A 72,089-nucleotide genomic window follows, 5' to 3' on the forward strand; every position below is an offset into this window, starting at 1 on the left:
ACAAAGAACCTAACCTCTTCCTAGGGACTCTGATGCCAAACTTTGGAAACTTTAACTCTTCTTGGTTAAAAAGTATAATATCAGGATCGTAATTCTGAATTAAAAGTTTATCCGCTGGTACATTACCGTTCAGATTTAATGCCTTAACTAAAAAATCTATAATCTATCATTTTCATTCTTTTCCAATTTCTTTCTTTTTCATCTTTATTAATTGATACAATTTCTTTCAAATCACCTTGAACAATATTCAGTTCTTTTCCGTTTTTATTATTCAGGGAAATCATTCTTTCGTTAAATCCCTTTTGGATCACATGGTGTACTGCCAAACCGCATAGGCTTTGATCATTTTTAAAACATATTGCACCTTAGATTCCAGTGATAATATTCAATTTCCACAGACTCTTAGGTCATTAATAAAAAACCACACTAAAAATAACTCCGCAAGAAGATTTTTTAAACCAATATATTCAATATCAACCAGTCCAATCATCTTGAAAGCTATCGAGGTACCTTTTGATAAGAGAATTACGCCGTACTCTAGAAACCAAGGTATAATATCCCAAAATATTTCTCATTATTTTTTACAACCTGTTAACCACTTCCAAGAAGGAGGCCCCCCCTAAATGTCCTAATATTTATGACAAAAAAAAAATTTCACTATCTCTAAGAATTATGGTAGATTTTTACAATAATATTTTTCACGACCTATAACCCTTTCCAGCAAACCTATCAAATGTTTTCCAAACTGTTAACATGGTCCAAAAAAAGAGACTCCCCCCCTTCATCCTAATATTTAGAAATCAAAAACAACATATTGAACTTAATCATTTTACACCACAGTGAGTGAGCCTCGTAGATTATCAAGAGAAATTATTGAGTAAAGAAAATATCTAAAACGCTGTCAAAGTTAAGTTCATACACCTTACTACAGAAAACTCCAGAAGGAGAGAAACTAAAGAATAAACCCTTTTTATTAGTCACTTTTCGCACAATAATATGTTATATTAGTTACTTTTCATAACCTTATATGTTAATAATTGGCAACTAGTGTAAATTATAGCCCAACTGGAGCCCATCGCTTTTACCCATATTACAGGTCCGGAATTTCTGTCTTCATTCAGCTCGAAACCTTTGATGAAGAAGTGATTCGGCTCCATTCGTCACATACTCACATACGTCACATACTCAGCTCCAAGATCTGAATGATTATGAACAACCTTGAAAAGGTTAGCATCTCCAATCTCTTATCCTTTCTACGTGAAAACTTCACTTCAGATGTCATGCAAAAACGAAATCTACCTTTTTGGAACGGAAAACGGTCCATACCTATATTATGGCAGTTGTGGAGAGTATAAAGACATACGCCACCTTATTTTCAGCTGCAAAAAATATGATAAGGAGAGAGAAGTATTAAGAGATTTTTGTAAAAAGTCCTTCAAGCATTCACAATGCGCTATGTCCCGGGTTATCATACTTGGCCAAATTGGGCTAGAAAACTAATTACAATCTTTAAAGGCATTTTATTTATACGCCTAATTTTTTTCATTCATTATAATTTTATTTTAGAGCTACTTTTATTTATATTTATTCTATATGTCAGAATTTCCATATTTGGACAGCTATTTTCTTAGAATGGTAAATGAGAATGGTTGGTTGTTTCTGTGTGTTTTTTTTTTGTTTTGTTTTTTTATATAGTTTTTCGTTTAGTAACGCAGACCTAACATTGTTTTTAGGCGATTTTACATGGATGTGAATGAACTTTTTGTTTTATTAAGTGACGTGATGAAGTACAAATGTATTGTACTAATTTTTGCTTTATAACGCAGACGGTAGCCGCAGAAAATAAACCCCACCATTTAGCAAAATAAATTTTTTTTTATATGAATAAAATACATCAAACAGTTTGTGGTAACGAACTGTAGTAAGGAGCGACCCGGCTCAATAGTAACCAAAATACTAAAAAATGATAATTTGATACCAATAGCTACATCAAAAGAATCTCATTTTTATGCTGATTTTAAATATATAAGTTTCATCAAGTTTACTCTTACCCATCAAAAGTTACGAGCCTGAGAAAATTTGCCTTATTTTAGAAAATAACGAACTGTAGTAAGGAGCGACCCGGCTCAATAGTAACCAAAATACTAAAAAATGATAATTTGATACCAATAGCTACATCAAAAGAATCGCATTTTAATGCTGATTTTAAATATATAAGCTTCGTCAAGTTTAGTCTTACCCATCAAAAGTTACGAGTCTGAGAAAATTTGCTCTATTTTAGAAAATAGGGGGAAACAACCCCTAAAAGTCATAGAACCCTACTGTAGAAGTTTCAAGCTCCTATATACCAAAATGTGGAATTTTGTATTTTTTACAGAAGGCAGATCACAGATGCGTGTTTTTTTGTTTTTTTTTTAGGGGTGATCGAATCGACCCAGTGGCCCTAGAATCTTGCGAGAGGGCTCATTCTAACGGAAATTAAAAGTTCTAGTTGTTCTTTCTAAGTGACCAAAAAATTGGAGGCAACCTAGGCCTCCTCCCATGCTAATTATTTTCCCAAAGTCGCCGGATCAAAATTTTGAGATAGCCATTTTATTCAGCGTAGTCAAAAAGCCTTATAACTTTGTCTTTGGGTACGACTTGCTCCCTCATACTCCTCGTGGGAGGGGCTACAAGTTATTAACTTTGACCAGTGCTTACATATAGTAATGGTTATTTGGAAGTCTACAGACGTTTTCAGGGGGATTTTTTGGTTCGGGGGCGTTGCGAAGAGGGGGATGTGTTATAAAAGGATAAAACAAATTTCCATGAAGGGAGCGCAGGATTTTCAAGCATTATAAAAAAAAAAACAAAAAAACAATAAACAAGTAAATATGAAAAAGATTTTTCAGCTGAAAGTAAGGAGCAAAATTAAAACTTAAAACGAACAGAAATTATTATGCATATGATGGGCACACCTCCTCCAAATACCTCGCTCTTTACGCCAAAGTATTGTTAGTAATTTCAACTATTTATTCTGCGGCTTTTGTGATTCAGGGGTCATTCTTAAGAAATTGGGACAAAATTTAAGCTTTAGTCTAAAGAGTGAGGTACTGACGAAGGGATGAACCCCCTCATATACTTAATAAAAACATGAGAATACAGAAGTTCGTTACGTATGTTAATTTACAAGTTACGTATATCTTTTACTAATAAAAAGATTCGTAAAAAATTAAAAGTTCTAGTTGCCTTTTTAAGTAATTAAAAAATCACAGGGCAACTAGGCCTCCTCCCCCGCTCCTTTTTTCTCAAAATCATTCGATAAGAACTACGAGAAAGCCGTTTATCCAAATAATAAATATCCAAATTTCGTTTTAATTATTCATCTGCAGAGAGCCAAAATCGAAACATGATTTTGGCTCAAACGTTCAGAAATTAAACAAAAAAACAAGTTTTTTTTTAACAAAAAAAGGAGCGACGTTAAAACTTAAAACGAACACGAAATTACTTCGTATGTGAAAGGGGCTGCTTCCTCATCAACGGCCCACTCTTTACGCTAAAGTTTTTCTAACTGTTTTAAAAAGTAGAGTTAAGAGAAAGAGTCAAACTTTAGCGTAAAGAGCGGGGCGTTGATGAAGAAACAGTCCCTTTCACATATGAAGGAATTTCTGTTCGTTTTAAGCTTTATTGTCGCTCCTTACTTTCCGTAAAAAAAACTCATTTTTTTTTTATTTAATCGATTTAGTGACTATTATTTGAAGTGACACCCAAGCAAGCTACTCATGATATTAAGTTCAAAGAGATAAAGTTGTACAAACGAGTATGACCTGTGGATAGAATGTGTCAAACCCCAAGCAACGACAAAAAAAAGTACTTTTTTCGTAGAAAAAATCATGGATAATATTTTGATCAAAAATTACTAAAAACAGTACTTTTGCGATCCTTTTGCCATAAAAATAGAATTCCCTAAAATCACATTGCATATCTTCAATCTATTGGCGTATATCTTTAATTTTCAATTCGACTTTGTGACAAAAACTGTTATTTTCATTTCGACTTTGTGAAAAAAAAAAATATATGAGAGTTTTTTAGTTTATCATGGTTCTATTCGCGAATTTTTTTTTCTGCTTTTCTATTCAATTTGATTTACTCGGTTGATTCTTTTGTTAAAGATTAAATAAAAAAAACTAATTTTTTTTGCTGAAAGTAAGGAGCGACATTAAAACTTAAAACGAACAGAAATTACTCCGTATATAAAATGGGTTGTCTCCTCCGCAATCCCTCGCTCTTTACGCTAAAGCTTTTAATTGTTTTAAAAAGTAGAATTGTGGCAAAGAGTCAAACTTTAGCGTAAAGAGCGAGGGATTGCGGAAGAGACATCCCATTTCATATGCGGAGTAATTTCTGTTCGTTTTAAGTTTTAATGTCGCTCCTTACTTTAAGCTAAAAAAATTAGTTTTTTATTTAATTTCTGAACGTTTTTGAATTAATGCATGTTTGGTTTTGGCTCTCCCCACATAAATTATTAAAATGAAATTTGTATATTAATTCTTTTTTTGGATAAATGGCTTTCTCTTAGTTTTGATCAGACGATTTTGAGAAATAAGGGGTGGAGAAGGAGGCCTATTTGCCCTCCAATTTTTTGGTTGCTTAATAAGGCAACTAGAACTTTAAATTTTTAACGAACGTTTTTATTAGTAAAAAATATACGTAACTTATAAATTAGCAACTTACGTAACAAACTTTCATAATCTTATATTTTTATTATGTATACAAGGGGGTTTGTATCCTCGTTAATACCTCGCTCTTTACACTAAATCTTAAGTTTTGTCCCAATTCTTTCAAAATGACCCCTGAATCAGAAAGGCCGTAGAATAAATAGTTGAAATTACTAAAAATACTTTAGCATAAAGAGCGAGGTATTTATCTCCTCCTAAATACCTCGCTCTTTATGCTAAAGTATTTTTACAACCCCTCATATGCGTAATAATCTCTGTTCGTTTTAAGTTTCAATGCTACTCCTACCTTTCATTTGAAAAAACGCTTTCATGTTTATTTTTCATTGTTTTCTTATAGTAATACTAGAAAATCATGCGCCCTTTTCCTTGAATTTTTCTTCCCCCGTGACATATTCCTCCAAGGAAAGTCAACATAGCCCCCTCCCTTCAGCCCCATCCCCCAAACAAAATGAAATCCCCCTAAAAACGTCTGTACACTTCCCAATAACCATTACTATATGTAAACACTGGTCAAAGTTTGTAACTTGCTGCCCCTCCCCCAGAGATTGTTGTAGGGGAGTAAATCATCCCCAAATACATAGTTATTATGGATTTCGACTATGCTGAAGAAAATGGCTATCTCAAATTTTGATCCGTTGACTTTGGGAAAAAAATGAGCGTGGGAGGGGGCCTAGATGCCCTCCAATTTTTTGGTCACTTAAAAAGGGCACTAGAACTTTTCATTTCTGTTAGAATGAGCCCTCTTGCGACATTCTAGGACCACTTGGTCGATACGATGACCCCTGGGAAAAAGAAAAAAAAAACAAACAAAAAACAAACAAATAAACACGCACCCGTGATTTGTCTTCTGGCAAAAAATACAAAATTCCACATTTTTGTAGATAGGAGCTTGAAACCTCTACAGTAGGGTTCTCTGATACGCTGAATCCGATAGTGTGATTTTCGTTAAGATTCTATGACTTTTAGGGGGCGGTTCCCCCTATTTTCTTAAATAAGGCAAATTTTCTCAGGCTCTTAACTTTTGATGGGTAAGACTAAACTTGATGAAACTTATATATTTAAAATCAGCATTAAAATGCAATTCTTTTGATGTAGCTATTGATATCAAAATTCAATTTTTCTAGAGTTTTGATTACTGTTCAGCCGGGTCGCTCCTTACTACAGTTTGTTACCACGAACTGTTTTATATTTGCTAAAGGGAATTTTCACTTCTGTGTGTTTATTGTATTTATTCAGTATGACTTTCATGTTGAGGATTAGCGATGGCCTTATCTTTTCAGTTTTTTTTTTAATCTGTCCTGAATTTAACTCCATGAATTGAGAGTTATAGCATATGTTCATGGGCTAACTATCACTAGTCACCAAATTTTGGGATTATTAGCCATCTTTTAATGCCTTTAAGGGATAACGTTAAAGTAGATGAAACTGAGTGGGAGCTAAACTTGAGGAATGTCTCCCCCCATATCTCAAACATGGAAATTCCAAAACTTTCTCTACACGCGAGTATCAAATCTCAACAGTGATTACCGTTAAGATCCGCATCTGTCGTACTGACGGACAAAACCTTTTTCCTTCCCGTCTGGAAAAAGTGTTCACATTAATATATATAGAGTGAGTCATTTTTTACTGGAAAACTGAATTGCACAAAGGCAATTGGAGGATTGACTCAATCCTGTACAGGGTAAATAAGGGTTTTGGGTAGTTTTTTCAGTCCGCTTAAAAATTGCATTACCTGAAAACTAGCCCTGATAAAAAGGGCGCGGTTTACCCCGCCAGGATTAGTGAACTGTTGACTGGAAAATACCACTTCTAGGTATGCTGTTTAAATTATAGGTAGTTTTTTGGTGTCAAAATCCCTTTTTTGTCTGCACTGTTTCTGGGCTTCCAATTTTTGCTTACAGGTTAAATTTTTTAGCGTCAATAAAAGATATATCGATTCAGTTGGTCCTAGAGATTAAGCATCTTTGCGTCTATATGATCTCAAAACCAAAACGCACTAAGTACATATCGAAGCTATATGTTTGTATCCGGGCAACTAAAAGTGGAGATGTAACAGGTTTTGTCTTGGACAAACAAGATAGAAAATAGGTGTGTGGTCAGACTGTCAAACGATTCCAAAAGGTAAATTTGTATCGTGGATACATTTAGAAAACAATGTATATTATATACACTTTTGAAAACTGAACTTCATACTAACACACTGCCGCACAGAAAATTAAAGTCTTTTTTATGATAGTAGTTAATTTTTTTATTACCATTCGTCACGATCGCGACATAAATGCTGTTTCACACTTTTAGGAGGGAACATGCTGACAATTCATGTTGGTGACACGGTTTAGAAAAATAATCGAAAATATGTTGCCAAGTAGTATCTGAGCATTTGAGTAGTGGATATTTATTGAAATAAGACTTGTGTTTATTGTATCAAAAACGGTACTATAGGCGTAGTGGCAACAGAGCCCTGTGTATTTACAACTTTTCAAATTCATTATTTTATTTTGCTAGTCCACTTGAATGCTTCTGCTTAAATATAATCCTTCAATTGATTGATTCTGTTCACTCTGGTTCCTATTGGTTGAAAAAAAGTAATACGCGAATTCAGTTGAAGGCTTTGCCGAAGGAACGCAACATTGTTTATTTTTACAGGGCTTTACATCTCATTTTGGAAAAGGAAAAAAAAGGTGGTGATGACAAAACAAACGTATTTATTAAAGAGCCATGGGTGTCACCTTTTGGGGTAGGTCAAGGAGCCAACAACCCTCTCGATCTGCCACATTTATAAAATCCCATTTTTAAGATTTTTATTCGAAAAAAGCAGAAATATCACATCTAGATTTTGAAATACATTTTGCTCTCCCTTTTTTTATTTTTGTGAATTGAATCCCCAAAAAAGAGTCTGGACAGTTTTTAATGGGAAAACCTACAAATACTACTTACCCATCAATCAGGGGATGTGTATCCAAAACCCTAATAGCTTTCACATAATCTAAGTTTGTTGGATTTCCTATGGAAAAGGTAATAATATTGAACATTAAGCACAGTATCTTCATAGCAGCATTAACAAAACGCGAAGACAAGCTCTTATCTTTGACTACATCAGGAGTTAAAAAACAATTGGAAAGCTTATCTTACTTTATCTTTGTGAAAATCTACAGGTATCACTTTAAAAATAAGATGAAAAGAGCAAAAAATGAGGTAAAATGTGATTAATAATATGTCAAGTTATTAAATGTTTATTTGGTACTTCCGTATTAGTCAGTACACACTCAAAAAGTGAAGTTAGGTTAACCCTAATGAAATAAACTAAAATCTGATGAAAACATAATACTTTAGCTCATATAATAATATAATTTGCATATAATAATTTATAGTAATTTGTTTACTGGCACTACAGACTTGAAATCCCGAGGTCAGGGGGTCGAGTCCTGGTGTCGCTGATTCTTTGGTTCAGGTGGGGGTCAAAGGTCTGACCTTGTAAGTCAGCCAGAGTCGAACCAACTCTAAATGAGTTCCTGGAAAAATCAAGGGAAAAACATGGGAAGCGTTGGATGATTTGCCCCTAACCAAGCATTCAACTTCCAGCCGAAGGCATTGAATCAGGAGATCGGTACCTGTGCAACACAACCCATTGGTCAGCATGCGATAACAAATTTAACTTTCAGCACATATTTAAATATTAGGAGGGTGGGGTAAGAAGTGGGGGCCCTGTGAATTCGACTGTTTAGTTCCCCCTTTGGATCCCTATCCAGTAACTGTTTCTTATAAAAACTTTTTCTAGATGCAAGCATTTGTTGGGTAATAGGGCTCACTAGTCAAGATTCAGACGTTTGTTACGTAATAGAAGTTGAAGGCGACATAATAAGGAGTGTTTTTTATTTATGCAAATGTTTTCTTTCAAGATACAGGTGCTTTCTAGTAATAGGGAATGTTTAGTATGACGAAGTCACGCATGACATGCTAGAAGAACCCTCTGTTGCAGATGAGGACGGCATATACGTGGAATTGCGTAATTGTGGCTCAGACGTGAGTGTTACGTAATGAAAGTACATATGTGGGATGTTACGTAATGGCGTCACAAATGTCAGATCTACGTAATGACGGTGCACTCGTGGGATGTTAAGAAATAATTTAAGAGATGTTTTTTCATTCAAGACTTCCTTTTTCTCTCCAGGCGTTTTTTTTTGGTTCAAGGCGTTTTTTCTTCGAGATTTTATTTTCTTCAAGATTCTTTTTTTTTATTTTCAGGTATTCTTTATTCAAGATATTTTCTTGAATATTTTTTCCTCAGGGAACCCTTATAATTCAAAGCTTTTTGTCCGCTTTAGGAATCAAATGTAAAACCAGAGATTTCCCCAAATGAAGCTGCGCCTTGGATATCTGGACCAACGAGTAATTAATATTTTTATGATTTGTGAAATTGACTCTACGTGATAAGCTGTTTTCCCCGCTCGAAGAATTATCTGCACACTTTCTGAATCAACAAAAAATGGATCGGGTGTTTCCAATCCATTCCTCCTGAGAGCGCGCAAGTATCCCAAAACTGACGGTCTATTGAACAAACCTGCTTGTATTGTATTAATGTTCTAACGTGAGGAAGACAATCCTTTTTATATCTTCAAAAATCACTTTGTTAGAAACAGATATTATATTGTAAATACAAGTTACATTAATAAGCAAATTCAAAAACATATTAAAATCATTAAAGAACAATTAAAAATCAACAAACAGAATAAAAAACATGAAAAAACTGATAAAATATAAAAAATAAGCAATCAAGCGTGAATTAAAGGAAGGCGGGACCCTAACTACCAATTACCGGGGGAGGGGAGGGTTAGTGTTCCTGATTGATAAGCATCACAAACATTATACAATCATGAAATTACAGGAAAAATTAGTTAAAACTCAATAAAAGAAAAAACAAACCGGGAAAAAGCTGATAAAGGATAAAATACAAGCAAAAAGCGTGAATTAAAGAAAGGTGTACTTATCAGCCAATTCCAGGGGTGAGGGATTGGGTTGTTATTAGAGGTAAATTTAAACCATATTAATTGGTATTTCTGAGTGGTTTTAGTGAAAATAATATGAAAAAAACTTCGTTTTCTTAAAGAGTTAAAGAGGCTGCGTCCCAAAGTCGAACCTTAAAACGTACAGGAATTAGGAGAGGCAGTTGGGGGGATGCCGCCCCCCAAACCCCCCGCTTTTAAAGACTCTTTGTACAGGTTTTCTGTTGTGGGGGGACTTCATTGTTACTAATTACTAGTTTCGGCGCAATGGTTCTCCTGTCCTCTTGCGCTTAACATTTTTCAAAGTTATTCCATTATTCATTCATTTCAATTTTTTGTTAATTAAAAGAGGGCCTTTCCAAAGCCAAGAGCGGGGGGTTAGGGGGATGGCAGCCCCCCACAACAAAAAACCTGTACAAAAGAGTCTTTAAAAGCGGGGGGTTTTGCCTCTCCTAATTCCTGTACGTTTTAAGGTTCGACTTTGGGACGCAGCCTCTTTAACTCTTTAAGAAAACGAAGATTCTTTCATATTATTTCTGTACGTTTTTCTACAATCCATGGTGGATGTAATTTAATAATCCCTGTACTCCTCGTACAGGATTTAGGAGAGGAAGTTGGGTGGCTGCCGCTCCCCAACCCCCCCGCTTTTAAATCATTGTATAAAATAGAAAAAAAATATAGATAGAATGACCGAAATGTTTCTTTTGCTCATAAGAAGCTAATATTCTGTTACCTCTCAAATGATAAGCAGTCCAGGTGTTATCAAAATTATACATTTTTATTTTGATCTTGTGAAAAAAAACGCCCGATAAGGGACTTGAACCCCTGACTTTAGGATTTAAAGTCCCACGCTCTACCGACTGAGCTAAATACCTGCTTGTGTATAAATATAACTTTTAAATAACTTTTAAGAATTTCAAAAATTAACATGGGCTCTTATGGGAAAATGGGTTTTTCTAAGCTAGAAAATCGGGGGGTTAAGATTTTCCAACGAAACTTTCCTGGGCACTTACTCGGATAATTCCGCGTCGAATGAGTCTTCGTACACCCAGATCCGATGTCGGCGTGACCTGTAGGCGTGGCGAAAAAAAAGAAAATGAACATTAAGTGGCTATGCGTGGTTTCTGGAAAACAGGGAAGGAGTTATCGGATTGAGCTGAAATTTCTCGGATAAGCTCCTGGGCCCTAGGGGACCTTAACTTGTGAATTTCAGCCCGATCGGACAACGTTAAAGGGGGGCTGGGGTTGACGGGTTGAAACTTTCGGCCAGATTTTCCCCGTGAAGGAAAAGTCGGACGGGAATGAAATTTGGCAGGTTCCTTAGTTGGAGCTCGGGCTATGAAATGCATCCCTCCCCATCCCTCTGCGACCACTGGAACCAACCACTAGAACTGAGATCGCTTAACATTTTCGTGGTTCGCCTCTTTAAAGAGGCACGAGTGTGCCTCCTTGATACGTCGCTCTTTGAGCCATGAGTAGAACTTCCTGATTAAAAAGCACATATTTGAACAATATTTTATTCGTATCTCGCATAACCTCGTTATAGGTAAATTTAAGCTACATTAAAAGAAATTTCTGAGAGATTTTAACGAAAATGCCTCATTTCTTTGATTCAAGACTATGCATTCCTGATTGCCAAGCATCATAAGCATTGTAAAATCACTAAATCACACAAAAAAGTAGTTAAAACTCAAGAAACGGAAATATAAAACTTGAAAAAGCGGACAAAAGATAAGATTAAACAAAAAAGAAGGAAAGGTGGGAGTCTTAGCTACCAATTTATGAGGGAGAGGGGATGTTTTTATTAGAGGTAAGTTTAAGCCATATTAAAATATATTCCTGAGAGGTTTTGAAGAAAATACCTATTTTCTTGCAGCCAAGACTATGCCATCTTGATTGACAAGCACAGATTTGAATAATATTTTGCTTTGTATTTTGCACAATCTCGTTTGAGATAAATTTAAGCCACATTAAAAGACATCTTTGAGAACTTTTAATGGGAACGCCCCAAAGATAACGCCACAAAGCCAGGCAAACACACAGTCAGAGAAACAGACACGTTGAGAGAGAGAATGACGCACAAACACACAGGGTCAGACACAAAAACAGACAAAGATAGTCACAGAGACAGGCAAACACACAGTCACACACACAGGCACGATGAGAGGGAGAAAAACACACACAGACAAACAGATTTAGACGCACAAACACACAAAGATAGACACAGAAATAGGAAAAAACACAGTCAGACACACAGAAACGGTAAGAGAGAGACATATGACGTATTATTATACATTTCTTCTAGATTTCACATTCTACGAGTTTTTTTTTAAGATATTTTTTCTTGAAAACATTTTTTTCAAGATTGTTTGCTCCTGGAACCTTTCTAATACAAAAACTTTTGACCGCTTGAGGATTTTAATGTAAAACAAGAGATCTCCCCCGATGGAACTTTGCCTTGGACATCTGCACCAACAAGCAATTGATATTACCTTGATTTGGGAAATATTTTCTACGTGATAAGCTGTTTCCCCCACTCGGAGAAATCTCCACACATTTTTCGAATCAGCAAGCTATAGAACGTGTGTATCCAATCCATTCTCCCTGAGAGTGCACAAGCATACCAAAGCTATTGATTATTAGTCTATAAAGACACACATGCTACTTACATTATTCTAACGTGAGATCGCTTAACATTGTCATGGTTTGCCTCTTTAAAGAGGCACGAGTGCCTCCTTGATACGTCGCTCTTTGAGCCATGAGTAGAACTTCCTGATTGAAAAGCACATATTTGAACAATATTTTATTCGTATCTCGCATAATCTCGTTATAGGTAAATTTAAGCCACATTAAAAGAAATTTCTGAGAGGTTTTAACGAAAATGCCTCATTTCTTTGATTCAAGACTATGCATTCCTGATTGCCAAGCATCATAAGCATTACAAAATCACTAAATCACACAAAAAGTAGTTAAAACTCAAGAAACGGAAATATAAAACGTGAAAAAGCGGACAAAAGATAAGATTAAATAAAAAAGAAGGAAAGGTGGGAGTCTTAGCCACCAATTTCTGAGGGAGAGGGGATGTTTTTATTAGAGGTAAGTTTAAGCCATATTAAAATATATTTCTGAGAGGTCTTAAAGAAAATACGTATTTTCTTGCAGCCAAGACTATGCCTTCTTGATTGACAAGCACAGATTTGAATAATATTTTGCTTTGTATTTTGCACAATCTCGTTTGAGATAAATTTAAGCCACATTAAAAGACATCTTTGAGAACTTTTAATCGGAACGCCCCAAAGATAACGCCACAAAGCCAGGCAAACACACAGTCAGAGAAACAGGCACGATGAAAGAGAGAATGACGCACAAACACACAGGGTCAGACACACAAACAGACAAAGATAGTCACAGAGACAGGCAAACACACAGTCACAAGCACAGGCACGATGAGAGGGAGAAAAACACACACAGACAAACAGATTTAGACACACAAACACACAAAGATAGACACAGAAATAGGAAAAAACAAAGTCAGACACAGAGAAACGGTAAGAGAGAGACATATGACGTAATCTTGCATGACATTTTAGAGCATAGGGCCCTTGGGGAGCCCCCATTTTATGAAATACTTCCAGATATTTTTCCTTAAGGATTTTTCTTCAAGGTGTCTTTTTTTTCAAGGTGTTTTTTTCTTCAAGGTGTTTTTTCTTCTAGATTTCATATTCTACGAGTTTTTTTTAAGATATTTTTTCTTGAAAACATTTTTTTCAAGATTGTTTGCTCCTGGAACCTTTCTAATGCAAAAACTTTTGACCGCTTGAGGATTTTAATGTAAAACAAGAGATTTCCCCCAATGGAACTTTGCCTTGGACATCTGCACCAACAAGCAATTGATATTACCATGATTTGGGAAATATTTTCTACATGATAAGCTGTTTCCCCCACTCGGAGAAATCTCCACACATTTTCCGAATCAGCAAGCTATAGAACGTCTGTATCCAATCCATTCTCCCTGAGAGTGCACAAGCATACCAAAGCTATTGATTATTAGTCTATAAAGACACACATGCTACTTACATTATTCTAACGTGAGGTAGACAGTGCTTTATTTGATTCTCAAATGGTTTTTTAAAACAGAGAATTAATTGAAAAACATTCCTAAACATTATAAGATCATTGAAAAAAGCAGTTAAGACGCAACAAACGGAAAGACAAAACGTGAAAAACCTGATAGTGGATAGAATAAAAGCAACAAAGCATGAATTAAAGAATGACAGAACCCCTAACAACAGATTCAAGGCCGGAGGAAGGAAGGCTGTTATTAGAGGTAAATTTAAGCCACTTTAATAGATATTTCTGAGACGTTTTAATGGAAATGCCTCGTTTCATTGAGCCAAGACTGTACATTCCTGATTGACAAACATTAAAAACTTTATAAAATCATGAAATTAGAGAAAAAGTAGACTCAACAAACGGCAGAACAAAACGTGAAAAAAGCTGATAAAGGATAAATTTGAGCGGAAAACAATGAATAAAAGAAAGGCAGGAACCCTAGCTACTATTTCCAGGAGGAGGGCTGCTAGTAAAGGTAAATTTAAGACATATTGATGCATATTTTTGAGAAGTTTTAAGAAAAATGCCTTGTTTCTTTGAGCCAAGACAATGTATTCCTGCTTGTCATGCATCACAAACATTATAAGACCAAGAAACCAAAGATGAAAGCACTTGAAACTCAACAAACGGAAAAAAACCTGAAAAATCTCATACAGGATAAAATATAAGCAAAAATCGTAAATTAAAGAAAGGTGGGAACCTTAGCAACCAATTCCGGTGGAAAGGGGAGGGTTGTTATTTGAGGTAAATTTAGGCCTTATTAAGAGATATTTTTAGAGGTTTTAATTAAAACACCTCGTTTTTTGAGCCAAGACAAGGCCTTTCTGATTGACAAGCTCAGATTCGAATAATAATTTTCTTCATATTGTGCATAGTCTCGTTAGAGATAAATTGAAGCAACATTAAGAGATATTTTTAAGAACTTTTAATGGGAAAGTCCTAAAAAGTCTGATATACAAACACACAAAGATAGACACAGAGACAGGCAAACAAACAGTTGGACATACAAGAACAGTGTGAGAGAGAGTCAAAGACAGACACGCACTCAGAGACACTCAAAGATAGACACAGAGACAAAAAAACACACAGTGAGGCACACAGGCATGATGAGAGAGAGAGAGAAAACGATGTAAGAGAAAACAAACAAAAACACAGAGTCAGACACAGTAAACACACACAAACAGGCAAATACACAGAGAGAGAGAGAGAAAGAGAGCGCGCGAGCGAGAGAGAGAAAGAGAGAGAGAGAGAGAGAGAAAGACAAAGAGAGAGAGAGAGAGAGTGAAATACACACAACACACAGAGTCACACATACTAACACACAAAGATAGACATAGAGAAAGGCAAACACACAGTCAGACACTCTTGCACGGTGAGAGAGAGAGAAAGAGAAAAACACAAAAATACACAAAGATAGACAAAGAGACAGGCAAAAACACATTCAGTCACACAGTCAAGGTGAGAGAGAGAAACAGCACATAAACAGACACAGTCAGACACACAAACATATTAAGATAGACACAGAGACAGGTAAACAAATGCTCTCACACACAGGCACGGTGAGAGAGACAAAACACAGACAAAACAAACAGATTCAGACACACAAAGACAGGCACAGAGATAGGCAAACAGACGCTCAAACACACAGGCATAGAGAGAGAGGAGAGAGACAAAATACATACAAACGCAGAGTCAGCTACATAAACACACAAAGACAGAGATACAGACAAACAGACGCTAAAGCATAATACACCAACAAAGAGAGACAAGAAACACACAAACACAAACCGACACACAAACACACAAAGACAGAAACTTGAACACAAAAATGCCACCTCCCACATTATGGGTACCTATAATCTATCTATAACTAACCAAGGTACCTACAACCAACGTTTTGTAGCCCGGTTACCTACAGCCAACTTTTTTTAACAGTTAGAAAAATACTGTGATTCAAATGGGTATTTCACGCAAAGTAGCAAAGTTTTTTAAGGATTAAGCCTTTTCTCACATGCTAATAGGTTAAGTTAACCTGACCTGCTACCATGTAAGAAAAATATTGCATCCTTAAAAAACGGTGCGAGTTTGCATGAAATACCCATATGAGTCATATTGTTTTTCTAGCTGTTAAAACAAATCGACTTTAGGTACCCTAGGTAAGAGAAGTCGGTTGCAAGTACCTGGGTTAGTTATAGGTGGGTTGTAGGTACCCATGCTGTGGGAGGTCGTGCTTTTAGTGGTCAAGTGTCAGTCTTTGTGTGTCTGACTCTGTATGTTTTTCTCTCTCCATCCCTATCCTGTGTGTTCTTTCTCTCTCTATCCCTCTCTCTAACTCCCTCTTTCTCTCTCTTTCTGTGCCCATGTGTTTTAGTGTCTCTTTGTCTGTCTCTGCTTTGTTTCTTTGTGTCTAAATGTGTGTGTTTTGTCTCTCTCACGTGCCTGTGTGTCTGAGAATCTGTTTACCTTTCTCTGTGCCTGCCTTAATGTGTTTGTGGGTCTGATTCTGTGTAACTGTGCATATCCTTGTTTGGTTGTGTTTCTAACTCAGTGTGTTTGTCTGTGTTTTTCTCTCTCTCTTTTGCTGTCTCTCACTGTGCCTGCGTGTCTGACTCGCTGTTTGCCTGTCTCTGTGTCTATCTTTGTATATTTGTGTGTCTGACTCTTTATGTTTTTGTGTGTTTTTCTCTGTGTCTCACCGTGCCTGTGTTTCTGACTATGTGTTTGGTTCTCCTTTGTCGGTCTTTGTGTGTCTGACTCTGTATGCTCGTGTATTTTGTCTCTCCTTCTCACCGTACCCTGTGTGTTTGACGGTGTGTTTGCCTGTCTCTCTGTCTATGTTTTTGTGTTTGTTTGTCTAACTTTGTGTGTTTGTGATTGTGTTTTTTCTCTCTCTCTTTCTCACCGTGCTTGTTTGTCTGACTGTGTTTTTTCCTGTCTCCTTGCTATAGAAACACACATAATCAGACACCCAAACACAGAAATATAGAAACAAAGACAGGCAAACACACAGGCATGGTAAGAGAGAGGGACAAAAAACACACACAAACAAACATATTCAGACACACAAGCACACAAAGATAAACACAGGAGATAGAGAAATACACAGTCCGACACACAGGCACCCATGCTGTGATGGATGGTACTTTTAGTGGTCAATCGTCTGTCATTTTGAGTCTGACTTTTTGTGTTTCTGAGTTTTTTTCGTCCTTCTCTCTCCCCCCCCTCTCTCTCTGTGCCTGTGTGTTTGAGCGTATCTTTTTCAGTCTATGTATCTTTCTTTGTATTTTTGTATGTCTAGCTCTGTATTTTTTGTGCGTTTTCTCCCTCTCTCGTACCTGTGTGTCTGAGAATCTGTTTTTCTCTCTCTGTGTCTGCCTTTATGTGTTTGTGGGTCTGACTCTGTGTGTTTTTCTCTCTCTATCTCTCATAGACTCTGTGTGTCTTACTGTTTGTTTGCCTGTCACCTGTGTCTATCCTTTGGTTTTTGCTTTTGTGACTCTGTGTGTTTGTCTGTGTTTCTCTCTCTCTCTCTCCCCCTCTCTCTCTCTGCCTCTCACCGTGTCTGTGTTTCTGACCATGCGTTTGGCTTTCCTGTGTCTGTCTTTGTGTTTTTGTGTGTCTGACTCTGTTTGTTCGTATGTGTTTGTCTCTCCCTCTCATGGTGTCTGTGTGTTTGACTGTGTGTTTGCCTGTCTCTGTGTTTATCTTTGTATGTTTGTGTGTCTGACTCTGTGTTCTCTTTCTCTCTTTTTTTTCTCTCTAAAAAAAGAGAAAAAAGGTTTTTTTTATCTCTCTCACACGGTGCCTGTTTGTTTGCCTGTGTATTTCTCTGTTTCTGTGTTTATCTTTGTGTGTGCATTTGTCTGACTACTTGTGTGTGTGTGTGTTTTTTTGTCTCTCTCTCTTACCGTGCCTGTATGTCTTAATATGTGTTTGCCTGTATCTATATCTTTATGGGGTGTTCCCATTAAAAATTTCTCAAAAATATGTCTTAATGTGACTTAAATTTACGTCTAACGAGATTATGAAAATATAAAGAAAAATGTTATTCAAATGATGCATGTCGATAAGGAAGACCTTTTCTTGGGTCAAAAAAGAGGCATTTTCATTAAAAACTCTCAGAAATATCTCTTAATATGGCTCAAATTTAACTCTAATAATCACCCCCCTGGAATTGGTCGCTAGGGCTCCTGCTTTTATTTAATTTGCGTTTTTTGGATTCTTCACGCTTCGTTTTTTTCGTTTGTTGAATTTTAACCACTTTTTTTCTGTGAGATTATGATTTTATAACATTTGTGATGCTTGACAACTAGGAATGCATAGTACTGGTTCAAAGAAACGAGGTATTTTTATTAAAACCTCTGTGGAATATCCCTTAGTAAGGCTTAAATTTACCTTTAACAACAACTCTGTTTCTAGAGTTTGCTGTTAGGGATCCCACCTTCCGTTAATTCACACTTGTTTTGCTTATATTTTATCTTTTATCAGCTTTTTCCTTGTGTTGAGTTTTAACTGTGTTTTCTGAGATATTATTATCTTATAAGGTTTGTGATGCTTGGCAATCAGAAAATGCATAGTCTTGGCTCTAAGAAACAAGGCATTTTCATTAAAACCTCTCGGAAATATCTGTTATTAGGGCTGAAATTTACCTTTAACAAGATTATACCAAATTTTGTGAAAAATATTGTTTAATTGTGTGCTTGCCACTCAGGAAGGACCAGTCTTGCCTCTAAGAAACAAGACATTTTCATTAAAACCCCTATGAAATATACCTTAATATTTCTTAAATTTGCTTTTGATTACAAACCTCTATCTATATTCGGTTGCTAGGGCTCTAACCGTCAATAATTCACGATTTTTTGCTTATATTTTATCCTTTATAAGCTTTTCACGTTTTCCGTCTGTTGAATTTTAACTACTTCTTTCTTGTAATTTCATGATTTTATAATGTTTGCGATGCTTGGAAATCAGGAATGCACAATTCAGGCTCAAAAAAGGCTTTTTTAATAAAATATCTTATAAATATCTCCTAATGTGGCTTAAGTTTACTACTAACTTGATTATACTAAATAAGAAGAAAATCATTATTCAAATATATGCTCGTGAATAAGAAAGGCCTAGTCTTTGCTCAAAGAAACAAGGTATTTCGTTAGAACCCTTCAGAAATATCTCTTATTATGGGTTAAATGTACCTCTAATAACAACCCTCTCCCTTTAAATTTGTGGCTAGGGCTCCTGTCTTTCTTTAATTTACTTTTTTTGGCTTATATTTTATCCTTATCAGCTTTTTCAAACTTTGTTTTTCGTTTGCTGAATTTTAACCACTATATTCTTTCATTTTATGAATTTATGATATTTGTGATGCTTGACAGCAAAGAATGCATAGTATTGGTAAAAAAACGAGGTATTTTCATTAAAAACTCTCTGAAAAATGTCTTAATATGGCTTAAATTTACCTCTAATAACAGCTCTTTTTCTACTGTAAGCTTCTAAGGATCCTGCCTTTCTTTAATTCACACTAATTTTGCTTATATTTTATCCTTTATCAGCATTTTTACGTCGTTTGAGTTTTAACTGCGTTTTTCTGTGATTTCATGATTTTACAATGTTTTTGATGCTTGGCAATCAAGAGTGCGTAGTCTTGGCTTTAAGAAACGAGCCATTTTTACTAAAACATTTCAAAAATATCTCTTACTTTGGCTGAAATTTACCTTTAATGAGATTATGCCAAATATTAAGAAAAATATTGTTCATTTTTGTGCTTGCCACTCAAGAAGGCCTAGTCTTGGCTCTAAGAAACGAGATATTGTCATTAATACCTCTATGAAATATATCTTACTATCACTTAAATTTACTTCTAATAGCAACCCACCACCTGTTGTTGGTTTGTAGGGCTCTCACCTTCTTTAATTCATACCTTTTTGCTTATATTTTATCCTTTATCAGCTTTTAACTACATATTTCTGCAATTTCATGATCTTATAACGTCTATGATGCTTGGCACTCAGGAATGCATAGCTTAGGCGTAAAGAAGGGATTTTCTTCAAAACATCTCAGAAATATATCTTAATGTGGCTTAGCTTTACTTCTAATGTGATCATGTCAATTACGAAGAAAATTATTATTCAAATTTGTGCTTGTCAATCAGCAAGGCCTAGTCTTTGCTCAAAGAAATGAGGCATTTTGTTAAAGCCCTCCAGAATCATATACATATATGGCTTAAATTTACCTCTAATAATATTCCTTCCCCCTCCCCCTGGAATTAGTTGCTAAGGATATCGCCTTATTTAATTCATACTTTTTTCTTATATTATATCTTTTGTCAGCTTTTTTAGTTTTCCGTTTGTTGAGTTTTAACTGATTTTTCTCTGATTTCAGGACTTTATAATGTTTGTGGTTTTTGGCCATCAGGAATACACAGTCTTGGCTCAAACAAACGAGGCATTTTCATTAAAACCTCTCTGAAATATTTTTTAATACGGCTTGAACTTACTTGTAATAACGTCCATCCTCCCTTGAACTGGCTTCTAGGGCTTCAGCCTTTCTCAAATTCATTCTTTTTGGTTATATTTTATAATTTATAAGCTTTTTCACGTTTTATTTTTCCGTTTGTTGAGTTTTAACTGCTTTTTCTATGATTTCATGATTTTATAACGTTTTTAATGCTTGGAAATCAGGAGTTTATAGTCTTGACTCAAAGAAACGACACTTTTATTCAAAGCTCTCAGAAATGTCTCTTAGTATGGCTTAAATTTACCTCTAACGAAATAATGCCAAATATGAAGAAAAATATTATTTAAAGGAGTGCTTGTCTATCATTAAGGCCTTGTCTTGGCTCAAAGAAACAAGGTATTTGATTAAAATTTCTGTGAAAAGTCTCTTAATATGGCTTAAATTTACCTCGATTAAAAACCCTCCCTCCTCCCCCTGAAATTGTTTGGTACGGCCCTCACTTTCTTTAATTCATACTTCCTTGTTGTTATTTTATCTTGTGTAAGCTTTATCACGTTTTCTGTTTGTCGAGTTTTAACTGCTTTTTCCAATGATTTCAGGATTATATAATGTTGGTGATGCTTGGCAATCAAGAATGCAGAGTCTTGGCTCAAAGGACTGACGTAAATTCATTAAAACATTTCTGAGATATCTCTTAATATAGTTTAAATTTACTTCTGAAAAAATTTCCCCTCCCTACTGAAACTGGTTGCTAGGGCTTCTGCCTTTCTTTAATTCACGCTTTCTTGCTTATTTTATCCTGTATCAGCCTTTTCATGTTTTTTTCCCGTTTGTTGAGTTTTAGCTGTTTTTATCTTCGATTTCCTGATTTTATGATGTTTGTGATGCTTGCCAATCAAGAATATTAGTCTTGGCTTAGAGAAAAGTGGCATATTCATTAAAACCTCTGAAATGTCTCGTTATACTGTATAAATTTACCTAAAAGAATCAAATTCCAGTCCCCCTGGAATCGGGCACTAAGGATCCCGCCTTTCTTTAATTCACGGTTTTTGTGCATTTTATATCCTTTGCTTTTCAATCAGAAAGGCATGCTTCTCAATATAGATTAAATTGACGTATAATAGCAACCCTTCTACCTGGATTTGTTTACTAGTGCTCCTATTTTGTATAATTCATGCATTTTGCTTTTTATCCTTTCTCAGCTTTTCACGATTTCTATTTTTTTTAACTGCTTTTTTTGTGATTTTACGATCTTATAATGTTTGTGATGCTTTATAATCAGGAATGCAGAGTCTTGGTTCAAAAAACAGATCATTTACATTAAATTCTCTCAGAAAAATCTCTCAATATGGATTAAATTTACCTCTAATAGCATACCTCCCCTGGAATTGGTGGCTAGGGCTCGTGCCATTCTTTTATTCACGTTTTTGCTTACATTTTATCCTTTATCAGATTTTTCACGTTTTGATTTTCCGTTTTTTGAGTTCTAACTGCTTTTTCTATGATCTCATGATTTATAATGTATGTGAATTTGTTGATTAATAAAGCTTGTATGTGCAATAAAAATCAGTGTCTTACAAAGCCATTTGGGAATCAAAACAAAGCATTGTCTACCTCAAGTTAGAACATTAGCACAATGTAACAAGCAAGTGTGTTTAATAGATTAATAGTCAATAACTTTGGGATACTTGCGCACTTTCAAGGGGAATAGATTGGAAATACGCGATCCATTGCTTGTTGATTCAACCAGCGGGGAGAGAATTTTCCAAGCGGGGGAAACAGCTTATCAGGTAGAATCTATTTCCCGAATCATAATAATATCAATTTCTTATTGCTCCAGATGTCCAAGACAGAGTTCCATTGGGGGAAATCTCTGGTCTTACATTCGACTCCTAAAGCGGACAAATTTTTTTTAGCGGAATCCTAAAGCGGATATAAATTATAAAACCTCGCCGAGAAAAATTTTGGAGAAAGTGTCTTGCAGAAAAAATATCTTAAAACAAACAAAATATATGTGGAAAAGAAATTTCGAACAAAAAATGCCTCGAATAAAAAAGCCTTGAAAAAAAAAGAAAAAGCCTAGAAAGAAAATTGAAATCTTGAAGAAAAAACATCTCTTGAAGTAAAACGTAACATCGCAAGTAATCGCCGTCATTACTTTGCACACACGTGTTTGCCACCGTTATGTAGCATCCCACGTGTGTGCCATCATTACGTAACACCCACATGTGTGCCGTCGGCAGTTATATACGGGGGTACTCTTCGGACACTGATCCCTAATATGTCTTTCGAGATTTTGGCATCCTCAACATAGGTTACCATTCCCTATTGCGCAGCAAGCACTTTGTTTCTAGAAGAAAACACACGAGTAAAAACACTCTCTATTATGTCACCTTCAACACCTATTACGTAACAAATACCAGCATCCTGTCTAGCAGACCCTCTTACTTAAAAAACACATGCATCTTGCAGAAATTTATATAGAAAGTGTCTGGATTAGGATTCGAAGGGGGTACTGGACGTAATCCAAATGACCCCAACTACCAGGGGTGGATCTAGGACTTTCTAATCGTGGAAATTTAATTGGATGGCATGTATCAAAATAAGCACAAAAATCTGTAGCGATATATATATATCATTTTACACAGTTTTATGGACAAATTGGATAAAAAAAAACTAATTTATTTAGCTGAAAGTAAGGAGCGACATTAAAACTTAAAACGAACAGAAATTACTCCGTATATGAAATGGGTTTTCCCCTCCGCAATCCTTCGCTCACTACGATAAAGCTTTTAATTGTTTTAAAAAGTAGAATTGTGGCAAAGAGTCAAACTTTAGCGTAAAGAGCGAGGGATTGCGGAGGGGAAAACCAATTTCATATACGGAGTAATTTCTGTTCGTTTTAAGTTTTAATGTCGCTCCTTACTTTCAGCTAAAAAAATTAGTTTTTTTTTATTTAATTTCTGAACGTTTTTGAATTAATGCATGTTTGGTTTTGGCTCTCCGCACATAAATTATTAAAATGAAATTTGTATATTAATTATTTTTTGGCTAAATGGGTTTCTCTTAGTTTTGATCAGACGATTTTGAGAAATAAGGGGTGGAAAAGGAGGCCTAGTTGCCCTCCAATTTTTCGGTTACTTAAAAAGGCAACTAGAACTTTTAATTTTTAAAGAACGTTTTTATTAGTAAAAAATATACGTAACTTAAGAATTAACTTACGTAACAAACTTTCATAACCTTATATTTTTATTATGTATACGAGGGGGTTTGTACCCTCGTTAATACCTCGTTCTTTACACTAAATCGTAAGTTTTGTCCCAATTCTTTAAGAATGACCCCTGAATAAGAAAGGCCGTAGAATAAATAGTTGAAATTACTAAAAATACTTTAGCATAAAGAGCGAGGTATTTATCTCCTCCTAAATACCTTGCTCTTTATGCTAAAGTATTATTAGAACCCCTCATATGTGTAATAATCTCTGTTCGTTTTAAGTTTCAATGCTACTCCTTCCCTTCATTTGAAAGAAGTTTTCATGTTTATTTTTCATTGTTTTCTTATAGTAATGCTAGAAAAGCCTGCGCCCTTTTCATTGAATTTTTCTTCCCCCATGACAGATTCCTGCAAGGAAAGATCCTCCAACATAGCCCCCTCTCCTCAGCCCCACCCCCAAACAAAATAAAATCCTCCTGAAAACGTCTGTACACTTCCCAATAACCATTACTATATGTAAACACTGGTCAAAGTTTGTAACTTGCAGCCCCTCCCCCAGGCATTTTGGGGGAGTAAGTCATCCCCAAAGACATAATTATTATGGTTTTCGACTATGTTGAACAAAATGGCTATCTCAAAATTTTGATCCGTTGACTTTGGGAAAAAAATGAGCGTGGGAGGGGGCCTAGATGCCCTCCAATTTTTTGGTCACTTAAAAAGGGCACTAGAACTTTTCATTTCCGTTTGAAGTAGCCCTCTTTTGACATTCTAGGACCACTTGGTCGATACGATGTCCCCTGGGGAAAAAAAAAAATGATAAAAGAATAAACACGCACCCGTGATTTGTCTTCTGGCAAAAAATACAAAATTCCACATTTTGCTAGATAGGAGCTTGAAACTTCTACAGCAGGGTTCTCTGATACGCTGAATCTGATGGTGTCATTTTCGTTAAGTTCCTATGACTTTTAGGGGGTGTTTACCCCAATTTTCTTAAATAAGGCAAATTTTCTCAGGCTCGTAACTTTTGATGGGTATGACTAAACTTGATGAAACTTATATATTTAAAATCAGCAATAAAACGCAATTCTTTTGATGTAACTATTGATATCAAAGTTCAATTTTTTAGAGTTTTGGTTACTATTGAGCCGGGTCGCTCCTTACTACAGTTCGTTACCACGAACTGTTTGATATGTGCATTCCCTATGCAAAAACATAACTATAATTTGTGACTTGTTGGTATTGAGAAGGTGAGAAATTTTTAAGTAATATTTTAGTTGCATTCCGTTTCCGTGGTTAACTCAAGTTGTTTGAATTTCCACTTTTTATCGACATTTATTAGTAAGTGTTCGAATAAAAATTAATGCCATTCCACTGATTCCTATTGAGAATTTCGAGACCCATCTATACCAGCTAGAAAAAAACCAGCTTTGTGTTCCTTTATAAACAATTTTTCGAAAACTCTATTCTTCTTTAATGTTTACTCCGACCTTTAAAGGAGTAGGACTTATACGACCTTTTTAGGACTCATCTACTTAGTTTTAAGTATATACATATACGAACCTTTATTAAAGTTCTAAGGAGTTTGGCCTTTACTTTCGTGTTTTAGGATGAACAGAGGAGGTGATATGTCATATATTACAGAGCTTTAATTTGATTAAAATGTAAAATGGCCACCATTTACTCATCAAAATTCAAAACTTAAATTAATAATTTTTGCACTTCTCATACATTTATTTTATACAAATCTCCTAAAACAACAATATTGTGAAAAGCATCCTGATTCGCGAAAAAGTAAACCCACAAAACCAAAACAAGCAGCCAAAAATTGTAATGATATCAATTTCTTCACCTCAGTGACATAGCAAGACTCGAAAGTAAAATTTTGACAGTAAAAAGAAGTAAATATTTTGTTTTCAAGTCCCGTTGTGACTTATTAAAAACTCAACCGTCCCGTCCCGTGTGCTGTCCCGTTGTGACAGCACAATCCTGAAGTATCATTTCGACAGCCTAAAGAAGTTAGGATTTTGAATTTCTCCTCCATGTTATTGCCTCCCAGTTGGCTTTTGTGGTAATACGGACGGATTCCCTTGATAATAAACCTAAATTTAATTAAACACTTTTTGGCGGTATGCGATACTAGTAAAATCTAACAGAGACCGCACAAAGTGACTAAAACCTTGTTTCAAACTTGTTTACAAAAACAAACAGTTTTAATAATTATAAACTTATTAAAAACTCAACCATTAAAAACCATTTAAAAAAAAAGACTTTCGTCCCAAACCAGAGCAAGCGGTCCCAATCATAAATCCACCACTACATCAGGGGGGGGGGGTACGTGCCCCTTGCCCTCTTGGATCTGGCACTGCCCACTACAGGGGTAAAGTAGCCTAACCTTACCCTAACCCCCTATTGTGCCAATATATAGCCCAAATTATGAGGGCCCAATATATTTTGTCATCCGTCATTTGTCTTTGTGGCTATGAAACCAGTTTTCTTAGATCTAATATTCAGCAATCTCCTCGAGTGTGTACTGTCTAATATGGAAGTACCATTCATTTTACATCGCATTGTAATTTTGGCAACTTTGAAATTATTTCTAGATGTTTTTTTCCGGACAGAAAATCACAGTGTGCTAATATTCACAGAAAAAAGTATGGAGCTGTTTTTAGCACAAAAAAAACAAACATAAATTAAATCCCTACACAATTATTGCTCTTTTAAGGAGAGTAGATTAATTCATGCAGGAATCTCCGCAATTTTCGATTCTCCAAAACTATTAAAGAGAAACAAATTATAAAAGAGAAAATAGTTAAACGATACTTTCTTTTCATTAAAGAACAAATGACACTCAGGCCTTACGAGGGTTTAGGAAACAGTAGCCCCACTATTATTTACGATAATGTCCGTTCGTTTTAGATTTAACCTAAGTATTCATTTTTGTTCATTTTAGGCTTCATTTATCCATCCTTACCTTACCTTAGACCTTAGATCCTCCAGAGCCAGGGGTGGCTCATAGGGCGTGTACAAAACCTCGCCAGACATCTCGGAGCTGAGCTGCAGCCATGACGTTCTCCCACTGTGGTTGAAGAGACAACTCCGCATTTCTCAGGTCTCGGTCGTACTGTCGTCGTAAGGTGTGTCTTGGTCGACCTCTTTTTCGCCTCCCCTCGGGACGCCAATCATATACTGTATTCAGGAGTCGATCCTCTGGCATACGGAGGACGTGGCCAAGGTATGTCCATCTCCTACGTTTCAGAAGGTCAGTAACTAATGGCTGACCGGTTCGCCGGCGAACTTCTATGTTGGTGACCTTTTCCTGCCACGATATGTTCAGGATTCTCCTAAGGCACATGTTTTCAAAGGCTAGGATACGTTTCTCTAGCTGGGTGTTTAGTTTCCAGCATTCACTAGCATAGAGGAGGATGGACATCACATTGCTATTCAGGAGGCGGAGCTTCAAGCGCATAGAGTATTTACTACTGCGCCAGACTGGTTTCAACTTGCTAAAAGCCGATGTCGCTTGTCCAATTTTCTTCTTGATTTCGTTGGCTATTTCACCATCGTATTCGATCCAACTCCCAAGATATTTAAATTCCTTGACCTGCTCAATAGTTTTATTTTTGCATTTTAATATGAGTGGGGAGTCAGATGTGGCCATACTCTTTGTTTTACTGACATTTACTGCAAGTCCCATTTTCTCGGCCTTTTCGTCTATGGCGTCGAGTAGCAGCTGCAGTCGCAGTTTCGCTTCTTCAAGAAGAACAACGTCATCTGCGAAGTCCAAATCGGAGATCAGTCGGCTGCTAATCTTCACTCCAATGCCTGAAGACTGCCGTAGAATATAGTCCATTACAATGACAAACAGAAACGGGGATAGGACACACCCTTGTTTGACGCCAGACATTATCTTAAAGAAACGCGTGTCCCCATTTTCTGTGCGTACACAGCATTCACTATCCTCATATAGTGCGATTATCATTTTGACTAGTTTATCAGGTACTCCGTAATATTTCAAAATCTTCCATAAAGTTTCTCGGTCAACAGAATCGAACGCCTTTTCAAAATCAATGAAGAGCAGGTACAGCTTTTTGTTCCATTCTCTGGACTCTTCCACCATCAGTCTAAGAATGAAAATAAGATCAGAGCAAGACCTACCAGGTCGGAACCCATGTTGCTCTTCCCTGAGATGTGAGTCCAGGGCTGCTCTTAGGCGTTGTAGTATTACTGAGGCTAGTATTTTACTAGGCACAGACGTCAAATTGATGCCCCTCCAATTGTCACAAATTTGTGCATCGCATTTCTTGAAGAGTTTGACCAGTATACCTCTCGTCCAATCTTTTGGGACTTTTTCGTTGTTCCAAATGGCCACTAGAAGAGCAGTCCATACGAACATGCAGGCTCGAAGGGACGCTTTCAGCATCTCTACCGTGATCCCATCGACTCCAGGTGCACGTCCATTTTTCAGCTTTTTCACAGCTGTCGTCACTTCTACCGTGCTGGGTGGGTCAGCACTTACGTCAATTTGTAAAAATGGCGTATCCGGTACTGTTTCTGGATCATCAGGTCTGGGCCTATTTAAGACTTTCTCGAAATGTGAGGCCCAACTCTCGTCAGCTTTCTGTGGATCCGAAATAATGTCTCCATTTTCATCTTTTACAAGGGATGTACGATTTGTTTTCTTTCCAACTATCTCGTTTGTTAGTCGATAAACCATTTTTGAGTCTCCTTTCTTTGCAGCTTCTTCTGCAAAGGCTGCTTTTCTCTCAATGGCCAATCTTTTGTCTTTCCTGGCACTTCTTTTCACTGCTTTATCCTCTTCTTTGTAGCGGAGCTGTAATTGGGCTTTTTGCTCTGGGCATGATGTATTCAGGATAAGCGTTCGGGTCTCCTTGCGTTTACTGATGTATTTTCAGGTGTCATCCGATATCCATTCTTCTTTCTTTCTTTTCTTGAAGCCAAGGTTGGCCTTCGCAACGTCATGGTAAACACTCTCGACTGAGGTCCATGTATTCTCAACATCAAAGTCATTGGTTTCGTCGAGCAGATTTAACGCTTCAAATCTGTTATGTAGAGATATGCAGAAGTTTTTGCGGATGTCAGGATCTTTCAGCTTATCGGTGTCAAATTGTTTATGTGTTGCAGTGTTAGTTTTCCGCTTCTGAGATTTCAGTTTGATTCTTACTTCGGCTATCATCAGGATGTGATCTGTATTAACATCCGCTCCTCGAAAACCCCTCACGTCACATAGGCTACTTCTCCAAAGTCTTGACATGAGGAAATGGTCAATTTGATTCTTCGTTCGGCCGTCGGGGGACACCCATGTGTACTTGTGAATCGTTTTATGGTCGAACATAAAATGTTCGACCATAAAACATAAAATGCACTAAGCAACAAATCGTTGCTTAGTGCATAATCGATTAGCAGTGTGCCATTCTCATTTATCTCTCCCATGCCATGTGGGCCCAGAACTTCAGGGCAGTACTGGCGGTCTGCACCAACTTTAGCATTTAGATCGCCAACCACGCAGAGTACATCATGCCTGGGAACGTCTTTGGTGACCGAGTGTAGCATGTTATAGAAAGCATCTTTCTCCTCTTCATCAGCTTCGTTTGTTGGAGCGTAGCATGCGATGATGGTCATTTTTGTGTGATTTGATACGAAGCGAGCTGTCATTATACGTTCGTTAACTGGGTTCCAGTTTGTCATTGCTTTGTGTGCAAGTGGCGACATCAGAAGTCCTACACCAGCGCGGTGGACGGAAGGGTGACCACTATATGCCATGACATATCCATCACTGAACTTCTCTAAACCATTTCCAGTCCACCTTATTTCACTGAGAACGAGTATATCGATGAGGTATTGTCTCATCTCTTTAAGAACTTGCTCTGTCTTGGATAACTGGTTCATCGTTCTCACGTTCCAAAAACCCATCTTTAGATTCTGTTTCGCAGTCAAAAATCGGTTCCGGGGGCATGCAGGGGTCGTTATATGGGGAGGTGATGTATCCGAGGCTGTTGTAGACGTTTCAGTTGCAGTTGTTTTTCCCCTGAAGGTTGCCCCTCAAGGTCCCGGGTGTGGGTTGCAAGCCCACAGCCCAACCCTCCTCATTTGCGGACTTGGGACCGTCACGCTCCCCCGACCTCTGTGAGGCAAGGATCCTTACATGGTTGAGTTTATCCATCCGTAGTAATATATATGCTTTTATGCATGAGATCATTATTAATATTAAATTCGGTTCGTTTTAAGTTTTGCTGATTCATTTATAGTGAGTTCTGATTATTTAGAGGTAGAATTATTATATGACTGTTTCTGCTCGTTTTAGATTGTTGCTCTAGAAAGAGTTCAATAAGCTCTTTGCCGTATTGAAATCTAAAACTTAAGAAATCTAAAATCTAAAACCTTTGAGATAGCCCGGAAATAAATTATAGTCTTACAGGGGCTTATATTTCCACCGCTTCAATTTCGTTACCCTTATCGTTGCCAGCCATCTTTTCCTGCTCACTTTCTGGGCCTTTAGCTCAGTTCCTGTGCCTTTAGTTCCAGCACTTGGCGCCCGGTAGGCTTCTATACATAGATTCTCATAGTCGCTTGTCTTTTAACCATAGACAATTTAAGATAATTTGTTGTCTTTTTATTCTAATATCTTTTCAAAGATATTTGATTATTAAAGAGAGTCCTATTCCTAACAACGATATCTACTAATCTTCAAACTTTTAGTTTTCTTTCTTATGGTTCTTGAATCGTTGTAATCCGTTGTTAAAATATATACAAATATTTTTGCAATTACCAGCCGCCTCGCCCTGGTCCGAAGTTTGATTTCAAACAACAATATCCACTAAGCTTCAGTACAGTACAGTGTTGCCAGATGTAGCATAATTATGCAGAACGTAGCATAATTAGGAACCAAAAGCATTTTGGTTTATTATTTATTATTAAAGTGATAGCCGTCGGCCCCATCCCAAAAAATGATAGGATATTGTAAGGCATCGTAACATCGATGAGTTTCAGCAATTCTTACCAACTGAGCGTTTCGCTTATGAAGAATAATATCTCGAGGTAAAAACTGATCACCCACCATAACGATTGCTGCTTCGTCGATAGTTGGAGCATTGTATCTACGCACATGTTCGCCAGTAGGCGTTTTGTCAGCGGAAATAACAATTTTATGCGTATCAGTAGGCATCAAATCGATAGCTGTTTTGAACAGATGCACTAAATCATTATTTTCGTGGAAAAGAAGTTGCAATTCGGAAACGATAGTCCTTTCAACGTCGGGAAACATTTCGCAACGTGCATTCAATTCAGAATTGCTATCACTGATGAAGTACAGTTGTAAAAATTTATGATTCTCACCTGAGAATGGTAGAAGGGACCCTGCTCTATGATAAATTTGCCCTTTTACTTTGAAAGTAGGCATAAATTGATCTTGATTTTCGATTTGAGCACCAAACGACGTCATTTGGAAACATGAGTTATATTTTCTGATTTGATAAAAAAAAACGCTTAGATTTTGACGTAGTTCCAGTAAGCAGTCTTGAATGGCTCTGGGGGTGCAGCCAGTTTAGGAAGTTTAAATTTTCCTGAGGCACAAATCATTCCCATTGTTTCACCATTAAATTTCAACGCCTTGCAGTAGGGACTAATTTTAGACATAGTCCCGATTTGAACACATCTACTATAATCATCGACTAGGCTGTACCTGAATGCCATGCTATAATTTTCACGTTGCTCTTGTGATTCCTCGGCACGCTTTCTATTGGCATTATCTCTTGAAGTCGCAAGCCTGTTTTCGCGTTGCTCTTGTGATTCCTCGACACACCTTGTTTTTTCACTTTCTCTTTTAGCAGCAAGTCTGGTTTCGTGTTGTTCTGGTAGTTCCTCGACACGCCTGCGTTGACGTAAATTGCACATTCCTAATCTTGCATTATCTCTTGAAGCCGCAAGCCTGTTTTCACGTTGCTCTTGTGATTCCTCGACACGCCTTCTTTTTTTACTTTCTCCTTCAGCAGCAAGTCTGGTTTCGCGTTGCTCTGGTAGCTCCTCGACACGCCTTCGTTGACGTAAATTGCAAATTCCTAATCTGGCCCTTTCTCTTTGAACCGCAATCCTGGTTTTGCTTTTTGGTAACATTCTATAGCATTGACAGTTGGAAAAATCTTCACGTGCCGAGCTTGCTAAAGCTCAACAATTTATAATAAACCTCAAAATTTTAAGTATCTGTTTTAAGGTTTTGGAATTACTTTAATCTATTGTCAAAATATTTAGAAATATTTATGCAATTCCCAGTTTTTACATTTTAGTTTGTTTTCTTTTTCTTCTTTATTTTTCAGACGTCATATGCAAACCCTCAATACAAAAATACATACAATTTATTTATATATATATACTAGCTGTTGGGGTGGCGCTTCGCGCCACCCCAACACCTAGTTGGTGGGGGCGCTTCGCGCCCCCCCCCAAGCCCCCCCCCGCGCGCGTAAGTCGTTACACGCCATATTAGTTACGCGCCATTGTAGTTGTGTCCCTATGTCCCACCTGTGAATATAGATATATATATATATATATATATATATATATATATATATATATATATATATATATATATATATATATATATATATATATATATATATATATATATATATATATATATATATATATATATATGTTTTTAACTACGTAAAACTTGCGAATATACAACATTCTTTGCTGTCCCATTGTCTGTGCATATAAATAGATTGTCAGGTTTACCGACTCTTGAACATGCAACATATAATGGTCCATGGGAAAACAATCCGTATTCAGATCTATACCTCATGATTCTAATGATTGCCCTTGAGCTTTGTTGATGGTGATTGCTAATCGACCATTCCCTGAGTCGCCATCGTCATTTATATATCCCCCTGTGCACCCCAGCGTCCCCTTTGTAGTTATGTCCCTGTGTCCCGGTCGTCATTTATGTTCCCTGTGTCCCGGTCGTCATTTGTGTCCCGGTGTTCAAGTCTGTGATTTCTCTTTGAGTGTCCCGGGTGTCATTTATATTCCTTGTGTCCCGGTGTCCCGGTCGTCATTTATATCCCCCTGTGCCCCCCGGCGTCCCCATTGTAGTTGTGTCCCTGTGTCCCGGTCGTCGTGTGTATTTGTGGGTGTTTGTGTATGTCTGTTTGTTTGTATGTATGTGTGTGTTTCTGTGTTTGTGTATGTGCGTATGTTTGTGTGTGTGTGTTTGTGTTTATGTGTGTGTTGTCTCTGTGTGTCTGTGTTTTTGTATTTGTGTGTATTTATGTGTTTGTGTGATTGTTTGTGTGTGTTTATGTGTGTTTGTGTGTCTGTGTGTGTGTGTGTGTGTGTGTGAGTGTGTAAGTGTACGTGTGTGTGTGTGTATGTGTGTGTGTGTGTGTGTGTGTGTGTGTGTGTTTGTGTGTGTGTGTGTGAGTGTGTGTATGTATATATGTGTGTATGTGTTTGTGTGTTCTTGTTTGTGTTTATATGTTTGTGTGTGTTTTTGTGTATGTGTGAATTTGTGTGTGTGTGTTTTTGTGTTTTTTTGTGTTTGTGTGTGTGTGTCTGTGTGTGTTTATGTTTGCGTAAGTGTGTGTGTGCGTGTATAATTGTGTTTGAGAGTGTGTTTGTGAATTTTTTGTATATTTTTTAAATTATTTTTTGTATTTATTGTCAAAGTGTCATTTAACATCAAAAAGAAATTATTATTAAATTGCTTAAAATGCAAAAAACTGGTGATTGCACAAATATTTGTATATATTTTGACAATGGATTAAAGCAATTCTAAGACCTTAAAACAGAACACTATACGAATATACTTCATCAATTCAATCCAAAAATGACAAGCACTGCCAGGACCCAGAACACAAGGGACAAGGAGAATCCATATATAGAAGCCTGCCGCGTGCCATGCTGGGGCCCGCGGAGACCGGTGGCAAAGCAGCCGGGACCCAGCACTGTCTGTGGTTGGAACACAAGGAACAATGAGTATCCATATATAGAAGCCTGCCGCGTGCCATGATGGGGCCCAGCGGCGAAGCCGCCGGGACCCAGCTAGTTAACTATATGTATCTTTAACAGTGTATTTTTTTTTTAATAACGTCGGCAAATAAAAACAAATTACTATAAAAATTATAATGACAGGATGAATTATGACTCAACTATGAACTTGTTTTTCATTCATTCCTAGACGGTTGATCGGCAAAAACGATCTTCATCCTTTATCTGTAGAACCTGTAAACTATTTCTCTGTGACTCCTTTTGTTTTCCGTACCTTCACTCTTCAGAACCATACCTGACCATAGTTATTACTAATCCTGGTGAGCAAGCATATCTTGGGTATTCATCCAAACTTGTTTCAACTGTAAGAAAAGTTTCGATTTTCAAAGGCTAAATGTGAAGTCTATAATAGTGTTAAAAGTTATTTGATTGTAACAAGCTCAAGCTCAAGTTCAAGTTCTATTTATTTTCATAAAATAACAATAACAAAAACAATATCCCAAAGGGCTCAATGGCCTGTTATTTGGGCAATGGAATACAATAAATAAAGAATCTTAAACTTGTCATAAACATACTAACCAGCATCTAAATATAAATATATAAAGAAAGGAAATCAACTCACCGGTAGCCCCACGAAACAGCGACCCTCACATCACCCGACAATAAAATACAAATTAAAATTCTCGCGTCATCGAGGATACAACACCAACAAAACAACAACCCAAAAAAGAAAAAAATAATAAATAAACCATAAGAAACATTTAATAAGAAGCCTTTAATAAGAAATTTTCATATGTCTCTTAAAGGAGCCAAGTGTTCGTGACTGCCGGATCTCAGCGGGAGCCAAGTTGCAAGCACGCCCCACAGTCACAGCCAGGCCGAAGTCTGAACGAACCGAGGGAGTAGCTGGAATCATCACATCCTCCCGGTTGCGAACCATATACAAATTTACTTCCCCTACTAGTTTAAGCAGTCCCGAAAAACAACATGGGAGTTCTCCCTGGAGGTATTGATATGCCAACGAAGATAGAGATATAACATAAATATCTTTAATTTTGAGGAGGTTAAGAGGAGTGTGTGTAGCCGAATAGAGAATTCCCGCCGCTTTCTCATAAAGATTATGAATAGGAGCAAGTACCGAGCGAAATGTGGACATCCACACAGACGAACAGTAACATATAGAAGGGTAAATCAGAGATAAGTATAAAAGACGGAGGATAGGGAAAGGAAATAAACGCTTTAATTTTTGGATGATCCCAAGTCCATGGAAAATTTTCACTTAATATTTGAACATGCCACTTAAATGATAAATTTTCATCCAAAAGAACTCCCAGGAATCGCCCATATCGATCCGGGGGACGACTTATGGAGCCTCTTGGTCTATGAAGCTCAGTAATTGTGGGGCAGCTCACACCTTTACGAGAAAAAATAAGAAGGTAGGACTTTTTTACATTTAAAGTTAGTTGATTTATGTCAAACCAAAAGAGTATATTCTCAGTCATTGCTTGAAGCTTTAGAATAAGGGATGATTCATCCGGTGCTGCAGCACCTAAAGTAGTTTCATCTGCAAATACTATTAATTCTTCTCGACTATCAGGTGTGAACACCAACGTACTCTGAGAGTAAGATTTGTGACACAATCCACAACAAACATTGTTAATTGGGGTCTTAAAAAGTCGGTAGAGATCGTTCAAATAGATGTGGAAGAGGGTTGGCCCAAAAATTGAACCTTGGGGTACTCCGTGTTCTATTAGAACTTTTTCATCTGTAACTTCCGTGGCGATAAATCTGTCAGTTAGGTATAACGAGAACCAAGACAATTCTTCCCGACGGACACCAACATGACAAAGTTTACCAATGAGAATCTTATGTATAAGGCTGTCAAAAGCTTTCTTTACATCAAGAAAAATGGATGCAGGAATAAGATTAGAATCTAAAGATCGTCGTACAAACAGAAGAACTCTATTGTTCTTCTGTTCTGTTCTCTATGTTCTCTATTGTTCTCTATTGTTCGCATGTTCTGTAGAATACTTTGCGCTAAGCCCAAAGTGATAATGATGGAAAAAAATTTTAGCTTCAAGAAATCTCATCAGACGTTTGAGCATTGCCCTTTCAAATATCTTAGAGAACACTGATAGAAGAGAGATCGGCCTGAAGTTCCCAGGATCTTTTCGGTCACCTCCTTTAACGAGAGCCATAACACATACAAGCTTAAGACGTTGGGTAAATACTCCCAGTTGAAATGACCTATTAACCAAATGGTAAATTGGGGTGATAATCGATCGAAGAATATGTTTAATTACTTTAGCAGAAATTTGGTCAAAACCTGCTGAAGAATTCTTTAAAGACAGAACAATATTTCTAATTCCCTGCACCATAACCTCCTCAAGAACCATTGATTTCAAGCACGAGGGACCTAAGAACTGCTTCCAAGACTGTAACACAGAGGAATAAAAAACGATATTAGAAGTTTTTTCCCTATCTCCGCAAAGAATTTATTCATATGATGTCGAATTTGGCCTTTTTCTGTTACAAGTTGATCGTCTACAACGAGAGACTCAGGGAGGCCTTCTGGTTTCATGGATGGCCGAATAACTTCCTTAATCACGTCCCACGTCTTTTTTATATTTTTACTGCAATCAACAAATCTCTTTGTAAAATATACTGTTTTAGCTCTGCGAATAATTAATTTCAGAAAATTACGGTACAGCCTAAATGCTTCTACCTTGGCTTTATTTGGGCTTTTTTGTACTCCTTCCAAAGGTTCTGCTTCCTTTTTATTGACTTTAGGACTCCAGATGTTAACCAGGGAGCTACGGGTGTTCATCATTTTGATCGAGGATTTTTTAAAGGAGCTTTTAGAGAATAAGACGTGAATTTTTCCTCAACAGTGTCATAAAACCGGCCAAATATGTCGTTATAATTGCCTAAACTATTATTTTCTGGTAAAGAAAAGTCCAATTTATATGTGCCAAGATCTTCTTTCAATCTATCCAGCTCCACTGGTGAGCAGCAAAATCTTGGTTTATCCTGGGGGACTAATCTTTGTGGATTTTGGAGGATTTAAAACAGGGCTGAAACTGGCAAATGGTCGGAAATGTCAGAAAGCAGTACTTCATGCTTAATGGAGTGTAGCGATTAAAAAAAATATTGCCAATTAATGTTGCTGACTGGTTTGAAATCCTTGTTGGTATGTTTATACAAGGAGCCAATCCGTACGAAATTAGTAAAGACAAGAGATTAGTAGCCTGCTCAAAAGTGACTCAAATATTTTTTCATTATTTATGCATAAATCATTTCTTAGTACAGCCTGAAAACTATTTTGGATGTAAAATCCGAGTCCACCTTTTTTGTCCATCTTGCGGTTAAGAAAAATCGATATATAACCGGGAATATTCAAAAGTGCATGATTATTCTCATTCAAAAATGTTTCAAAGAGACTGATAATTACTGGGCACGAATCCCTACATGATAATTGAATATCGTCGAATGAAGAATTTATGCCCTGAACGTTAAGATACACAACCGGAAAAACATCACCCCACCGAGCTTCGGAGCCCCAAATCTCAGTTCCTCCACAATCACACTATCAATAATATTCTAAAAATTTTCATCAGAATTCGTATTGGGGGCTTTACCAACCGGATTATTTATAATTTCATTAAAATTAACTCTCTTAAAATCACTATCATTTAATCTCCCTAATGATATGTTGGCGTGAATCCCCAACGGAGAATCAAAATTAACCATAATTACTTATCAAAACAGGTGATCGAGAGTCGCGTGAACACCAGTGACGTCAACTGCTTAACAATCCCAAGTAAAAAGGCCAAGTAACGAACTTGATTATTTTGATCTGAAACAAAAAAATGACAAGTAAAATAGCACAGGAAGGTGTAAATACTGGGGGAAAAGAAAGAAAAATAAAAGGGAAAAATACAATAAGACAAACACCAATAAAGAACAGCATATTTTTTTATATAAAGCTTATAAAAAGTTTTATGTAAAAGTTTTTATGCATTTTTTTTCATGTATTATATAGAGTGGAAGCATGCACTCGCTAATGATCATGTGTCAGAATCAAAATTCGTATTGGCCAAGAGGAAAACTAGGGTAAACGGGTCGTAACATGCGTCATCAACCTTGATCCAGTTGGAACTAGGAGTCTTTTTTTATTATAGCCATAATCTAGTCCCCTTTTGAACCACCTTGGTGTGAAACACTTTATCGGAGGGAACTTTACAATTTCTTAAATTATAAGCCGTACTCAGAAAATCTTTCCGACGTTTAGCCAATTCGAATGGAAGGTCAATACTGACGCTTTTCCCCGTATTTCCTAGATTACCCACACTAGCCATAATATTATCCTTATGTCGAAGATTTAAAACAGATACGAGAATGTCCAATGATGGGCGCAAGTTTTGTCTGATGGGACGTTTAGTCTTACTTCTAAGTCTATAGATGGCCTTAAACTTAATATCCCTGTAGTTCCGTATCGACATTTCTGATAAAAAATCATTAACAATTTCTTCAATGTTCTCATCTTCCTTGTTGGGCATCCCATGGATAAGAAGATTCTTGCGTTTAGCGTACAATTCGGTTCTTAAACACTGGTCTTTAACTGCAACAAGTGCAGATTTCAAGTCAGTGTTTTCTTTTTTTAACGCTGCATTCTCCCTACGAATATTTTCAATCAGTTGCTTCAAGTCGTCAATACGCTCATCGAAATACTTTTTCGAGACAGACTTTGATAATTATATTATATTGGTAATTAATATATTGCTAAATATACGGTACGCTCGCTTCTTTCCTCAACTCATCAAACTGACATATCAAAGAAATTACACGCATGGGCCCCTTTCTTCATAAAATCCAAATAGTAGGGGCCCTGGAATTAACAATCCAGTAATTGATGTAAAACAGGATTTCACAGTTAAGAGAAATATCACGAAGAAAAATAGATGTCTTGCCTCGACAAGAGTTAGTTCAGCTAGGAAGCTAAGCCATTTGACTTAAACGAAATGTTGGGAATTTGCAAAATCATATCTTTAAAGAAGAAAAGTCACAGAAAGAACTTTTTTAAGAACTTTTCTAGTTTTAAATAAATTAACATCTGTCTTTTCGCTTTGGAAAGAAAATTCCACATTGGCTACAAAAAAACACCCCCTAGGATGTCAAACGAAATTTTTAGGAGAAGAAAGCAATTTTATATGAAAGAAAATACTGTCCACCTTGCGTACATTTGATAGTATTAAATTAAAAGTTTTAAAAAAAAATTACATTAGAGAGCAAACTATATTCAATAGTAAGTAAAATATTTAAATAAACATTATAATAAAGAACAGACACTAGCCTATATTAATAGAAATTTAATTAATATTAAGAGGGACTTCAGAGTTTCATGAATTCTGGTTACAGCGGTTATTTTGCAGAAGAGTGCAAAAAAGAAGGACTTTGAATGAGAATTAGCAAAAAGATTACGATTCATATCCGTTCTGGAATGAGTGCAATGAGGTAAAAAGAGTGTGAAAAGTACGAAAATTCCTAACGCCTACTAAACCCTTCACTTTTTACGCTAAAGTTTCACTCTTTCTCATAACTCAACTTTTTAAAACAATAAGAAACTTTGGGCGTAAAGAGCATGGCGTTGAGAAGGGGAAAACCCCTTTCATATACGGAAAAATTTCTATTCATTTTAAGATTAAATGTCGCTACTTACTTGCAGTTAAAAAAAAATCATTTTTATTTTTTGAATGAATGCATGTTTTGATTTTGGCTCACCGCACATGAAAAATTAAAACGAAATTTGAATATTCATTTTTTTTTGCTAAATAGTTTTTTCTTAATTTTGATCGGACGATTTTGATAAAAAGGGGTGGGGAGGAGGCCTAGTGCCATCCAATTTTCGGTTGCTTAAAAAGACAACTACAACTTTTTATTTTTTACGAACATTTTTAATAGTAATAAATATATGTCACTTAGGAATTAACTTACGTAAAGAAATTCTATATTTGTTTATTTTTATTACGTATATGAGGGGGTTTACCCACTTGTCAATACCTTGTTCTTTGCACTAAAGCTTGCGTTTTGTCCCAATTCCTTAAGAATTACTGCTAAATCACAAAGGTCGTAGATTAAATAGTTGAAATTACTAAAATAATTTAGCGTAAAGAGGGTGGTACTGTTAAGGACACGAACCTCCTTATATACATAATAATTTCTGTTTGATTTTGGTTTTGATGCTGCTCCTTACTTCCAGCTGAAATCAACTTCTTTATTGATTTTCTCATTGTAAAATTTTTTTAAATAATGCATAGAAAATCCTACGCCCCCTTCATGGAAATTTTCTTCCCTAATGATAAATTTCTCCGTGAAAAGATCCTCCCACATACCCCCTTCCCCCAACCCCTCCCCAACGTGAAAAAAGTCCTCCTGAAAACGTCTCTACACTTATCAATAACCATTTCTATATTAGACAATGGACAAAGTTTTTAACTTGCAGCCCCTCTCCAGGGGACTGTGGGGAATTAAGTCATCCCGAAAGACATATATATTAGGCTTTTCGACTATACAAAACAAAATGGCTATATCAAAATTTTGATCCGGTGATTTTGGTTAAAATGAGCATGGGAGGATGCCTAAGTGCCATCCAATTTTTTTTGGTCACTTAAAAAAGGCGCTATAACTTCTAATTTCCACTGGGTCGATACAACCACCCCTGGAAGAAAATAATAAAAATAGAAATAAATTAAACAAGCATCCGTGATATTTCTTCTGGCAAAAAATACCAAATTCCACATTTTTATAGATAAGAACTTGAAACTTCTACAGTACGGTTCTCTAATATGCTGAATCTGATGGTGTCACTTTCGTTGAGATTCTAAGACTTTTAAGGGGTATTTCTGTCTGTTTTCTAAATCAAGACAAATTTTCTCAGGCTTGTAACTTTTGATGGGTAAGACTAAACTTGATGCAACTGATATTTTTAAAATCAGTACAAAAATTCGATTCTTTTGATTTAACTATTAGTATCAAAATTTTATGTTTTAAAGCTTCAGTTTCTATTGAGCCAGGTAGCAGCTTACTACAGTTCGTTACCACGAACTGTCTGAAAAGTCAACAAAAAAAGACTCCATAATTTCGAATCTGAAATCGCAGTCGTCTTCCCGATTCTTTTAACGGTTTTTTTCTTTACATTTGCTGTTAGTTTTTCTACAGCAACAAAGCAGCTATAACGGTTGTTTATCCTACAGAAGCAGTGATTAAACACGAAAGAAAGAATTAATTTAAAATAAGAATATTCTGAGACGGTTTTCTTGATTGCTATCAATTATCACTCAAAAGCAGGATAGAAAAATTTGGGAAATATTCCACCAAAGATAAAAGTACTATAATCAAAGGTCAAAAGTCTGAGAACTCTTTCATTTTAAAAAATTTAAGAATATCGCCTGCAGCAGCAAAAAGAAATTCTATTATTTGTTCCAACTTTTTTTATATGAACGAATATGATTTCGATGTGTAAATTGTGATTTCGATGAGTTTATTGGCTCATTCGAAATTAAATTGATGTATTTAAAAACCTTTCTTAAATAAACAAAAATATTTTTAAAATATAATAAATTTTATATGACAAAATTGCATTGTTTCTTACGACACTGTAGTAATAGTAGGTAGCTAGCAACCTAGCAAGAGTTGTATTAAACAACAAACTATCCGAACACCAAAAACAAGAAGAACAATAAGGGATTTTTTAAGACAATGGGAAACAAATTAGAATTAATATTTCGGCCCTATGTCCAAGAGCCATCCTCAGCAACACAAATAAGAACAAACAACTTACAAGAGGATAAAATTAATAAAACTAAAATGAACAGTTTTCAACTGTTGAATGATCTGTGAGCTGATCAATGATCTATGAACTGATCAAGCTTTTAATTGTTTTAAAAAGTAGAATTGTGGCAAAGAGTAAAACTTTAGCGTAAAGAGCGAGGGATTGCGGAGGGGACAACCCATTTCATATACGGAGTAATTTCTGTTCGTTTTGAGTTTTAATGTCGCTCCTTACTTTCAGCTAAAAAAATTATTTTTTTTTATTTAATTTCTGAACGTTTTTGAATTAATGCATGTATGGTTAAATTATTAAAATGAAATTTGTATATTCATTCTTTTTTTGGCTAAATGGCTTTCTCTTAGTTTTGATCAGAAGATTTTGAGAAATAAGGGGTGGAGAAAGAGGCCTAGTTGCCCTCCAATTTTTCGGTTACTTAAAAAGGCAACTAAAACTTTTAATTTCTAACGAATGTTTTTATTAGTAAAAGATATACGTAACTTAAGAATTAACTTACATAACAAACTTTCATAATCTTATATTTTTATTATGTATACGAGGGGGTTTGTACCCTAGTTAATACCTCGCTATTTACCGGACTGCAGGCATGAATCTCCAGGAAATGGGGGCCAAACGACGCAACCTTGGCCTCGTACTTGACTTCTTAACTGGCCGAAAACAAAAAGTCTTTGCACTCCACGAAAACGGTTCAGATTCATCATGGTCAGATACTTCTTGCGGGGCCCCACAAGGCACAAAATTAGCTGGAATAATTTTTCTGGCTGTAATTAATTCCCTGCTTAACCATCACGATGACCTTTACAAGTTTGTAGATGATCTGTCCATAGTGCTCGCTTACCTGGTCGAAAACACTATCATAACAAAGCAGTTTTCAGACCAGTTATTTGATCAGCTAAAGACCGAATGCTCAAGTCATGATCTTACCATTAACGTAGCCAAGTCGAAGATAATTCGTTTCAACCCTCTGAAGCAGAATATAGATATGCCTCTAGTCCCTTTCCCGATTGTGAACGAAATAAAAATCTTAGGAGTAACTTTCACTAGTGACTGTAGTTTCAGTGCCCATATTAATTTTACCATCCACAAGGCTAATGCAAGCCTTCAGATACTTACCAAAATGAGGCGTTTTGGGTGTGATACTGAAAGTTTTCTCCATGCCTACATGTGTTATGTTCGCCCGTTGCTCGAGTACGCGTGCCCGGTGTGGGGTCCATCTGCTATCCGCACAGCGTACCTATTACGCGACATAGAGTGCGTCCAGAAAAGAGCAACAAGGATTATACTCTGAGACCGTGGCATACCCTATGATCAAGCCCTCGCTAAATTAAATTTATCTCCACTTAAAGTCCGGCTTGAACACCTTATTCACCAATTTGGAAAATTCGTCCTAGCCAATAAGAGCCACCGATCACTACTACCCGAACCAGCCCCTCCCAATAGCCGAACTCGGTTACAAAATAAACTTGTACCCCCTAAATTACGAACCAATCGATTCGCCAACTCATTTGTGCCTTTCTTCACATCAGTTTTTAATGCTGAGTTGTAGTGTGTGATTTTTGTTTAAATATATGATTTTTGTGAAAAAACTAAATTGAGCTATGCTATGATAGTTTTTAAATATACCAATCTCTCTCTCTCTCTCTCTCTCTCTCTACTATTTTAAATGGGAACAATGCAAGTTTTATCGGATAAAGATGAAATTAATAGTAAGGCATGAACTTTAGCCCAAAATACGCAAAAAATTTAAATGAAATGTATATGTTTACTTTAAAGAGCAATTTATATAGAGGATCGATTTAGTTTATTATAAATAGGGACTATGTAACTTTTATCGTATATAGCTGAAACCAAATTTCAAAAAATTTAAATCTAATAATTTTTTTTAAGAAAAACTATTTATTTTTCAGAATTTATCACATTCTTGTAATAAAAAAAACACTAGCTCATAGTAACTGAAATATCAATTAAGTAGTAGCCTTAGGGTTAATTGCAGCCTTCTAATCGTTAAACTTTTCTAAGGTAAGGTACCTGATTGATCCGGGTTGTAGCGGCAGCTAGCAATCAAACAGTTCGTGGTAACGAACTGTAGTAAGGAGCGACCCGGCTGAATATTAACCAAAACTCAAAAAAATTGAATTTTGATATCAAGAGCTACATCAAAAGAATTGCATTTTAATGCTGATTTTAAATATATAAGTTTCATCAAGTTTAGTCTTACCAATCAAAAGTTACGAGCCTGAGAAAATTTGCATTATTTAAGAAAATAGGGGGAAACACCCCCTAAAAGTCGTAGAATCTTAACGAAAATGATACCATCAGATTCACCGTATCAGAGAACCCTACCGTAGAAGTTTCAAGATCCTATCTACCAAAAGGTGGAATTTTGTATTTTTTACCAGAAGACAAATCACGGGTGCGTGTTTATTTTTTTTTTTTTTTCCAGGGGTCATCGTATCGACCAAGTGGTCCTAGAATGTCGCAAGAGGGCTCATTCTAACGAAAATGAAAAGTTCTAGTGCGCTTTTTAAGTGACCAAAAAAATGGAGGGCATCTAGGCCCCCTCCCACGCTCATTTTTTTCCCAGAGTCAACGGATCAAAATTTAGAGATAGCCATTTTATTCAACTTAGTCGAAAACCATAATAACTATGTCTTTGACCAGTGTTTACATATAGTAATGGTTATTGGGAAGTGTACAGACGTTTTCAGGGGGATTTTATTTTGTTTGGGGGTGGGGCCGAGGGGAGGGGGCTATGTTAGAGGATCTTTCATTGGAGGAATCTGTCATGGGGGAAGAAAAATTCAATGAAAGGGCGCAGGATTTTCTAGCATTACTATAAGAAAACAAAGAAAAATAAACATGAAAACGTTTTTTAAATGAAAGGAAGGAGTAGCATTGAAACTTAAAACGAACAGAGATTATTCCGCATATGAGGGGTTCTAAAAATACTTTAGCATAAAGAGCGAGGTATTTAGAAGGATATAAATACCTCGCTCTTTATGCTAAAGTATTTTTAGTAGTTTTAACTATTTATTCTACGGCCTTTCTGATTCAGGGGTCATTCTTAAAGAATTGGGACAAAACTTACGATTTAGTGTAAGTTTCTCTTACACTAAACTTCCTCTCCTAATTCCTGTACGAGGAGTACAGGAATTATTAAATTACATCCACCATGGATTGTAGAAAAACGTACAGAAATAATATGAACAAAACTTCGTTTTCTTAAAGAGTTAAAGAGGCTGCGTCCCAAAGTCGAACCTTAAAACGTACAGGAATTAAGAGAGGAAGTTGGGGAGCTGCCTCCCCCCAAACCCCCCGCTTTTAACGACTCTTTTGTACAGGTTTTTTGTTGTGGGGGGCTGCCGCCCCCCTAACCCCCCGCTCTTGGCTTCGGAAAGGCCCTCTTTTAATTAACAAAAATTGAAATGAATGAATAATGGAATAACTTCGAAAAATGCTAAGTACAAGAGGACAGGAGAACCATTGCGCCGAAACTAGTAATTAGTAACAATGAAGTCCCCCCACAACAAAAAACCTGTACAAAAGAGTCTTTAGAAGCGGGGGTTTGGGGGGGCGGCAGCCCCCCAACTGCCTCTCCTAATTCCTGTACGTTTTAAGGTTCGACTTTGGGACGTAGCCTCTTTAACTCTGTAAGAAAACGAAGTTTTTTTCATATTATCCTATAGAAGGAGTTATCCTAAAAACTTCGAAAAGGACTGTTTTGATTGGAAATTGGAAGGGCTAGTACCCCTTTTAAAAGTTGTAAGTGATTGGAGGACAATGAACCCCCTCCCACGCCCATCATTTTTCTAAACCCGACCAATCAAAACTGTGAGATTCCCATTATGTTCAACATAGTTTAAAAGTCTTGAAATTGTGTCGTCGAGGATGACCCCCCACCAAAGCCCTCAGGGTGAGGGTTGTAAGTTATTCCCTGGGGGCATATAAGGTTTGTATAGAAAGGGTGGACGTACAAACTTTGGAAGGGTCTCATTGGATTGGTAATCAGGAATTCTAGTACCCTTTTTAAGATTCAAACTGATTTAGAGGGAAGATGCCCCCTATAACTCGTAATTTTTTCAAAATGCATCTGAATGCAATTGTTAACCACGAAGAACACACTGCCTTTCCATCACAAACACTAAAAACAAGAAGAACAATTTCTCAAGGCAGTGTGAAACAAATTAGAATGAATATTTCGGCCCTATGTCCAAGGGCCGTCATCAGCAATACGAATAAGAAAAAACAACTTACAAGAGGATAAAATCAATAAAAATGAACTGATAAATAAATTGTGATGAAACGAGGCAATTCAGTGAAATGAAAGAAAATGATTTAAAAATATGTTTTTAATGCCAGCCTAGCTTTTTTCGCTGCTGATCTCATAGGTCTATTTGTGACAAGTTCTGTGTTAATATATATTAATCTATAAAAAACTAAGCTGACATTAGACACGTCAGTCCTGATTGAACTTCGCTGAGGTAAGGATGGTGGGACTGTTTTGAAAAACTGTTCATTTTTTAATGATTTATCCTCTTGTAAGTTGTTTTTTCTTATTCGTGTTGTTCAGAACGGCCCTTGGACATAGGGCCGAAATATTCATTCTAATTTGTTTCCCACTGTCTTGAGAAATTCCCTATTGTTTTTCTTGTTTTCAGTGTTTGCGATAGAAATTGTTAGATAGTCATTTTATTCAAAATAGTCCAAATATCAATAAAATGGCTTTTGGGGTTGAAGCAAACCCCTGGAGCAAGGGGGTAAGGGTTTTAAGTTACGCCCCGGGGGCACTTGAGGTTTTTCATTGTATGGGTGGTTGTGTAAACCGTAGAGGAATCTCATTTGGCTGAAAGTTGGAAGTTCAAGTTCCTTATTAAGAGTTATAAGTGATAGAGGGCAACTAGCCCCACTTCTGACTACCCCTCTTTTCACCAAACGAATCTGATCAAAATTATGAGATATTGACTTGGTTCAGAAAAGTCCAACGACCATATAACAATGCCTTTAAGATTGATACCCCCCCCCCAGTGTCCTGGAAATAGAGCTTTAGGTCATACTCTGGGGGCATAATAGGTTTCTGCTATCTATTCCCCACAGTTTAAGGGAGACCCCACTCCCGGCAGGTACTAATGCCCTTGCGACAGAGAACTCCCCTCTTCTGCTCGCTTACTGGTAAAATAAAATGATTCTCGCTTACTGGTTCGAATAGTTCAATAACAATAACTCAATAAAATTTGTTTCTACAATTCATGCACAAATAGTTCTTTTGATAATCCTCTTACGTAGGTCAAGGTTACACGTTGTGAAACCTTGAACTATAATGAACTAGTTTTCATTCGATGAAAGCTTATAACCGAGTGTTGAAATAGTTCACAATTCTTGAACTAAAAAGGGCTTACTGAATTAATAAGTTCATAAAATATCCAATTTAATCCAGGTGTGTTCACTTTGAACTCAGAATCAATACTGATTTGATTAAATGTCCTCATTGCATTAAGGACATTGTGTAGTGAGATATGGGGCATGCTGTGACACGGTATAGGACGATATTAGCATACTGCGACATTTTATAGGGAGATATGGGGCATACTACAACATCGTATTGGGACACAGCGGAGCTCTTACAACATTGCATTAGGAGATATCGTGTTCCTTACGGCAACTGGAATAGAAAGAGAATATAATTTTTTATTCAGTGTCCGTTTTATTAAGTTTTATCCGATTATTGTCTAGATTATAAGATCTGCTCTTTTTTAAGAGAAGTTTCTAAATCCCCCAATGAGGCCCTGTTGAAGGGTGATATGCCTTAGACGCTCACAAGAGGGGATGCATTTAAAATAGGACTTTACCCATGAGCTAGATCTATTCTAAATATAATAACTAAATAAGCTTAAAGATATTTATTGACTAAATATATTTAAAAAAAATCATTCAGAAAAATACACATATTTACATAAAAATAATGCTTAAAATTGCTCATCCGATCACATTGGTCCCACGGTGTTGCCTTAACACTCTTTTTAGTGTGTTGTATACACTTTTTACGATGAGACATGTCCTCCGGTACTCACTGGACAAAGAACCTAACCTCTTCCTAAGGACTCTGATGCCAAACTTTGGACACTTTAACTCTTCTTGGTTAAAAAGTATAATATCAGGATCGTAATTCTGAATTAAAAGTTTATCCGCTGGTACATTACCGTTCAGATTTAATGCCTTAACTAAAAAATCTATAATCTATCATTTTCATTCTTTTCCAATTTCTTTCTTTTTCATCTTTATTAATTGATACAATTTCTTTCAAATCACCTTGAACAATATTCAGTTCTTTTCCATTTTTATTATTCAGGGAAATCATTCTTTCGTTAAATCCCTTTTGAATCACATGGTGTACTGCCGAACCGCATAGGCTTCGATCATTTCTAAAACATATTGCACCTTAGATTCCAGTGATAATATTCAATTTCCACAGACTCTTAGGTCATTAATAAAAAACCACACTAAAAATAACTCCGCAAGAAGATTTTTTAAACCAATATATTCAATATCAACCAGTCCAATCATCTTGAAAGCTATCGAGGTACCTTTTGATAAGAGAATTACGCCGTACTCTAGAAACCAAGGTATAATATCCCAAAATATTTCTCATTATTTTTTACAATATGTTAACCACTTCCAAGAAGGAGGCCCCACTATCTCTATTTTCACTATCTCTAAGAATTATGGTAGATTTTTACAATAATATTTTTCACGACCTATAACCCTTTCCAGCAAACCTATCAAATGTTTTCCAAACTGTTAACATGGTCCAAAAAAAGAGACTCCCCCCCCCTTCATCCTAATATTTAGAAATCAAAAACAACATATTGAACTTAATCATTTTACACCACAGTGAGTGAGCCACGTAGATTATCAAGAGAAAGTATTGAGTAAAGAAAATATCTAAAACGCTGTCAAAGTTAAGTTCATACACCTTACTACAGAAAACTCCAGAAGGAGAGAAACTAAAGAATAAACCCTTTTTATTAGTCACTTTTCGCACAATAATATGCTATATTAGTTACTTTTCATAACCTTATATGTTAATAATTGGCAACTAGTGTAAATTATAGCCCAACTGGAGCCCATCGCTTTTACCCATATTACAGGTCCAGAATTTCTGTCTTCATTCAGCTCGAAACCTTTGATGAAGAAGTGATTCGGCTCCAGTCGTCACATACTCACATACTCACATACATCACATACTCAGCTCCAAGATCTGAATGATTATGAACAACCTTGAAAAGGGAAGCATCTCCAATCTCTTATCCTTTCTACGTGAAAACTTCACTTCAGATGTCATGCAAAAACGAAATCTACCGTTTTGGAACGGAAAACGGTCCATACCTATATTATGGCACTTGTGGAGAGTATAAAGACATACGCCACCTTAATTTCAGCTGCAAAAAATATGATAAGGAGAGAGAAGTATTAAGAGATTTTTGTAAAAAGTCCTTCAAGCATTCACAATGCGCTATGTCCTGGGTTATCATACTTGGCCAAATCGGGCTAGAAAACTAATTACAATCTTTAAAGGCATTTTATTTATACGCCTAATTTTTTTCATTCATTGTAATTTTATTTTAGAGCTATTTTTATTTATATTTATTCTATATGTCAGAATTTCCATATTTGGACAGTTATTTTCTTAGAATGGTAAATGAGAATGGTTGGTTGTTTCTGTGTGTTTTTTTTTTTGTTTCTTTTTTTATATAGTTTTTCGTTTAGTAACGCAGACCTAATATTGTTTTTAGGCGATTTTACATGGATGTGAATGAATTTTTTGTTTTATTAAGTGACGTGATGAAGTACAAATGTATTGTACTAATTTTTGCTTTATAAAGCAGACGGTAGCCGCAGAAAATAAACCCCACCATTTAGCAAGATAAGTGATACATACATCAAACAGTTCGTGGTAACGAACTGCAGTAAGGAGCGACCCGGCTCAATAATAACCAAAATACTAAAAAATGATAATTTGATACCAATAGCTACATCAAAAGAATCGCATTTTAATGCTGATTTTAAATATATAAGCTTCATCAAGTTTAGTCTTACCCATCAAAAGTTACGAGTCTTAGAAAATTTGCTCTATTTTAGAAAATAGGGGGAAACAGCCCCTAAAAGTCATAGAACCCTACTGTAGAAGTTTCAAGCTCCTATATACCAAAATGTGGAATTTTATTTTTTACAGAAGGCAGATCACAGATGCGTGTTTTTTTTGTTTTTTTTTAGGGGTGATCGAATCGACCCAGTGGCCCTAGAATCTTGCGAGAGGGCTCATTCTAACGGAAATGAAAAGTTCTAGTTGTTCTTTCTAAGTGACCAAAAAATTGGAGGCTACCTAGGCCTCCTCCCACGCTAATTATTTTAATTGTTTTAAAAAGTAGAATTGTGGCAAAGAGTCAAACTTTAGCGTAAAGAGCGAGGGATTGCGGAGGAGACATCCCATTTCATATGCGAAGTAATTTCTGTTCGTTTTAAGTTTTAATGTCGCTCCTTACTTTCAGCTAAAAAAATTAGTTTTTTTTATTTAATTTCTGAACGTTTTTGAATTAATGCATGTTTGGTTTTGGCTCTCCCCACCTAAATTATTAAAATAAAATTTGTATATTAATTCTTTTTTTGGATAAATGGCTTTCTCTTAGTTTTGATCAGACGATTTTGAGAAATAAGGGGTGGAGAAGGAGGCCTATTTGCCCTCCAATTTTTCGGTTGCTTAATAAGGCAACTAGAACTTTTAATTTTTTAACGAACGTTTTTATTAGTAAAAAATATACGTAACTTATAAATTAGCAACTTACGTAACAAACTTTCATAATCTTATATTTTTATTATGTATACAAGGGGGTTTGTATCCTCATTAATACCTCGCTCTTTACACTAAATCTTAAGTTTTGTCCCAATTCTTTAAAAATGACCCCTGAATCAGAAAGGCCGTAGAGTAAATAGTTGAAATTACTAAAAATACTTTAGCATAAAGAGCGAGGTATTTATCTCCTCCTAAATACCTCGATCTTTATGCTAAAGTATTTTTAGAACCCCTCATATGCGTAATAATCTCTGTTCGTTTTAAGTTTCAATGCTACTCCTACCTTTCATTTGAAAAAACGTTTTCATGTTTTTTTTTCATTGTTTTCTTATAGTAATGCTAGAAAATCATGCGCCCTTTTCCTTGAATTTTTCTTCCCCCATGACAGATTCCTCCAAGGAAAGATACTCCAACATAGCCCCCTCCCCTCAGCCCCACCCCCCAAACAAAATAAAATCCCCCTGAAAACGTCTGTACACTTCCCAATAACCATTACTATATGTAAACACTGGTAAAAGTTTGTAATTTGCAGCCCCTCCCCCAGGGATTGTAGGGGAGTAAATCATCCCCAAATACATAGTTATTATGGTTTTCGACTATGCTGAACAAAATGGCTATCTCAAATTTTGATCCGTTGACTTTGGGAAAAAAATGAGCGTGGGAGGGGGCCTAGATGCCCTCCAATTTTTTGGTCACTTAAAAAGGGCACTAGAACTTTTCATTCCCGTTAGAATGAGCCCTCTTGCGAAATTCTAGGACCACTTGGTCGATACGATGACCCCTGGGAAAAAGAAAAACAAAAAAAAAACAAACAAGTAAACACTGATTGTCATCTGGCAAAAAATACAAAATTCCAAATTTTTGTAGATAGGAGCTTGAAACTTCTACTGTAGTGTTCTCTGATACGCTGAATCCGATGGTGTGATTTTTGTTAAGATTCTATGACTTTTAGGGGGCGTTTCCCCCTATTTTCTTAAATAAGGCAAATTTTCTCAGGCTCGTAACTTTTGATGGGTAAGACTAAACTTGATGAAACTTATATATTTAAAATCAGCATTCAAATGCAATTCTTTTGATGTAGCTATTGATATCAAAATTCAATTTTTTAGAGTTTTGGTTACTATTGAGCCGGGTCGCTCCTTACTACAGTTTGTTACCACGAACTGTTTGATATTTGCTAAAGGGAATTTTCACTTCTGTGTGTTTATTGTATTTATTCAGTATGACTTTCATGTTGAGGATTAGCAATGGCCTTATCTTTTCAGTTTTTTTTTTTTTTTTAATCTGTCCTGAAATTAACTCCATGAATTGAGAGTTATAGCATATGTTCATGGGCTAACTATCACTAGTCACCAAATTTTGGGATTATTAGCCATCTTTTAATGCCTTTAAGGGATAAAGTTAAAGTAGATGAAACCGAGTGGGAGCTAAACTTGAGGAATGTCTCCCCCCATATGTCAAACATGGAAATTCCAAAACTTTCTCTAAAGGCGAGTATCAAATCTCAACGGTGATTACCGTTAAGACCCGCATCTGTCGTACTGACGGACAAAACCTTTTTCCTTCCCGTCTGGAAAAAGTGTTTACATTAATATATATAGTCATGTTTTACTGGAAAACTGAATTGCACAAAGGCAATTGGAGGATTGACTCAATCTTGTACAGGGTAAATAAGGGTTTTGGGTAGTTTTTTCAGTCCGCTTAAAAATTGTATTACCTGAAAACTAGCCCTGATAAAAAGGGTGCGGTTTACCCCGCCAGGATTAGTGAACTGTTGACTGGAAAATACCACTTCTAGGTATGCTGTTTAAATTATAGGTAGTTTTTTCGGTGTCAAAATCCCTTTTTTGTCTGCACTGTTTCTGGGCTTCCAATTTTTGCTTACAGGTTAAATTTTGTAGCGTCAATAAAAGATATATCGATTCAGTTGGTCCTAGAGATTAAGCATCTTTGCGTCTATATGATCTCAAAACCAAAACACACTAAGTACATATCGAAGCTATATGTTTGTATCCGGGCAACTAAAAGTGGAGATGTAACGGGTTTTGTCTTGGACAAACAAGATAGAAAATAGGTGAGTGGTCAGACTGTCAAACGATTCCAAAAGGTAAATTTGTATCGTGGATACATTTAGAAAACAATGTATATTATATACACTTTTGAAAACTGAACTTTACACTAACACACTGCCACACAGAAAATTAAAGTCTTTTTTATGATAGCAGTTAATTTTTTTATTACCATTCGTCAAGATCGCGACATCAATGCTGTTTCACACTTTTAGGAGGGAACATGCTGACAATTCATATTTGTGACACGGTTTAGAAAAATAATCGAAAATATGTTGCCAAGTAGTATCTGAGCATTTGAGTAGTGGATATTTATTGAAATAAGACTTGTATTTATTGTATCAAAAACGGTACTATAGGCGTAGTGGCAACAGAGCCCTGTGCATTTACAACTTTTCAAATTCATTATTTTATTTTGCTAGTCTACTTGAATGCTTCTGCAGAAATATAATCCTTCAATTGATTGATTCTATTCACTCTGGTTCCTATTGGTTGAAAAAAAGTAATACGCGAATTCAGTTGAAGGCTTTGCCGAAGGAACGCAACATTGTTTATTATTACAGGCGTTTACATCTCATTTTGGAAAAGGAAAAAAAAGGTGGTGATGACAAAACAAACGTATTTATTAAAGAGCCATGGGTGTCACCTTTTGGGGTAGGTCAAGGAACCAACTACCCTCTTGATCTGCCACATTTATAAAATCCCATTTTTAAGATTTTTATTCGAAAAAAGCAGAATTATCACCTCAAGATTTTGAAATACATTTTGCTCTCCCTTCCTTTATTTTTGTGAATTGAATCCCCAAAAAAGAGTCTGGACAGTTTTTAATGTGAAAACCTACAAATACTACTTACCCATCAATCAGGGGATGTGTATCCAAAACCCTAATAGCTTTCACATAATCTAAGTTTGTTGGATTTCCTATGGAAAAGGTAATAATATTGAACATTAAGCACAGTATCTTCATAGCAGCATTAACAAAACGCGAAGACAAGCTCTTATCTTTGACTACATCAGGAGTTAAAAAACAATTGGAAACTTTATCTTACTTTATCTTTGTGGAAATCTACAGGTATCACTTTAAAAATAAGATGAAAAGAGCAAATAAAATGAGGTAAAATGTGATTAATAATATGTCAAGTTATTAAATGTTTATTTGGTACTTCCGTATTAGTCAGTACACACTCGAAAAGTGAAGTTAGGTTAACCCTAATGAAATAAACCAAAATCTGATGAAAACATAATACTTTAGCTCATATAATAATATAATTTGCATATAAAAATTTATAGTAATTTGCATACTGGCACTACATACTTCAAATCCCGAGGTCAGGGGTTCGAGTCCTGGTGTCGCTGATTCTTTGGTTCGGGGTAAGGGTCAAAGGTCTGACCTTGTAAGTCAGCCAGAGTCGAACCAACTCTAAATGAGTTCCTGGAAAAATCAAGGGAAAAACATGGGAAGCGTTGGATGATTTGCCCCTAACCAAGCATTCAACTTCCAGCCGAAGGCATTGAATCAGGAGATCGGTACCTGTGCAACACAAGCCATTGGTCAGCAAGCGAAAACAAATTTAACTTTCAGCACATATTTAAATATTAGGAGGGTGGGGTAAGAAGTGGGGGCCCTGTGAATTCGACTGTTTAGTTCCCCCTTTGAATCCCCATCCGGCAACTTTCTTTATAAAAACTTTTTCTAGATGCAAGCATTTGTTGGGTAATAGGGCCCACTAGTCAAGATTCAGACGTTTGTTACGTAATAGAAGTTGAAGGCGACATAATAAGGAGTGTTTTTTATTTATGCAAATGTTTTCTTTCAAGATACAGGTGCTTTCTAGTAATAGGGAATGTTTAGTATGACGAAGTCACGCATGACATGCTAGAATAACCCCCGGTTGCAGATGAGGACGGTATATACGTGGATGTTGCGTAATTGTGGCTCAGACGTGAGTGTTACGTAATGAAAGTACATATGTGGGATGTTACCTAATGGCGTCACAAATGTCAGATCTACGTAATGACGGCGCACTCGTGGGATGTTAAGTAATAATTTAAGAGATGTTTTTTCATTCAAGACTTCCTTTTTCTCTCCAGGCATTGTTTTTGGTTCAAGGCGTTTTTTCTTCTAGATTCTATTTTCTTCAATATACTTTTTTTTTATTTTCAGGTATTCTTTCTACAAGATATTTTCTTGAATATTTTTTCCTCAGGGAACCCTTATAATTCAAAGCTTTTTGTCCGCCTTAGGAATCGAATGAAAAACCAGAGATTTCCCCAAATGGAGCTGCGCCTTGGATATCTGGACCAACGAGTAATTAATATTATTATGATTTGTGAAATTGACTCTACGTGATAAGCTGTTTTCCCCGCTTGAAGAATTATCTGCACACTTTCTAAATCAACAAAAAATGGATCGGGTGTTTCCAATCCATTCCTCCTGAGAGCGCGCAAGTATCCTAAGACTGACGGTCTATTGAAAAAACTTGCTTGTATTGTATTAATGTTCTAACGTGAGGAAGACAATCCTTTTTATATCTTCAAAAATCACTTTGTTAGAAACAGATATTTTATTGTAAATACAAGTTTTATTAATAAGCAAATTCAAAAACATAATAAAATCATTAAATAACAATTAAAAATCAACAAACAGAATAAAATCATGAAAAAACTGATAAAATATAAAAAATACGCAATCAAGCGTGAATTAAAGGAAGGCGGGACCCTAACTACCAATTACCGGGGGAGGGGAGGGTTGGTGTTCCTGATTGATAAGCATCACAAACATTATACAATCATGAAATTACAGGAAAAAGTAGTTAAAACTCAATAAAAGAAAAAACAAACTGGGAAAAAGCTGATAAAGGATAAAATACAAGCAAAAAGCGTGAATTAAGGAAAGGTGTACTTATCAGCCAATTCCAGGGGTGAGGGATTGGGTTGTTATTAGAGGTAGATTTAAACCATATTAATTGGTATTTCTGAGTGGTTTTAGTGAACTTCATTGTTACTAATTACTAGTTTCGGCATAATGGTTCTCCTGTCCTCTTGTGCTTAACATTTTTCGAAGTTATTCCACTATTCATTCATTTCAATTTTTTGTTAATTAAAAGAGGGCCTTTCAGAAGCCAAGAGCGGGGGTTAGGGGGGTGGCAGCCCCCCACAACAAAAAACCTGTACAAAAGAGTCTTTAAAAGCGGGGCGTTTTGGGGGCGGCAGCCCCCCAACTGCCTCTCCTAATTCCTGTACGTTTTAAGGTTCAACTTTGGGACGCAGCCTCTTTAACTTTTTAAGAAAACGAAGTTTTTTTCATATTATTTCTGTACGTTTTTCTACAATCCATGGTGGATGTAATTTAATAATTCCTGTACTCCTCGTACAGGAATTAGGAGAGGAAGTTGGGTGGCTGCCGCCCTCAAACCCCCCCGCTTTTAAATCATTGTATAAAATAGAAAAAAAATAGATAGAATGACCGAAATGTTTCTTTTGCTCATAAGAAGCTAATATTCTGTTATCTCTCAAATGATAAGCAATCCAGGTGTTATCAAAATTATACACTTTTATTTTGATCTTGTGAAAAAAAAACCGCCCGATAAGGGACTTGAACCCTTGACTTTAGGATTTAAAGTCCCACGCTCTACCGACTGAGCTAAATACCTGCTTGGGTATAAATATAACTTTTAAATAACTTTTAAGAATTTCAAAAATTAACATGGGCTCTTATGGGAAAATGGGTTTTTCTAAGCTAGAAAATCGGGGGGTTAAGATTTTCCGACGAAACTTTCATGGGCACTTACTCGGAGAATTCCGCGTCGAATGAGTCTTCGTACACCCAGATCCGATGTCGGAAGTAACCTGTAGGCGTCGAGGAAAAAAAGAAAATGAATATTAAGTGGCTATGCGTGGTTTCTGGAAAACAGGGAAGGAGTTATCGGATCAAGTTGAAATTTCTCGGCTAAGCTCCTGGGCCCTAGGGAACATTAAATTGAAAATTTCAGCCCGTTCGGACAACGTTAAAGGGGGGCTGGGGTTGACGGGTCGAAACTTTCGGCCAGATTTTCCCCATGAAGGAAAAGTCGGAGGGGAATGAAATTTGGCAGGTTTCTTAGTTGGAGCTCGGGCTACGAAATACATCCCTCCCCATACTTCTGCAACCACTGGAACCGAAGATCGCTTAACATTGTCGTGGTTCGCCTCTTTAAAGAGGCACGAGCGTGCCTCCTTGATACGTCGCTCTTTGAGCCATGAGTAGAACTTCCTGATTGAAAAGCACATATTTGAACAATATTTTAATCTCGTTATAGGTAAATTTAAGCCACATTAAAAGAAATTTCTGAGAGGTTTTAACGAAAATGCCTCATTTCTTTGATTCAAGACTATTTATTCCTGATTGCCAAGCATCATAAGCATTGTAAAATCACTAAATAACACAAAAAAGTAGTTAAAACTCAAGAAACGGAAATATAAAACGTGAAAAAGCGGACAAAAGATAAGATTAAATAAAAAAGAAGGAAAGGTGGGAGTCTTAGCCACCAATTTCTGAGGGAGAGGGGATGTTTTTATTAGAGGTAAGTTTAAGCCATATTAAAATATATTTCTGAGAGGTCTTAAAGAAAATACCTATTTTCTTGCAGCCAAGACTATGCCTTCTTGAATTACAAGCACAGATTTGAATAATATTTTGGTTTGTATTTTGCACAATCTCGTTTGAGATAAATTTAAGCCACATTAAAAGACATCTTTGAGAACTTTTAATGGGAACGCCCCAAAGATAACGCCACAAAGCCAGGCAAACACACAGTCAGAGAAACAGACACGATGAGAGAGAGAATGACGCACAAACACACAGGGTCAGACACACAAACAGACAAAGATAGTCACAGAGACAGGCAAACACACAGTCAAAAACACAGGCACGATAAGAGGGAGAAAAAAACACACAGACAAACAGATTTAGACACACAAACATACAAAGATAGACACAGAAATAAGAAAAAACACAGTCAGACACACAGAAACGGTAAGAGAGAGACATATGACGTAATCTTGCATGACATGTTAGAGCTCAGGGCCCTTGGGGAGCCCCCATTTTATGAGATACTTTGAGATATTTTTCCTTAAGGATTTTTTTTCAAGGTGTCTTTTTTTTCAAGACGTTTTTTTCTAAAAGGTGTTTTTTCTTCTAGATTTCACATTCTACGAGTTTTTTTTAAGATATTTTTTCTTGAAAACATTTTTTTCAAGATTATTTGCTCCTGGAACCTTTCTAATGCAAAAACTTTTGACCGCTTGAGGATTTTAATGTAAAACAAGAGATTTCCCCCAATGGAACTTTGCCTTGGACATCTGCACCAACAAGCAATTGATATTGCCATGGTTTGGGAAATATTTTCTACGTGATAAGCTGTTTCCCCCACTCGGAGAAATCTCCACACATTTTCCGAATCAGCAAGCTATAGAACATGTGTATCCAATCCATTCTCCCTGAGGGTGCACAAGTATACCAAAGCTATTGATTATTAGTCTATAAGACACACATGCTACTTACATTATTCTAACGTGACGTAGAGAGTGCTTTATTTGATTCTCAAATGGTTTTTTAAAACAGAGAATTAATTGAAAAAAATTCCTAAACATTATAAGATCATTGAAAAAAGCAGTTAAGACGCAACAAACGGAAAGACAAAACGTGAAAAACCTGATAGTGGATAGAATAAAAGCAACAAAGCATGAATTAAGGAATGACAGAACCCCTAACAACAGATTAAAGGCCGGAGGAAGGAAGGCTGTTATTAGAGGTAAATTTAAGCCACTTTAATAGATATTTCTGAGACGTTTTAATGGAAATGCCTCGTTTCATTGAGCCAAGACTGTACATTTCTGATTGACAAACATTAAAAACTTTATAAAATCATGAAATCAGAGAAAAAGTAGACTCAACACACGGCAGAACAAAACGTGAAAAAACCTGATAAAGGATAAATTTAAGCATAAAACCATGAATAAAAGAAAGGCAGGAACCCTAGCTACTATTTCCAGGAGGAGGGCTGCTAGTAAAGGTAAATTGAAGACATATTGATGCATATTTTTGAGAAGTTTTAAGAAAAATGCCTTGTTTCTTTGAGCCAAGACAATGCATTCCTGCTTGTCATGCATCACAAACATTATAAAACCAAGAAACCAAAGATGAAAGCACTTGAAACTCAACAAACGGAAAAAAACGTGAAAAATCTCATGCAGGATAAAATATAAGCAAAAATCGTAAATTAAAGAAAGGTGGGAACCTTAGCAACCAATTCCGGTGGAAAGGGGAGGGTTGTTATTTGAGGCAAATTTAGGCCTTATTAAGAGATATTTTTAGAGGTTTTAATTAAAACACCTCGTTTTTTGAGCCAAGACAAGGCCTTTCTGATTGACAAGCTCAGATTCGAATAATAATTTTCTTCCTATTGTGCATAGTCTCGTTAGAGATAAATTCAAGCCACATTAAGAGATATTTTTAAGAACTTTTAATGGGAAAATCCCAAAAAGATAGACACAGAGAGAGGCAAACACACAGTCAAGCAAATAGACACTGTGAGAGAGAGAAAGAGAAAAAAAAAACAAATACAAACGCACAGAATCAGAGACAAATACACACAAAGGTAGACAAAGAGACAGCCAAAAACACAGTCAGACACTCTATCAAGGTGAGGGAGAGAAAGGAAAACAATCAAAAACACACAGTCAGATATACAAACACACAAAGATAGACACAGAGACAGGCAAACACACAGTTTGACATACAAGAACAGTGTGAGAGAGAGTCAAAGACAGACAAACACTAAGAGACACTCAAAGATAGACACAGAGACAAAAAAACACACAGTGAGGCGCACAGGCATGATGAGAGAGAGAGAAAAAACGATGTAAGAGAAAATAAAACAAAAAAACAGAGTCAGACACAGTAAACACACACAAACAGGCAAATACACAGAGAGAGAGAGAGAGAGAGAGAGAGAGAGAGAGAGAGAGAGAGAGAGAGAGAGAGAGAGAGAGAGAGAGAGAGAGAGAGAGAGAAAGACAAAGAGAGAGAGAGAGAGAGTGAAATACACAAAACACACAGAGTCAGACATACTAACACACAAAGATAGACATAGAGAAAGGCAAACACACAGTCAGACACTCTTGCACGGTGAGAGAGAGAGAAAGAGAAAAACACAAAAATGCACAAAGATAGACAAAGAGACAGGCAAAAACACATTCAGTCACACAGTCAAGGTGAAAGAGAGAAACAACACACAAACACACACAGTCAGACACACAAACATATTAAGATAGACACAGAGACAGGTAAACAAATGCTCTCACACACAGGCACGGTGAGAGAGACAAAACACAGACAAAAACAAACAGATTCAGACACACAAAGACAGGCACAGAGATAGGCAAACAGACGCTCAAACACACAGGCATAGAGAGAGAGGAGAGAGACAAAAATACATACAAACGCAGAGTCAGCTATATAAACACACAAAGACAGAGAGACAGACAAACAGATGCTAAAGCATAAATACACTAACAAAGAGAGACAAGAAACCCACAAACACAAACCGAAACACAAACACACAAAGACAGAAACTTGAACACAAAAATGCCACCTCCCACATTATGGGTACCTATAATCTATTTATAACTAACCAAGGTACCTACAACCATCGTTTTGTAGCCTGGTTACCTACAGCCAACTTTTTTTTAACAATTAGAAAAATACTGTGATTCAAATGGGTATTTCACGCAAAGTAGCAAAGTTTCTTAAGGATTCAGCCTTTTCTCACATGCTAATAGGTTAAGTTAACCTGACCTGCTACCATGTAAGAAAAATATTGCATCCTTAAAAAAAGGTGCGAGTTTGCATGAAATACCCATATGAGTCAAATTGTTTTTCCAGCTGTTAAAACAAATCGACTGCAGGTACCCTAGGTACGAAAAGTCGGTTGTAAGTACCTGGGTTAGCTATAGGCGGGTTGTAGGTACCCATGCTGTGGGAGGTCGTGCTTTTAGTAGTCAAGTGTCAGTCTTTGTGTGTCTGACTCTGTGTGTTTTTCTCTCTCTATCCCTATCCTGTGTGTTCTATCTGTGCCCATGTGTTTTAGTGTCTCTTTGTCTGTCTCTGCTTTGTTTTTTTGTGTCTAACTGTGTGTGTTTTGTCTCTCTCACGTGCCTGTGTGTCTGAGAATCTGTTTACCTTTCTCTGTGCCTACCTTAATGTGTTTGTGGGTCTGATTCTGTGTAACTGTGCATATCCTTGTTTGGTTGTGTTTCTAACTCAGTGTGTTTGTCTGTGTTTTTCTCTCTCTCTTTTGCTGTCTCTCACTGTGCCTGCGTGTCTGACTTGCTGTTTGCCTGTCTCTGTGTCTATCTTTGTATATTTGTGTGTCTGACTCGTTATGTTTTTGTGTGTTTTTCTCTGTGTCTCACCGTGCCTGTGTTTCTGACTATGTGTTTGGTTCTCCTTTGTCGGTCTTTGTGTGTCTGACTCTGTATGTTCGTGTATTTTGTCTCTCCTCACCGTACCCTGTGTGTTTGACGGTTTGTTTGCCTGTCTCTCTGTCTAAGTTTTTGTGTTTGTTTGTTGAACTTTGTGTGTTTGTGATTGTGTTTTTTCTCTCTCTCTTTCTCACCGTGCTTGTTTGTCTGACTGTGTTTTTTCCTGTCTCCTTGTTATAGAAACACACATAATCAGACACACAAACACAGAAATATAGAAACAAAGACAGGCAAACACACAGGCATGGTAAGAGAGAGGGACAAAAAACACACACAAATAAACATATTCAGACACACAAGCACTCAAAGATAAACACAGGAGATAGAGAAATACACAGTCCGACACACAGGCACCCATGCTGTGATGGATGGTACTTTTAGTGGTCAATCGTCTGTCATTTTGAGTCTGACTTTTTGTGTTTCTGTGTTTTTTTCGTCCCTCTCTCTCCCCCTTCTCTCTCTGTGCCTGTGTGTTTGAGCGTATCTTTTTCAGTCTCTGTATCTTTCTTTGTATTTTTTGTATGTCTAGCTCTGTATTTTTTGTGCGTTTTCTCCCTCTCTCGTACCTGTGTGTCTGAGAATCTGTTTTTCTCTCTCTGTGTCTGCCTTTATGTGTTTGTGGGTCTGACTCTGTGTGTCTTTGTAGGTTTTTCTCTCTCTCTCTCATAGACTCTGTGTGTCTTACTGTTTGTTTGCCTGTCACCTGTGTCTATCCTTTGGTGTTTGCTTTTGTGACTCTATGTGTTTGTCTTTGTTTCTCTCTCTCTCTCTCCCTCTCTCTCTCTCTCTGCCTCTCACCGTGTCTGTGTTTCTGACCATGCGTTTGGCTTTCCTGTGTCTGTTTTTGTGTTTTTGTGTGTCTGACTCTGTATGTTCGTATGTGTTTGTCTCTCCCTCTCAGGGTGCCTGTGTGTTTGACTGTGTGTTTGCCTGTCTCTGTGTTTATCTTTGTATGTTTGTGTGGCTGACTCTGTGTTCACTTTCTCTCTTTTTTTTCTCTCTAAAAAAAAGGAGAAAAAAGGTTTATTTTATCTCTCTCACACGGTGCCTGTTTGTTTGCCTGTGTATTTCTCTGTCTCTGTGTTTATCTTTGTGTGTGTATTTGTCTGACTACTTGTGTGTGTGTGTGTTTTTTTGTCTCTCGCTCTTACCGTGCCTGTATGTCTTAATATGTGTTTGCCTGTATCTGTATCTTTATGGGGTGTTTCCATTAAAAATTTCTCAAAAATATGTCTTAATGTGACTTAAATTTATGTCTAACGAGATTATGAAAAATATAAAGAAAAATATTATTCAAATGATGCTTGTCGATAAGGAAGACCTTTTCTTGGGTCAAAAAAGAGGCATTTTCATTAAGAACTCTCAGAAATATCTCTTAATATGGCTCGAATTTACCTCTAATAATAACCCCCCTGGAATGGGTCGCTAAGGCTCCTGCTTTTCTTTAATTTGCGTTTTTTGGCTTCTTCACGCTTCGTTTTTTTCGTTTGTTGAATTTTAACCACTTTTTTTCTGTGAGATTATAATTTTATAAAATTTGTGATGCTTGACAAATAGGAATGCATAGTACTGGTTCAAAGAAACGAGATATTTTTATTAAAACCTCTGTGGAATATCTCTTAGTATGGCTTAAATTTACCTTTAACAACAACTCTGTTGCTAGAGTATGCTGTTAGGGATCCCACCTTCCGTTAATTCACACTTGTTTTGCTTATATATTATCTTTTATCAGCTTTTTCCTTGTGTTGAGTTTTAACTGTGTTTTCTGAGATATTATTATCTTATAAGGTTTGTGATGCTTGGCAATCAGAAAATGCGTAGTCTTGGCTCTAAGAAACAAAGCATTTTCATTAAAACCTCTCGGAAATATCTGTTATTAGGGCTGAAATTTACCTTTAACAAGGTTGTACCAAATTTTGTGAAAAATATTGTTTAATTGTGTGCTTGCCACTCAGGAAGGACCAGTCTTGCCTCTAAGAAACGAGATATTTTCATTAAAACCCCTATGAAGTATACCTTAATATTTCTTAAATTTGCTTCTGATTACAAACCTCTGCCTATATTTGGTTGCTAGGGCTCTAACCGTCAATAATTCACGATTTTTTGCTTATATTTTATCCTTTATAAGCTTTTCACGTTTCCCGTCTGTTGAATTTTAACTACTTCTTTCTTGTAATTTCATGATTTTATAATGTTTGCGATGCTTGGAAATCAGGAATGCACAATTCAGGCTCAAAAAAGGCTTTTTTAATAAAATATCTTATAAATATCTCCTAATGTGGCTTAAGTTTACTACTAACTTGATTATACCAAATAAGAAGAAAATCATTATTCAAATATATGCTCGTGAATAAGAAAGGCCTAGTCTTTGCTCAAAGAAACGAGGTATTTCGTTAAAACCCTTCAGAAATATCTCTTATTATGGGTTAAATGTACTTCTATTAACAACCCTCTCCCTTGAAATTTGTGGCTAGGGCTCCTGTCTTTCTTTAATTTACTTTTTTTGGCTTATATTTTATCCTTATCAGCTTTTTCACACTTTGTTTTTCCGTTTGCTGAATTTTAACCACTATATTCTTTCATTTTATGAATTTATGATATTTGTGATGCTTGACAGCAAAGAATGCATAGTATTGGTAAAAAACGAGGTATTTTCATTAAAAACTCTCTGAGAAAAGTCTTAATATAGCTTAAATTTACCTTTAATAACAGCTCTGTTTCTAATGTAAGCTTCTAAGGATCCTGCCTTTCTTTAATTCACACTTATTTTGCTTATATTTTATCCTTTATCAGAATTTTTACGTCGTTTGAGTTTTAACTGCGTTTTTCTATGATTTCATGATTTTACAATGTTTTTGATGCTTGGCAATTCAGAGTGCGTAGTCTTGGCTCTAAGAAACGAGCCATTTTTACTAAAACATTTCAAAAATATCTCTTACTTTGGCTGAAATTTACCTTTAATGAGATTATGCCAAATATTAAGAAAATATTGTTCATTTTTGTGCTTACCACTCAAGAAGGCCTAGTCTTCTAAAAAACGAGATATTGTCATTAATACATCTATGAAATATATCTTACTATCGCTTAAATTGATTTCTAATAGTAACCCACCACCTGTTGTTGGTTTCTAGGGCTCTCACCTTCTTTAATTCATACCTTTTTGCTTATATTTTATCCTTTATCAGCTTTTCACGTTTTCTGTTTGTTGAGCTTTAACTACATATTTCTGCAATTTCATGATCTTATAACGTCTATGAAAATTGGCACTCAGGAATACCTAGCTTAGGCGTAAAGAAGGGATTTTCTTTAAAATATCTCAGAAATACATCTTAATGTGGCTTAGCTTTACTTCTAATGTGATCATGTCAATTACGAAGAAAATTATTATTCAAATTTGTGCTTGTCAATCAGCAAGGCCTAGTCTTTGCTCAAAGAAATGAGGCATTTTTTTAAAGCCCTCCAGAATCATCTACATATATGGCTTAAATTTACCTCTAATAATATTCCTTCCCCCTCCCCCTGGAATTAGTTGCTAAGTATGTCGCCTTATTTAATTCATACTTTTTTCTTATATAATATCTTTTGTCAGCTTTTTTTAGTTTTCCGTTTGCTGAGTTTTAACTGATTTTTCTCTGATTTCAGGACTTTATAATGTTTGTGGTTTTTGGCAATCAGGAATACACAGTCTTGGCTCAAACAAAAAAGGCATTTTCATTAAAACATCTCTGAAATATTTTTTAATATGGCTTGAACTTACTTGTAATAACGTCCATCCTCCCTTGAACTGGCTTCTAGGGCTTCAGCCTTTCTCAAATTCATGCTGTTTTCTTACATTTTATAATTTATAAGCTTTTTCACGTTTTATTTTTCCGTTTGTTGAGTTTTAACTGCTTTTTCTATGATTTCATGATTTTATAACGTTTTTAATGCTTGGAAATCAGGAGTTTATATTCTTGACTCAAAGAAACGACACTTTTATTCAAAGCTCTCAGAAATGTCTCTTAGTATGGCTTAAATTTACCTCTAACGAAATAATGCCAAATATGAAGAAAAATATTATTTAAAGGAGTGCTTGTCTATCATTAAGGCCTTGTCTTGGCTCAAAGAAACGAGGTATTTGATTAAAATCTCTGTGAAAAGTCTCTTAATATCGCTTAAATTTACCTCGATTAAAAACCCTCCCCCCACCCCCTGAAATTGTTTGCTACGACCCTCACTTTCTTTAATTCATACTTCCTTGTTGTTATTTTATCTTCTATAAGCCTTATCACGTTTTCTGTTTGTTGAGTTTTAACTGCTTTTTCCAATGATTTCAGGCTTATATAATGTTGGTGATGCTTGGCAATCAAGAATGCAGAGTCTTGGCTCAAAGGATTGACGTAAATTCATTAAAACATCTCTGACATATCTCTTAATATAGTTTAAATTTACTTCGGAAAAAACCTCCCCTCCCTACTGAAACTGGTTGCTAGGGCTCCTGCCTTTCTTTAATTCACGCTTTCTTGCTTATTTTATTATGTATCAGCCTTTTCACGTTTTTTCCCCGTTTGTTGAGTTTTAGCTGTTTTTATCTTCGATTTCCTGATTTTATTATGTTTGTGATGCTTGCCAATCAAGAATATTAGTCTTGGCTTAGAGAAAAGTGGCATATTCATTAAAACCTCTGAAATGTCTCTTTATACTGCTTAAATTTACCTAAAAGAATAAAATTCCAGTCCCCCTGGAATCGGGCACAAAGGATCCCGCCTTTCTTTAATTCACAGTTTTTGTGCATTTTATATCCTTTGCTTTTCAATCAGAAAGGCATACTTCTCAATATAGATTAAATTGACGTCTAATAGCAACCCTTCCCCCTGGGTTTGTTTACTAGTGCTCGTACTTTGTATAATTCATGCATTTTTGCTTTTTATCCTTTCTCAGCTTTTCACAAATTCTGTTTTTTTTAACTGCTTTTTTTGTGATTTTACGATCTTATAATGTTTGTGATGCTTTATAATCAAGAATGCAGAGTCTTGGTTCAAAAAAACAGATCATTTTCATTAAATTCTCTCAGAAAAATCTCTCAATATGGATTAAATTTACCTCTAATAGCATACCTCCCCTGGAATTGGTGGCTAGGGCTCGTGCCATTCTTTTATTCACGTTTTTGCTTACATTTTATCCTTTATCAGATTTTTCACCTTTTGATTTTCCGTTTTTTGAGTTTTAACTGCTTTTTCTATGATCTCATGATTTTATAATGTATGTGAATTTGTTGATTAATAAAGCTTGTATGTGCAATAAAAATCGGTGTCTTACAAAGCCATTTGGGAATCAAAACAAAGCATTGTCTACCTCAAGTTAGAACATTAGCACAATGTAACTAGCAGGTGTGTTTAATAGATTAATAGTCAATAACTTTGGGATACTTGCGGGCTTTCAAAGGGGAATAGATTGGAAATACGCGATCCATTGCTTGTTGATTCAACCAGCGGGGAGAGAATTTTCCAAGCGGGGGAAACAGCTTATCAGGTAGAATCTATTTCCCGAATCATAATAATATCAATTGCTTATTGCTCCAGATGTCCAAGACAGAGTTCCATTGGGGGAAATATCTGGTCTTACATTCGACTCCTAAAGCGGACAAATTTTTTTAGCGGAATCCTAAAGCGGATATAAATTATAAAGGCTCTCCGAGAAAAATCTTGAAGAAAGTGTCTTGCAGAAAAAATATCTTAAAACAAACAAAATATAGATGGAAAAGAAATTTCGAACAAAAAATACCTCGAATAAAAAAGCCTTGAAAAAAAAAGAAAAAGCCTAGAAAGAAAAATGAAATCTTGAAGAAAAAACATCTCTTGAAGTAAAACGTAACATCGCAAGTAATCACCGTCATTACTTTGCACACACGTGTTTGCCACCGTTATGTAGCATCCCACGTGTGTGTCAGCATTACGTAACACCCACATGTGTGCCGTCGGCAGTTAAATACGGGGGTACTCTTCGGACACTGATCCCTAATATGTCTTTCGAGATTTTGGCATCCTCAACATAGGTGAACATTCCCTATTGCGCAGCAAGAACTTTGCTTCTAGAAGAAAACACACGAGTAAAAACACTCTCTATTATGTCACCTTCAACACCTATTACGTAACAAATACCAGCATCCTGTCTAGCAGACCCTCTTACTTAAAAAACATATGCATCTTGCAGAAATTTATATAGAAAGTGTCTGGATTAGGATTCGAAGGGGGTACTGGACGTAATCCAAATGACCCCAACTACCAGGGGTGGATCTAAGAATTTCTAATCGTGGAAATTTAATTGGATGGCATGTATCAAACTAAGCACAAAAATCTGTAGCGATATATATATATATATATCATTTTACACAGTTTTATGGACAAATTAAATAAAAAAACTAATTTATTTAGCTGAAAGTAAGGAGCGACATTAAAACTTAAAACGAACAGAAATTACTCCGTATATGAAATGGGTTTTCCCCTCCGCAATCCCTCGCTCTTTACGCTAAAGCTTTTAATTGTTTTAAAAATTAGAATTGTGGCAAAGAGTCAAACTTTAGCATAAAGAGCGAGGGATTGTGGAGGGGAAAACCCATTTCATATACGGAGTAATTTCTGTTCGTTTTAAGTTTTAATGTCGCTCCTTACTTTCAGTTAAAAAAATTAGTTTTTTTTTATTTAATTTCTGAAAGTTTTTGAATTAATGCATGTTTGGTTTTGGCTCTCCGAACATAAATTATTAAAATGAAATTTGTATATTAATTCTTTTTTGGCTAAATGGGTTTCTCTTAGTTTTGATCAGACGATTTTGAGAAATAAGGGGTGGAGAAGGAGGCCTAGTTGCCCTCCAATTTTTCGGTTACTTAAAAAGGCAACTAGAACTTTTAATTTTTAACGAACGTTTTTATTAGTAAAAAATATACGTAACATAAGAATCAACTTACGTAACAAACTTTCATATTCTTAAATTTTTATTATGTATACGAGGGGGTTTGTACCCTCGTTAATACCTCGTTCTTTACACTAAATCGTAAGTTTTGTCCCAATTCCTTAAGAATGACCCCTGAATAAGAAAGGCCGTAGAATAAATAGTTGAAATTACTAAAAAATACTTTAGCATAAAGAGCGAGGTATTTATCTCCTCCTAAATACCTTGCTCTTTATGCTAAAGTATTATTAGAACCCCTCATATGTGTAATAATCTCTGTTTGTTTTAAGTTTCAATGCTACTCCTTCCTTTCATTTGAAAAAAGTTTTCATGTTTATTTGTCATTGTTTTCTTATAGTAATGCTAGAAAATTCGGCGCCCTTTTCATTGAATTTTTCTTCCCCCATGACAGATTCCTCCAAGGAAAGATCCCCCAACATAGCCCCCTCTCCTCAGCCCCACCCCCAAACAAAATAAAATCCCCCTGAAAACGTCTGTACACTTCTCAATAACCATTACTATATGTAAACACTGGTCAAAGTTTGCAACTTGCAGCCCCTCCCCCAGGGATTTTGGGGGAGTAAGTTATACCCAAAGACATAGTTATTATGGTTTTCGACTATGCTGAACAAAATGGCTATCTCAAAATTTTGATCCGTTGACTTTGGGAAACAAATGAGCGTGGGAGGGGGCCTAGATGCCCTCCAATTTTTTGGTCACTTAAAAAGGGCACTAGAACTTTTCATTTCCGTTAGAAGTAGCCCTATTGTGATATTCTAGGACCACTTGGTCGATACGATGTCCCCTGGGGAAAAAAAAAAATAAATAAATAAACACGCACCCGTGATTTGTCTTCTGGAAAAAATTCAAAATTCCACATTTTTGTAGATAGGAGCTTGAAACTTCTACAGCAGGGTTTTCCGATACGCTGAATCTGATGGTGTCATTTTCGTTAAGTTCCTATGACTTTTAGGGGGATTTTCCCCCTATTTTCTTAAATTCTCAGGCTCGTAACTTTTGATGGGTATGACTAAACTTGATGAAACTTATATATTTAAAATCAGCATTAAAATGCGATTCTTTTGATGTAGCTATTGATATCAAAATTAAATATTTTAGAGTTTTGGTTACTATTGAGCCGGGTCGCTCCTTACTACAGTTCGTTACCACGAACTGTTTGATATGTGCATCCCCTATGCAAAAACATAACTATAATTTGTGACTTGTTGGTATTGAGAAGGTGAGAAATTTTTAAGTAATATTTTCGTTGCATTCCGTTTCCGTGGTTAACTCAAGTTGTTTGAATTTCCACTTTTTATTGACATTTATTAGTAAGTGTTCTAATAAAAATTGATGCCATTCCAATGATTCCAATTGAGAATTCCGAGACCCATCTATACCAGCTAGAAAAAAACCAGCTTTGTCTTCCTTTATAAACAATTTTTCGAAAACTCTATTCTTCTTTAATGTTTACTCCGACCTTTAAAGGAGTAGGACTTATACGACCTTTTTAGGACTCATCTACTTAGTTTTAAGTATAAACTTATACGAACCTTTATTAAAGTTCTAAGGAGTTTTGCCTTTACTTTCGTGTTTTAGGATGAACAGAGGAGGTGATATGTCATATATTACAGAGCTTTAATTTGATTAAAATAGCCAGTAAAATAGCCATCATTTACTCATCAAAATTCAAAACTTAAATTAATAGTTTTTGCACTTCTCATACATTTATTTTATACAAATCCCCTAAAAAAAACAATTTTGTGAAAACCATCCTGATTTGCAAAAAAGTAAACCCACAAAACCAAAACAAGCAGCCAAAAATTGTAATGATATCAATTTCTTCACCTCAGTGACATAGCAAGACTCGAAAAGTAAAATTTGACATTAAAAAGAAGTAAATATTTTGTTTTCAAGTCCCGTTGTGACTTATTAAAAACTCAACCATTAAAAACCATTTAAAAAAAAAAGACTTTCGTCCCAAACCAGAGCAAGCGGTGCCAATCATAAATCCACCACTACGTCAGGGGGGGGGGTACGTGCCCCTTGCCCTCTTGGATCTGGCACTGCCCACTACAGGGGTAAAGTAGCCTAACCTTACCCTAACCCCCTGTTGTGCCAATATATAGCCCAAATTATGAGGGCCCAATATATTTTGTCATCCGTCATTTGTCTTTGTGGCTATGAAACCAGTTTTCTTAGATCTAATATTCAGCAATCTCCTCGAGTGTGTACTGTCTAATATGGAAGTACCATTCATTTTACATCGCATTGTAATTTTGGAAACTTTGAAATTATTTCTAGATATTTTTTTCCGGACAGAAAATCACAGTGTGCTAATATTCACAAAAAAAGTATGGAGCTGTTTTTAGCACAAAAAAAAACAAACGTAAATTAAATCCCTACACAATTATTGTTCTTTTAAGGAGAGTAGATTAATTCATGCAGGAATCTCCGCAATTTTCGATTCTCCAAAACTATTAAAGAGAAACAAATTATAAAAGAGAAAATAGTTAAACGATACTTTCTTTTCATTAAAGAACAAATGACACTCTGGCCTTACGAGGGTTTAGGAAACAGTAGCCCCACTATTATTTACGATAATGTCCGTTCGTTTTAGATTTAACCTAAGTATTCATTTTTATTTTTGTTCATTTTATTCATCCGTAGTAATATATATGTTTTTATGCATGAGATCATTATTAATATTAAATTCGGTTCGTTTTAAGTTTTGCTGATTCGTTTATAGTGAGTTCTGATTAATTAGAGGTAGAATTATTATATGACTGTTTCTGCTCGTTTTAGATTGTTGCTCTAGAAAGAGTTCAATAAGCTCTTTGCCGTTAATTTTCGACTACTATGGGCTAGGGCTCATTCTTCACAACCAAAATTATCTGGATTTTTAGAATTAGAGCATAAAACTGACTGAGATGCATCTAAAATCTAAAACCTTTGAGATAGCCCGGAAATAAATTATTGTCTTACAGGGGCTTATATTTCCACCGCCTCATTTTCTTTACCCTTATCGTTGCCAGCCATCTTTTCCTGCTCACTTTCTGGGCCTTTAGCTCAGTTCCTGGGCCTTTAGCTCAGTTCCTGGGCCTTTAGTTCCAGCACTCGGCGCCCGGTAGGCTTCTGTACATAGATTCTCATTGTCGCTTGTCTTTTAACCATAGACAATTTAAGATAATTTGTTGTCTTTTTATTCTAATATCTTTTCAAAGATATTTGATTATTAAAGAAAGTCCTATTTCTAACAACGATATCTACTAATCTTCAAACTTTTAGTTTTCTTTCTTATGGTTCTTGAATCGTTGTAATCCGTTGTTAAAATATATACAAATATTTTTGCAATTGCCAGCCGCCTCGCCCTGGTCCGAAGTTTGATTTCAAACAACAATATCCACTAAGCTTCAGTACAGTACAGTGTTGCTAGATGTAGCATAATTATGCGGAACGTAGCATAATTAGGAACCAAAAGTATTTTGGTTTATTATTTATTATTAAAGTGATAGCCGTCGGCTCCATCCCAAAAAATGATAGGATATTGTAAGGCATCGTAACATCGATGAGTTTCAGCAATTCTTACCAACTGAGCGTTTCGCTTATGAAGAATAATATCTCGAGGTAAAAACTGATCACCCACCATAACGATTGCCACTTCGTCGATAGTTGGAGCATTGTATCTACGCACATGTTCGCCATTAGGCGTTTTGTCAGCGGAAATAACAATTTTATGCGTATCAGTAGGCATCAAATCGATAGCTGTTTTGAACAGATGCACTAAATCATTATTTTCGTGGAAAAGAAGTTGCAATTCGGAAACGATAGTCCTTTCAACGTCGGGAAACATTTCGCAACGTGCATTCAATTCAGAATTGCTATCACTGATGAAGTACAGTTGTAAAAATTGATGATTCTCACCTGAGAATGGCAGAAGGGACCCTGCTCTATGATAAATTTGCCCTTTTACTTTGAAAGTAGGCATAAATTGATCTTGATTTTCGATTTGGGCACCTAACGACGTCATTTGGAAACATGAGTTATATTTTCTGATGTTTGAAAAAAAAAACGCTTAGATTTTGACGTAGTTCCAGTAAGCAAAGTCTTCAATGGCTCTGGGGGTGCAGCCAGTTGAGGAAGTTTAACTTTTCCTGAGGCGCAAATAATTCCCATTGTTTCACCATTAAATTTCAAGGCCGTGCAGTAGGGACAAATTTTAGACATAGTCCCGATTTGAACACATCTACTATAATCATCGACTGGGTTGTCCCTGAATGACATGCGATAATTTTCACGTTGCTCTTGGGATTCCTCGGCACGCTTTCTTTTGGCATTATTTCTTGAAGTCGCAAGCCTGTTTTCACGTTG

General features: G+C 36.1%; 1 protein-coding gene and 1 long non-coding RNA gene across 2 annotated transcripts; both read right to left on the reverse strand.

Moving 5' to 3' along the window:
* Window positions 1-28,735: 28,735 nt before the first annotated feature.
* LOC136042415 (craniofacial development protein 2-like) lies at window positions 28,736-29,431 on the reverse strand. Its single transcript, XM_065727389.1, has one exon. The coding sequence runs from the start codon at window positions 29,429-29,431 to the stop codon at window positions 28,736-28,738; it is 696 nt and encodes a 231-aa protein (XP_065583461.1).
* Window positions 29,432-33,285: 3,854 nt separating this feature from the next.
* On the reverse strand, window positions 33,286-53,505 carry LOC136042416 (uncharacterized). Its single transcript, XR_010621296.1, has 3 exons — window positions 53,120-53,505; window positions 37,256-37,355; window positions 33,286-33,861 (listed from the first exon to the last, which is right to left on the reverse strand). It is a non-coding gene; the product is annotated as an uncharacterized LOC136042416 (long non-coding RNA).
* Between the last annotated feature and the right edge of the window lie 18,584 nt (window positions 53,506-72,089).

Source organism: Artemia franciscana, unplaced genomic scaffold, assembly GCF_032884065.1.
Source record: "Artemia franciscana unplaced genomic scaffold, ASM3288406v1 Scaffold_1263, whole genome shotgun sequence".
NCBI classification, from domain to species: Eukaryota; Metazoa; Arthropoda; class Branchiopoda; order Anostraca; family Artemiidae; genus Artemia; species Artemia franciscana.

Coding starts and splice junctions, on each gene's coding strand:
- LOC136042415 (XM_065727389.1), bottom strand. CDS start 29,431: ATGGGTTTTTGGAACGTGAGAACGATGAACCAGTTATCCAAGACAGAG.